Source organism: Erpetoichthys calabaricus, chromosome 6 (genome assembly GCF_900747795.2).
Source record: "Erpetoichthys calabaricus chromosome 6, fErpCal1.3, whole genome shotgun sequence".
Lineage (NCBI taxonomy): Eukaryota > Metazoa > Chordata > Cladistia > Polypteriformes > Polypteridae > Erpetoichthys > Erpetoichthys calabaricus.
In genome coordinates, this window is record NC_041399.2 from 184,423,268 (window position 1) to 184,495,356 (window position 72,089).

The 72,089-nt window shown below is 38.2% G+C and overlaps 1 protein-coding gene across 2 annotated transcripts; it reads right to left on the reverse strand.

Annotated features, from left to right (window-relative positions):
- Positions 1–7,519: 7,519 nt before the first annotated feature.
- Positions 7,520–58,722, reverse strand: LOC114653703 (actin-related protein 3B). Of its 2 annotated transcripts, XM_028804165.2 has the most exons (12): positions 58,497–58,721; positions 40,912–40,967; positions 37,749–37,873; positions 36,652–36,762; positions 30,163–30,258; positions 29,071–29,178; positions 23,918–24,061; positions 23,115–23,288; positions 21,802–21,894; positions 14,528–14,653; positions 14,239–14,322; positions 7,520–8,448 (listed from the first exon to the last, which is right to left on the reverse strand). In XM_028804165.2, exons 1-12 carry the CDS (start codon positions 58,538–58,540, stop codon positions 8,353–8,355), a joined length of 1,257 nt encoding a protein of 418 aa, XP_028659998.1. In that variant the 5' UTR covers positions 58,541–58,721; the 3' UTR covers positions 7,520–8,352. The 2 variants fall into 2 exon arrangements, with proteins under 2 accessions (XP_028659998.1, XP_051785083.1); XM_051929123.1 differs by lacking the exon at positions 37,749–37,873 and having other exon boundaries at positions 58,497–58,722.
- Positions 58,723–72,089: the final 13,367 nt, after the last annotated feature.

The following is a 72,089-nucleotide window of genomic DNA, read 5'->3' on the forward strand; positions in this document are numbered from 1 at the left end:
TATCAGTTACAAGCACAAAATTCCTCTATTTACACGTCTAAACTGAATTTTATAAATAGTCAGCTATAAGTAGTGCATAACAAAAGCCCTCCATTATAATCAATCAAATCTACTGCTACTATAAATTTTACAGCTGTTTTTTGTAATTGGAATATTTACAGCAGCCCTAGGACAAGTGATTTATAACACTTGCTCACCCACCCCAAAAAAGAAAGAATAAAAATTGACAATGACAAAAATAATGAAATCTGTATGAAACAAGAGAAAATATTTAGGATATGTGCAGTCGAGAAATGAGCGCTCTTAAACAGACAGAACGAACGGGATAAAGGGGATGTCTTGGAAGGAGCCTTTGAGCTGCATGCCTATCGCCATGAGCCACATATTCACAACAAGAGGGACAATCATCCTTTAAATCCTTTCTTATAGCATTTCAAGTAAATTCACTCCCTGATATGCGGAGATGGACTCCAACTCCACAGGCCCCGGGACTAACAAGACATCAGGAGACTCCTGCCATCCCCCAACTCCTGCCACCAGCCAGAACCAACCTGGAGACACGTCAAAAAAGATTGTGTTATTCATCCACATGCCGATGCCGATTTGCATTCCTAGAACATCAAACACAATGCAGTGGCTCTGTTATGCTAGCTGAGCAGATTGTACATATACAGTAGGTCTGTATTACTGCAATGACACTACAATAAGTAGCAGTGTAATTAGTGTGCTTTTTGTAAAAACCTAGCAACTGGGTAAATACACAATAGTCTTATACATTGTTTTGTAGTAGGGGTGTCACAGAGGGACTCCACCTCACTACCATATCCCCCAATCTAACTTCTTTCCATTGGTCTAATTGTCAGGTGTCACTATTTGGTCAAAGGCAGACCAAACCAGGGTGGACTGCACACATCATTTATTGTTAACGTATTCAGAGGCAGTAAACACTGTGTTCAGCAATCAAGCAAGGGAGAGGGTAAAACCACTTATTCTGTCATTATAAACCCTGAATAAAATGTCCTTAATTCCGAATAATGTTCCTAAAGCTGAAATATTACATCTAGGTGTGGCATTTACTCCCCAGTAAACCTGGATAGATAGCAGCACTTGTTGTTGAAGGATCGACTCTCAATATGCCCAGCACTCAGGCTGAAAGTCTGTGTTTCTGGCAGGGTCTCTGGCTTTAGTGGCTGGGATGGAACCCAGACTCTTGATTTACCCTGATATTTACCGTATATACTCACGTATAAGTTGGGTCTTGAAACCCGAAAAATCGATCATAAAATCAGACCCCGACTTATACGTCTGTTCAAAAATACACTTAATTTTTTTTTTTACATCTTCTTGCCTCCTCCAATCTCGCATCAGTTTCTCAGACGCATCGAATTTTGTTGCAGCAGCGCAGTTATCAATTTCTTTTGCTACTTCAATGAAGTTTAATTTAAAACCAGCTTCATATTTTCTTTTGATCGAATGCGCCATCATAGGTAAGGGATGCTCATACGATAAAGGTGTATGAGAGCGTGAGCTTCAAAAAACACAAATCAGTGCAAACGTTGCTTCGGAATAGTTTGGGTATTACAGTGTGGTCACATAGGCACAATACATAGAAAAAAAAAAGGCAGTGCGTTCCGTGGTTACTCTCTCAGGTGGGTGTTAGCATATCATAATCTCTTGGACCAATAGCGTGAGTTTTCCACATTCGACTTATACAACCAACATTATAAAATACTGGAAATTGTATGGTAAAATCAAGTCCCAACTTATCCGCGGGTATATACGGTATGTCTTTTTCACACTTCCCTGTGACGTTTTTGGGCCAAATTTCCATTGAAGGGTAGGGGCTGACACCCTAACCATGATGTCCAAGTCCTAACTTTCTTCTCAATTCTTCCATTAGTCAATGTTTTATGTATGACAATTGTCTCACAAGATGTAGCTTGTGGTTTTACAGCTTCGGCCAAGGCTGACCTCAAATCCCTCTTTTTACTGGTTCTAACCATTCATGCCGCAAGCCAAGCAGTTTAGCAAGTCTTTGCTAGACAAACTACAATTAACTTTAAACCTTCCTATGTGTTTCAAGTACATGCTTTTATCACTACTGTATCGATTAGAAATAAAATATATACACAAATAGGATACACACAGTACATGGATAGTACACATTCATAGTCCATCCCCATGTCATAAATGCTTTGCACGCAATAATAAAACATGATGACACTCTGCAATAACACTCACCAAAACAGCACAAATTTGGCAGTGTTCTTGCTTTACAAGCCATCATAAACGTCAAGGCCACTTTTTCTCTCAAACTGCATCTGTCCTCCTAAAACAGACTAAACGGTGTAGCATCCTGATTTTGCTGAGGCTCATAAGCTGTGCTCTAAACATCCAGAGCTATCCCATTTTTTTTGTCATTTTTCACTCCCTTATCACAATTGGCAATTGTACTGTAGATATTAAAAGTGAGGGAAGCAAAATGTGGCAGACAGAGTTAGCAGATCACCATTCCTTCTCAGATTTTGCTGCCTTCCCTGACGTAAATGGAAAAATGTGTGGGCACAAAATTAAAAAGTAGAAAAAAATAAGGAAGAAATAGAAGTGAATGTTTGGAAATTGATAAAAGGAATTTCAAAAATGTCAGCAATAAACTACAAGTGACCTCAAAGCCTCAATAAACCCTGTGGGTAAGAAAGCAGCGGTCAACCCCACATTAGGGGTCTTTTATTGTTTCATTCACTCCAGATAAAAGACAAAGTACACAAAAAATATAAAAGCAAGGTAGTATTTATTAATGTAGAACAATACCAAATAGGAGATAATATAATAGAAAATAAAATAGAAAGCAAAGTCTGGATATAAGCAGCCTTAGAAAAGCTTACTGAAATTCAGAAATCTCAAGGGGTGGATGTTGTCCTGGGCAGCTTTTGACTTAGCAGGTAGTGTTATTTGTAAGTTTTGCTCTCCGACATCAAGATGAAATGGTTACACATATCTCGATCTCTGATGTTGCCCTTCTGAAAGGCAGAGTGAAATCATCAGGAGGACGGACTTGGATGCTTCTTTCTGCAGAGCAAAGCATTGTGGGTAGCAGGAAAGAAAAATGTTCTCAATGTCTCTTGAAAGTATTTGTTTTAAGGCCAAATTGTTAGAGCGTTCCTTAGGAATAGTGTGTGTCAAATAAAACAACCCAAATTCTGTTCATTTGTTCTTGTTTGTGTTAAATTGTTTGCTAACATGCAGTATTTTTACTTTAGAGCTGGTGAGTAATTTCCTTGTCAAAGTTAAATATGTAAAGAACAGGAAAGTAATGTGGTTATATTTTTGAGAACTTTAATTGTCTCTACAGTTCTTAAAAGGCACTATTAAAATTTAATTTATTAATAACATTTATAACAGTTATGCTTGTAATTTAATTAACCCTGTAAAACGCTTCTCAATAGTGCCTTTAGTAACAATAGTGGCATCTTGTGATCAATTTCGGTATTGCAACTTTGCAATTAAAAATGAGTTTGCAACATGTTATCTATTTTCCTTTATGTATAACTTGAGTATTAAGATTAGTTTTACTTTAAACTTTTATTGTAAATTATTGTAGACCACACATACATGTACATCTATATCTTCATATTAAAGTTTGAATCTGAGAGCTGACATCTAAATTTCCAAGGGTATTGATCGACACAACCTGATGAAGCCCTTTAGTTTTGTCTCCCACATCACCACTTTTGGCCATACTGATGTTAAAATGCACATGTGGGGTTTCAGGACACATTTGTTTGACTATTCTGTCATTATGATGAATGACTCTGATCAGTTTTTGATCTTTTAATACTTCATACTTACCTCCAGGCAGCTCCTGAAAGCCCACAGTAACATACAGTGCCCTCAATATATAGAAAAAGTGTGACTGAAACGCAAATACCCTTAAATTGAAGTCTACAATGTGCACTTTAACCACATCTGAATTGTCTGATTTGTAATTTTAAATATTTGGAGCAGAGGGAAAAATGCGTCTTTGTCCCAAACATTACGGAGGGCAGTTGAGCAGAATTAGTTTGGTTAGAGCTTCTTATTTTCAGAATTGGTAAATTTTCAATATATCATACAGCCGTTAGTTCTTAGTTTTAGAGGATTCAAAAGAGTTTCAGACCCTTTGCTGTGACACTTCAAATTGTGCTCAGGTGCATCCTGTTTGTTTTAAATCCCCTTGAGATGTTTCCAGAACTTGAATGGAGTCCACCTATGGCAAACTGAATTGACTGGACATCATTTGAAAGGCCCAAATCTGCATGTATAAGGTCCCACAATTCATACTGCATGTCAGGACAAAAACCAAGCCATGAACGTCAATGAATTTTCTATAGACCTGTGGTGAGGCATTGATCAGGACAACGGCATAAATCTGTCACTGATCAGTTTTGGATTGCTAGTTAGGGAAAAGGGATAAAACTGTTTTGAAAACTTTGGGTGTTCCCAGTGGACAGTTGCCTCAATAGCTGTGAAATGGAAGAAGTTTGAAACCATCAGGACTCTTTCTAGAAAGGTTTGTTAATTTATTAAAAATCAAAAACTTATATTCAGACTTTTAATTCAGTACTTTGTAGAAGCCTCTTTGATAGCCATTACAGCTTCGAGTCTTCTTGGGTAATCTAGACTGCATGTAGACTGAGCTACAAAAACAGCAAATTTATCCACTTAAAATTAAATGTAGAGCATAATAAAGTGTGCAAAAAGTGAAGGGGTTTGAATATTTTCTGTATGTTTAAAATATGAGACAATGAAATGTGAAAGTGGTTTTGGAGACTGTGTGTAGAATATGAATAACGGACACTTTGTAGGCCATTTGTTTCTGTGCGCACCACACACTACTCTCAACACACTTGTCTCACAAATTTTTGTTGGTACACCAAGTTAAAGAGTTAGAATTCAACAAACTGAAATGGTTTTAACTTGATGTTAAATAGACACCAGTACTCCATCCATTAATTTTTAATAACATCCTCACACTTACTTCATCCAAATCACCGCCGCTACAGTTCAGTCTATGCTGCAAGGCAGAAGCCAAGCATTGTTACTGACAGTCTCTCATCCAGAGCAAGTTACAGTCACCCATTAATCAAAGTCATATACAGTTTAGGACCTCCATAATGTTTAGGGCAAAGACATTTATTTCTTGATTTAATCCATCTGCATCCCAGTTTAAAATTACAAAGCAAACACTTCAGATGTGATGAAGGAGCACATTGCCAACTTTCATTTAAGGGGAGTTGCATACACTTCGGTCACACCATGTGGAAATGTCACCACTTTTTCTACATGGTCCCGCCATCATGTCTGGGACATACAATGGTAAGTTTATAAAAGCCGTCATATTTTGTACTTTGTTGTATATCTCTTGCATGCAATGACTGCTTGAAGTCTGCCATGCATAGATGTCAGCAGGTGCTGAGGATCTTCTCTGGTGATGCTCTACCAAAGTCTAATTGTTTCGGGGGCTTGTCCCTTTAAGTTTTCTCTTAGGCATATGGAAGACATGCTCAACTGGATTTAAATTGGGTGACTGGCTTAGCCATTTAAGAATTTTCCATTTTTTAGCTTTGATAAACTTGTGTGTTGCCTTAGCAGCCTATATACTGACTATATATTGACTGGACTGCCAATACTGACACTGTGCAAGAGAGGACAGAGCCGACTATACTTCCTTAGAAGGCTGGCGTCTTTTAACATCTGCAATAAGATGCTGCGGATGTTCTATCAGACGGTTGTTGCGAGCGCCCTCTTCTACACGGTGGTGTGCTGGGGAGGCAGCATAAAGAAGAGGGATGCCTCACGCCTGGACAATCTGGTGAGGAAGGCAGGCTCTATTGTAGGCACAGAGCTGGACAGTTTGACATCTGTGGCAGAGCGACGGGCGCTCAGCAGGCTCCTGTCAATAATGGAGAATCCACTGCATCCACTGAACAGGATCGTCTCCAACCAGAGAAGCAGCTTCAGAGACAGACTGATGTCACTGTCCTGCTCCACTGACAGACTGAGGAGATTGTTTCTCCCCACACTATGTGACTCTTCAGTTCCACTCGGGGTTTAAATGTTAACATTATACAAAGTTATTGTCTGTTATACCTGCATTTATATCACTCTTTAATTTAATATTGTTTTTTATCAATTTGCTGCTGCTGGAGTACGTGAATTTCCCCTTGGGATTAATAAAGTATCTATCTATCTATCTATCTATCTATCTATCTATCTATCTATCTATCTATCTATCTATCTATCTATCTATCTATCTATCTAGCTAGCTACCTAGCTAGCTAGCTAGCTGTATATTTGAGGTGATTATCTTGTTGTAGGATGAAGAGTCATCCAATAAATTTGGAGACACTTACTGGAACTTGAGCAGATCAGATGTTTGTACACACCTTAGAATTTATTGTTTGGCTGCCGTCGGCAGTTCCATCATCAATGAAAAGAAGTGTGTCAGTACCTGTGGCAGCCATACATGCCCAAGCCATAACTCCACGTTTAACAGAAGAGGTGGTCTGCTTTAGAACTTGGGCAGTTCCTTTTCATCTCCACACTTTGCTTCTGCCATCACACTAACACAGGTTCATCTTGTCTGTTTATAAGCCCTTTTTCCAGAATTCTGCAGGCTCCTTTAAGTTCTTTTTCTCAAACTGTAATCTGGCCATCCTCTTTTTTTGTCTAACTAGTGGTTGCATCTTGCAGTGTGGTCTCTGTATTTCTGTACATGAATTCTTCTGCAGATATTCGTCTCTGACACACACATCCACATCTGCCTCCTGGTGACCATTTGTGATCTGTCAGACAGACCTTTGGGTCTTTTTCTTTACCATTGTGAAGATTCTTCTGTCATCACCAGTGGAGGTCATCCTTGGCCTAGCAGTCCCTTTGCGATTACTGAGCTCACCAGTGTGTTCTTTCTTCTTAATGATATTCCAGACAAAAGTTGACTTAGGTAATCCTAAGGTTTTAAAAATGGCTTGAATGGTTTTATTTTTGTTCTTCCAGCTTCATAAAGGCTTCTTTGAGTTTCATTGGCACAGCTGTTGTCCTCATGTTGAATAACGGCAACTACAGACTCCAAAGGGTAGAAGCAAGATGAGGTATCTCTGGAAGCCATGAAACACAGCTGAGGAATGACAAATTGTCTATTGTCCCAAACATCATGGTACCCTGAAATGGGGGGACTATATAAAAAAAGTGTTGTTGTCATTTCTACAAAGTGTAACCAAAATGCATGCAAATATCCTTAAATGAAAGTCTGCAATGTGCACTTTAATCATGGCTGAATTGTTGGATTTGTACATTTAAACTGCAGAGCAGATGGGTAAACTAAACATTATGGAGGGCACTGTATCTTCGAGATGTAGGAGAAAAAACACACAAACATGAACTGCCAGTATGGGGGCATGAGGTGGACAACCAGTCTGCAACAGGGCACCAGTCCATTGCAGTGTCCCACAAGGCAAATGAAGATCTAACAAATACAAGCAGAGGTGTAACATTGTTTTATTGAACAATGGCTGAAAGCAGCATTAGAATCATCAGTCAGCAAAAACAACCCGTAAATAATAACTTAAGTCTACAGTAGAGGTTAACCAAAATAAAAGAAGTAATAATAATAATAAATAAAATGATAATACACTCTCTGAGGTCTGCATTTTTCCTTTTCTTGCAAAACTAATATGGAACATTAAACTGAAAACTGATGTACTCAAAACACTGATGAATGAAATCAAAGCATCAAGCAGCAGTCTACTGAAATCTTTCCTGACATGCTTTAGAATGTATTTTAACTTGAATTAACTGGATTGTGTTTAAACATCACTGCATCTATTGATAACCTTTCATTTTTGAATTCCCTTGTCAGTTATACAATACAAAAGATATGAAATATAAACACTGGCTTGCAATGTATGTTAAGGATTAAATTCTCTCTCTCTCTATATATATATCTTATATATACACATGTTGAAAACCACCCAAAAGGGATTTTGTATATGTGTTTAAATATTTATAACAGATCATTAGAAACACATTTCTACATCATTTTCTTGCCTTGAATACTTAATTATTAAAAGGAATCATTTTTTTTTCTGTAACAATCCTAGCCAGCTCTGCATTACATAGGAAGATATTGTAATTAAATGCTAGAAAACAGTCAGCACATACTGATGGCTCTACTTGAAAAGGCTCTGGCCTGAATGTGCAAGCACACATGCCCATCCACCATCTCGGGCGTCTCAAGTGGCTAGATATTTTACTGCAGCAGTAAGTGATTTTCGCTGCACTATCACTTTTATTTCTTAATTGTATGCTCCAGCATTATGACATAACTCCGAAAACTGGGTTGTGGCGACAGATGCTGGGCCCATACTCTTCATAATCCTTCTTGGTGTGACACACTTGGAAAAACTCAGGCTGGAAAAATAAAAAGAAAATACTACAGTTATGATTCGCTTAAGATCTTTTTGTGGATGATGCATTCAGACATGGATGGGAGGCTGAAAAAAAACCTAAATGAAAATCACACAGTCAGAAAGACACCAGAATATACCGTAAGAGGGCTCTTCAACAGGTTTCCACCCTTTACAAAAGCAGTTACAGTTAGGTCCATAAATATTTGGAAAGAGACAGCTTTTTTCTAATTTTGGTTCTGTACATTACCACAATGAATTTTAAATGAAACAACTCAGATGCAGTTGAAGTGCAGACTTTCAGCTTTAATTCAGTGGGGTGAACAAAACGATTGCATAAAAATGTGAGGCAACTAAAGCATTTTTTTAACACAATCGTTTTGTTCACCCCACTGAATTAAAGCTGAAAGTCTGCACTTCAACTGCATCAGAGTTGTTTCATTTAAAATTCATTGTGGTAATGTACAGAACCAAAATTAGAAAAAAGTTGTCTCTGTCCAAATATTTATGGACCTAACTGTATTTAAGTTATGGAAATTTCGGATTCGTTACTTCACAACATAGTCTCCATACTTCAGCACTCTTATGACTGTGGTTAGAAAGTGAATGCTTTCAGAACAAAAAAGTTTTTCTTTTTTGACTATAGTGCTGTATATGCACCACTTCTGACCCTCCTCATCACCACCACTGCACCACTACACGACTCTGTCTATTCGTAATCTGATGACCTCCTTTGTTACTCACAAACAACAGCCCTGACTTCTACCCATTTCTCGTCAAAGGGTGTCATGATATCAACAGCCTTCCCAAGGTCTCTTCACCCATCCAACTTGTTTGACAATTTTTTTGGCAATCCCTATCTTGCTGTATACACTTTGGTGGACTGCAAAAGCAGTTGTGAATTTCAACTCCTTTGAAACTTTCCGCCCACAAACAGTTTGTGGACTCCTGATCATTACACCTTGTTGCAGGTGGCTGGGGAGTGACCCGGCTGGGACGCCCCAGAGGACCGGAAGAGGGCCTACGCCTTCCCCAGACCACGTGGGGGCGACCGCCCGGGTACCTATGGGGACCACGGGCACAGAGCTTTGAAGCCCAACCCAGTAGGGGCCCGTGGTCACCGCAAGGGGGAATCCCAATGCCTTTGGAGTCCTGGACCTCAGCACTTCTGCCACACCCGGAAGTGCTGGGGGGGGAAGAGAAGCGGGGACACCCAGAGTGCTTCCGGGTGCGCAGCCGGCACTTCCGCCACACTGGGGAGTGCCGGTGGAAGGTTGCTGGGAAGTACCTGGAGCACATCCGGGTGATTATAAAAGGGGCCACCTCCCTTCATTCAGGGGTTTGAGTCGGGAAGTCGAGAGACAAGGTCTGGGAAGAGATGAGGAGGCGGCCTGAAGAGTGAAGGCGTTGTGTTGTGGCCAGGACTTTGGCGACTTTTGGGGTTCGTGTGCACTTGTAAATATGTATAATAAACGTGTGTTGGGTGAGTTCAACGTGTCTGCCTGTCTGTGTCTGGGTCATCTTCCACAACCTATATGAGTTTGTTTGACATCCCCTTCCAAAACCATGGGAATTAATATGGACTTAGACACTCCCCCTCAACCCTTTGTGTCTCCACTTTTTGGAAAGGCTTTCCATGTGGAGCATACCTGTGGGAATTTGTGTCCATTCAGGCATTTGTGAGACCATGTACTGGCAGGCTTGCAATTGGTGCTCCAGTTCATCGCAAAGGTGTTCAATAGGTCAGGGCTCTGTGCCGGACACTTGAATTCCTCCACACCAAACTTGTCACTGCATATCTTTATCAACCTCTGGCTTTATGCATAGGGTGAACAGTCAGGTTAGAGAAGAAAAGGGCTTTCTCAAACTACTGGCATAAAGTTGGAAGCACACAATTGTCTAAAATGTTCTTGTTTGCTGCAGCATTTACAATACCCTTCACTTCACAGGGGGCCTAACCAAAACCCTGAAAAAAAGCCCCAGTCCATTTACATTTACTTATTTGGCTGACATCTTTATCCAAGGCGACTTACAACATTTATGATACAATTGAGTTACATTTTCTTTTTTTTGTTTTCCAATTGGAGCACAGGCAGGTCAAGTGACTTGCTCATGGTCACACAGTGTCAGTAGCAGGTTTTGAATCCAAAACCTCATTGACTGAAGTGTAAAACCTTAACCACTACACTACACTACCAGACCATTATTCCCCCTCCACAAAACTTTACAGTATGCATTACATAGTCTGGAAGGTAGTGTTCTCCAGGCATCCACCATACCCAGATTCGTTCATCAGACTGACAGATAGTGAAATTGTGATTCATCACTCCAGAGGCCAATGGTGACGTGCTTAACACCACTCCAGCCAATGCCTAGCATTGCACATTGTAACCTTAGGCTTGTCAGAAGCTGCTCAATCATGCAAACCCATTTCATGAGGCTCCTAACACACAGTTCTTGTGCTGAAGTTGCTTCTCGAGGCAGTTTGGAACTCTGCTGTGAGTGATGCCATAAAGGCACAGAGAGACTCTTAAGAGGTATGCACTTCAGCCCTCAGCAGCCCTGCTCAGTGAGTTTGGGTGGTCTACCGCCCCGTGGCTGAGCTGTTGTTGTTCCTGCATGCTTCCACTTCACCATAATAGCACTTCCAGTTAAGTGGGCAGATAACAAGCAGAGTAGAAATTTCAAGTACTGACTTATAGCAAAGGTGGCATCCTACGTCAGTGTCACGTTTAGACAGTGAGCTCTTCAGTACGGCCCAATCTACTGTCAATGCAGACTGCATGGTTACATGCCTGGTTTTATGCACCTGTTAACAGTGTGTGAAGGTGAAACATGTGAACTCAATCATTTGGAGAGGTGACAATATACTCTTGGCCATAAAGTGTAGCAAAACACTTTTCCGTTCTTTTTTTGTGAAAATTTCAGGTACACATCCATGTTCAGAACTCAAAGTAACTCACAATGAAGACAGCAAACTCAACAACAGGGTACCAAACCAACAGTGTAATGGATTCCAGGTTGCAAAGTCTGACTGAGCTACAGGATCAAAAAAGCAACAGAACAGTGCAGAATCTTTTTGAAGAACACTCATAAATTCTGTACACGGCGCTACTCAGTTTAAAGTCACAACCTACAGTGGAACATTATTTGCTTTAATATAAATCTTATAAAATATATGTAATTGAAATGGTAAAAAGAAGCCGATGACTGATTGAGGACTTATTAAAAAAGCACTCACATCAGAGACGAAGTCATATGCAACTGACCACATTATTAAAAGGAGTAGCAGCTCAGGCTTAGGAGATTGGGGGTAGCCCAGGTAAGTCAGTTGACCAATGTATGGTGCCCTCCACTATATTGGCACCCTTGTTAAATAAAACCAAACTGGGTGGTGAAAAAATATTAAACGTTCTAAATATTAACAGAAATGTAACATTTAATTGAAGTAAAGTAATTGAAAGGAAAAAGAAATTCCCTTCATGAAACAAACTTTTTCCTCAAATATATGTGTGCCACATTTATTGGCATCACTAGAAATTCACACACGCAAAGTCTAGTATTTTGCCATTCATATTTTACGTTTTTCCATTAATCTAAGTGTGTAGGAACACTTAAGTGGACAGCCATGAGTTTTCTGTTTCACTGGGGTATAAACAGGAGGTTACACACAGGCCAAATTCTCTAAGTCATCCATGACAATGGGAAAGACCTGATGACACACCAATGGCTTGCAACAAAAGGTTGCTATGCTGTACAAATCAGGAAATGGCTATCAGAAAATAAGCTTAATAGTGGAAAATGCTAATTTCCACTATGATGGCAATTATTAATAAGTTTAAAGCAGCTGGAGATATTAAGAACAGGAAGACTTAATAAACATTTGGACCAACTACTACCAGTTGATGCAGCCCAGTTATTATGTATTGTGTGGTGGAAATGGCACACTGAGAAAGTCTAGTCAACAGACATTGACATGAGTAATCGAACATCCCCTGTAGAAAATCTGGAAGTGTCAAACCACCGTTTTCAATCAAACTCTTCGGCTTCTCACCTCCATTAGCCCTGGCTTCTCTTCTGTCCACAGGTTTCTATGTCTAGATACGGCAGATACTCAAAGTGTAATTATCTTTTATTTTTACCTTCACATTGTTAGCTAATGTCCTGCACTAAAAACAATATTAAGCAGCATAGCATCTAACATACTGTTGTTGTTCACAGTGCTCTTAGGTCGCATCTGTCTGAAAGGTTTGTTTGTATTAAATTTGTGTGTGCAGACCACATTCAGGATAGATATCTACACATAATCATGTCCAATTTGTATCAATTGCAAAATTAATCTGAAGAGTCCCAAAAAAAAAAAAAAGACCCAAAATCTGAGTCACTTTTAGTTGAAGTGTGAACATAATGTTAATCAATAAATGCCAGAGTCTTCCTTCCAGTGTCCAACTGTAAATTCATTTGTCACAGCTGGCAGGATCTTTGGTTGGGACGGGGTATAACTAGCCAGCTTCTGTAAATGTAACGGTCCATGCATGTTGATGCCTGCCGCTGCTTACAGGGGTGAGTAGGAAATGGTCCAGTGGAATGGTACACTCAGCATTCTTTGAAAGAGAAATAAAACACATTTGGTGTAAGATGAATCCCATTCTAGGATGTTCTGTGAAGGGTACCAAATTTGTTATCTATCATTTCTCTTTAATTTTTATAATTGTGTGTGAATGGGGATACCGCATAGTACATTCGTACATTCATACATAGTACATGCTTAACAGATATACTTGCTGACTATGTATACAGAGAATGAGAACAGCTTTTTGATTTTATTAGGGTATATAAATAGGGTATAATAAATAAAGTATGAATAACTAAATGTGCTTAAAGATAAAGCAATATAAAAACAAGCCATGTTATGTATAACTTAAATACAAAGACGAAAGTCAGATTATTTTTAAGTAGGTGAAAACTCCTACATCAAACTTGATAATAACAACTCCTGTTACCAGAAGTTCAGATTAACATTAAAAAAGAACATTTGAGCTGGAAAAAACATCCAACTTCTTGGTCACAGTTCCTAGGTGCATTACTGAGCAGTATGTGTAGCTCCTTTCAAAACATTCAAATCAGGCCTGGATCTGTAACACTTTGGCGGCAGTGCAATTAAAGCCCACCTTCACAGGATGAAAAAAGTAGCTGACATCTCTTACATTTATCCATTCTGTCAACCCCACTACATGAAACCTATGCTCCTGAAACACCAAAGTCTTATTCACCTTCTGGGACCTATTGATTCAGCTGGACAAGCAGGAATTAAGAGACTATGAAAACAAGAATAATCTATAAGAACAAAAGAGTCAACTAACACGTGGAACTCCAACAAGGGCAATGCCAAGACATCCTGATAGTACTAAATAAATTACATTGGTTATCTTAACTTTTCCATTGTGTCTGGAAAACGCTGAGGCCATATTACATATTAAACATCAACTGCTCAGGTCATGTTGAAGGCCACTGGCTTGACTTCAGAGTACACTTTCCAGACTACAAAATTCTATCTAAAATAATCCTATTAAACATATCATGACAGCAAATGAATCAAACAGACAATGTCACACAAAGTGAATGCAAAGAGATCAGAAATGTTGTAAGCAGGTCAATCTACACAACTGTGGCAGCATAGCAAAGAAATGGCTATGAGAATCTGAGCTAACAGTGCATGCTGAAGAACACAAATAAAAACAATTTTACACAACAGAAAAACAATACCTAAAAGTTCAAATGAGGTTCAACTTACTGTTGATGCTAACATGGATCCTCCAAACCATACTGCGTACCGCTGCATATGATGCGTTATTACTTGAACTTCAATTGGCTTAGGCTACAGAAAGTAAAATGAATGAATGAATAGTACTCAGAAGATGATGGTGAAAAGGACTTAACAAACAGTTTTTAGTAGCATTGTACATTTGTACATATACATTGTGTTAAATATAAAATGGGACAAAATAAATTCAAGCTCTGCAAAAAATGTACAGTTCATAATGTATATTTTGAATATTATTATATATAAGTTTTCAACACACCTTTATCCTCCAACCGCTTAACTCTTCACTAAGTTTTAATCTTGCATCTACCACTCTTTTCAGGTCTCGCTGAAGACGTCTTCCAAAGTCCCTGAACATTGTCGATCCTCCGGAAAGAACTATATTCTGTAAGAGAGAAAAATGTAAAGCATGACTTTGGAAATTTGTTCAAAGTAATTCTATTCAAAAGGTAAAATGGCCAGCTTTCCCATTTTTAAGTTTCATTTAAAGAGGCTCAGCTAATCAGCCTCACAGCAGAAAAACATGCAAGAACTTATAAGTGTTCAATCGACTGGCAACTAAAAGGTAAGAGTTCTGCTTCAGTCTTTATTTAGCATATAATAAAATTACTTTACCACTTCAGTTCACACAATCATTGTACTGTACAAAAACTGACATTAATGATGTGGAAAAATATTGTTAATTGACAGCAGTTTTCTGTGTATTCAGGTTTTGTTTGACAAACGTGATCTGAGTACTGCTTGAGCTGTGAAGGGTTTTGAATGGCTGCATAACAAAAAGGATGTTGTGAAAATACACAACGCACTACAGATTTGTTTGGTCTTTATATTTTTACACATGTCCAATCCAAAATCTGATAAACATGCTAAAGGACACACATTTTTAAAGGTTTACACTGCCGCATTAACAAAGTTTTAACACATAATGAATGCTTAAGACTTCAGAAGTACTCACGCTATGAGACTAACACATTAAGCAAAAAAACTCACTTATGTCTACTCCCACTGTCCATTCTCTAAATGTGGCCTCTAGAAAAATGGGCAGAATTTTGAGATCTAATGGAAAGACCACCACTAAAGTATAAATTTCAGCCCATTCACTGACTGTGTAGAATCTGCTTCCTTTGTGTCTATGGATGAGCTTTTTTCACTCCAGTTCTACTCCAGCTTCACAAAGGCATGTGTAACAGGTTATGTAATTAGTTGGCCTGGTACGAGTATGTGTGCATGGATTTACCCTAAAAAGGTCTTGCAAAACATTTTTGATTGAGTGGCTTTGATAAAGTGATGGATATTTTGAAACTGAAAACAATCAGAGGAAAATAAACAAATCAACAAATACTTACAAAGTTGTTAGAAACATAATACTTTAAGTTTCATCAATTCAAGCCTTGATAATGCTCACAGACATGCATAACCATAATCCTAAATGAAAATACATACATATTCACATAATCAAACACTGGTAAAGGTCTGTGTGCTGTAAACCTTCAAAAATAATTAAAATAAAAAGAAGGATGTTTCTAAAATATGTCTCTTACAAAATCTTTACTGCACTATGCCACAGTGTAGTATGACAAGGGTCACTAAACAATAAGTAAAAAATGACTAGTGCACAGCGAATGAGACAAATATAAGATTGTATACAGTTTTTAGAGGTTGTAGGTAAATTAAGACCCTTTTACCAAACAGCAATTACTGTTTCTGACATGATAAATGGTGTAATGTAATGGATGCAATTAAATTAAGAGTATGATATCCTTTAGACCAAATTACATTTCTCTGATAGTGCCCTTAATTGTGTCAGTGAATTAAAAGAGTGCAGTGACAGTGACTACTTGTCCTTGTCCTTGAATACAGAAAAAGCAAAATTACTATAAATTGGGGGGAGTGATGCAGACCACAACAATGTTCTTTCACTTTTTAACTCATTTGTACTAACCATTAGATCAGTTTCTTTCAATCAGCACACAAGTTAAGCGTTATCTTTGACACTAGTATGTCTTTTAAAACTCACATTACAAACGTAAAACATGTTTTTCCAGCTTAAATGTATTGGGAAATAAAGACTGTTTCTATTACAATGCGTTATTCACAGATTGTTCAAAATGTTCTTCATGCAGCTCCCAGTTAATTCTAAATGCTGATGCAAGAACCATTACAAGAACTAGAAAGTATGACCACATAACACCAGTTCTTAAGTTGCTACACTGGCTTTCAGTTAAGCTAAAAGCTCATTTCAAAATCATCTGCCTTACATATGAAGCCTTAAATGGCCAAGTTTCTGCTTACCTGAACCTGTCACTAATTATAAACCTCTCAAGGTGCCAGACTACTAAAGATTCAAAGGATTAAAAAAATAACAGTAGGAGTTTTTAGTTACAGGGCCCCAAAGCTGTGGAATAATCTGTCTGCTCATATGAAAGATGCCCTTTTTGGTCTTGGGTTTCAAATCCAGTTGAGTTGAGAACACCCTGAGTAGAGCTACTGATTAACTGTGCATATTGTAGCTCTGTTTGTCAGTCATTTGTGCAAAAATATAAGTAATACAATATCAACTCTTTAGGGGTGGATGTTGACGGTGCCCGTTGACATCCTGGGGTTTAGGGTGATAATCGGCTGTAAACGGCAACAAAACTCACAATTACGTTAAAGGTATTCCCTCTTTGCTTGGAAGAATATTAGACTTATTGACTCAGCATCTAATCCCTTCGTGTGCATAAATTACAACATGGAAATAAAGGCAAGATGGCATCGACATCTCACGAGGGAGTGAAATGAGTGCAGAAAATAAAATACTCAGCAGATTTTTCTGAATTTGATTTTGTTGAGAGTGATCAGGAGATCGAGCAGGAGAAAGAGGAGCTGGCATCAGCTGATGCCAGCCGATGCTGTCCCAGCTGATCATCTGCCAGCTGAGCACATTCGCACAGCAAATGCACTTACGGCAGGTTCGCGTGGGAGGAATACCCAACCTGGCTACTGGACTTCACAAGATGGCACAGCTTGCTGTTGGACATGATAGATTACCAGCTGCTGGAGTACTTCAGGCTGTTCTTTACTGAGGCTGCCTTTCAACTAAACAGGTATGCCAAGCAATTTTTTGAATCGTGGGATGTGCTTGCACTGCATTCTCGTTTTCAAAGTGGAAACCCACAACAAAAGACAGGATAAAGGGATTTGTGGCTTTACAAATAGAGATGGGACTGGACTGGTGATATATCTTCAGGGAGCTCTGGTCCAAACATGCTTTGTCCCCTGGTGGCCTTGGCCAAGTTATGCCGCGTGATAGGTACGTACTCCTGCAAAATTTTATTAATTTCTGCAGTAACCACAAGCAAATCCCAAGGGGTGAGCCAGCGTATAACCCCATGTATAAAATTCAGCACCCGCTTGACATTGTGGAACCAACATACTGTATAAACAATTTTATCAGCCTGGCTGTGATTTGTCTGTGGATGAATCAATGATAAAATATAAGGGACAACTTTTTTCCGCCAGTACATGCCAGACAAGCCCACAAAGTATGGTATAAAGGATTTTGTACAGGCAGAAGCAAATACTGATTTCTGCCTGAAAATAATCACATATACAGGAAAGTACTCCTTTCAAAGAGAAAACTGTCCCTTGACAAGTCAGGTTGAGCTGGAACTACTTCAGGGCTATGAACATTTGGGTCATGTTGTGTACATGGACAATTTCTATACATCACCTGAATTGCTCATGGAGCTACAGAACAGAGGAATTGAAGCGTGTGGCACAGTGAGGGTGAACAGGAAATACATGCCTTCACAGCTGAAGCCAGACAGGCTGAAAATGAAAAGAGGTGACAATCTTGTTTTTATGTGGGTGGAAAACGTGGTGGCGGTGGCATGGCACGATGTCAAACGGGTGACTTGTCTCTCTACAGTACACACCAACAATACATGTGAGAAAGCTATTCCTCAAAAGGGAAACCCAGAAGGTAGAAAGCTGGACAAGCCAGTTACATTGGAGGAGTATAACTGTAAAATGGCCACAGCTGATCGACTGGATCAGATTCTGGGGTCATACGCTTACAGCCATAAGTCCACCAAGTGCACTCATAAATGGCTATATAATGTTCAAGTAGGCAAACAGTGACAGCACCATGATTGCGGCAGATTTCTGCAAGAAGGTTATCGACGGCTTCCTGGCAGAGTATGTTGCAGTTCCTTTGGCAAAGCTAGGACGGCCATCAAAAAGAGCAGTGCCAGACAGGCTGACGGAGCGCCACTTGCAGCAACACACAAATGAAAAGGAGGCACCAGTGCAATACATATTGTAAGCAGTGCAATGTGGCAATGTATGCAATTGGCTGCTTTGAGCGATATCATACTTTGCAGGATTTTACTGTGTAACATGTATGTGATATGTATGTGAAATCATATAGTACGCAGGCTCATACAATATGCAAGACAGTAACATTTGTCAAAAATATTTTTTTTACTTGATTTGATGTGTTAAACCATTGCTTTCTATTCTTTTTTTTTTTTAAAAAGTGAGTTTTTGGAAAAATATTCAGCCCTGTGAGAAAACAAACAGCCCTAAAAGAGTTAATGAACCAATAATAACTCTCCTCTATTCCATTTCTCTTCTTGGTATCCTGCTGTGCCACTGGTCTACTTTCAAGTCGTTTAACTATCCATGGAAAGATATCTGTAATACTTGGAACCTTGGAATCAACAGATGGAAAGATTCTCTCTTCATATAAGTCAGCTCAGCACAGACACTATTTTAGAATGCCCAGAGGAAGGTGGGCAGCCAGTTAGCTGAAGTTTCCAGAACTCTGACTGTGTCAGTCTCTGATTTTGTGTCTGTTATAACAGACAGTGGACTCCCCCAGAGTTTAATTTTCTTCAGGGTTGCTATAAACTTTTTGCTTTCCTCTCCTCTGTTGTCAATTGGCCTCAGTTCAATAACTTACAGTAATTAATGGATGGATATTTGTACATTCCATTTATGTTATTCAGTTTGAAACTACTTTGTTTTCCTGTCTGTTTAAACAAATGAGTGTCATTATTTGTATTCACTATGTAATCAGTACTAATGTATAAAGTTTGTGATTACATTTACCTTAAGACTAATCACAGAGCTCTGTGTCTACACTCAGTATAGAGCGTAATAGACAAGCAAAAGAAACAACAATGCCTTTGGACACAGGACTCTTCAGATCCTGGCATAAAACAACATACTTTCATCAACCATTTGCCAGATTTTTGGAATACAAGCTGCTATAAAACCATGCCACCTGGGAAAATGTGGTAAAACATTTTCAGTTCTCTCTCTCAATACATCATTCATTCCTTTTATTTGCATGAAATATGTTGTTACATTACAATGCTGTAACATTACATGCATGATATGAGATGGGAACAAATACTAACATGTACATTATGTTTGCTTAGGAAAAAATCTAAATAATTTCAAAGGCATTTGTCTAAAATAAGATGTTTAGCAAGTTTATTTTCGCCTGCTTCAAATACAACTCAACTGTTACAATCAGACAGCTATACTTTCAATCTTTCAGGTCACATTGGGAATACACTACCTGATGCTGTTCATCTAAATGGCATAACACGTCTTACTAGCGATTGGCACATTAGGCACATGTGTGATGTGTGCACATTCTTCTCTTGTCTGCTTTTTATTCAGGTATACCAATTTTACTACCACATTCTAGCAGCTACAAAATAGCCCATTGTGACTGTGGATGTGTGTGAGAGTGAGCCCCATGATGGACTGATGCCTGATACTGGGTAGATTCATGCTTTGTGTACCAGGAACATTCCACAATGTTAAACTTGAATAAGCTGACTTAAGAATGTAAAAATTCATGGCTACTAACATCCCACAACTATGCATGCTGTCAGGAATGTTGACTTTCCTGTGCTCTATGCAGTTTATTCTAGAGAATGCTTTTTAGATTAGAAAATATTACAAATTGTTTATGTAATTTGATTGTACAGTACTGAACTAAAAAAATGAAAGAAAAAAATCTACACATTCTGCTTTAATGCACCCCCCCCCCCCCCCCCCCCCAGAAACATTTAGTCACATTTTACAATTTCACATTGTATTATCTATTTGTGTCCTGAAAACACCCCTCTATCCAACAATTAATAAACTTGGTATCCCTAAAAATAATCAAGTAAAAATCTTACCATAGGCACAACTGTAAAATGTTATAGTGTATTCAGATGAAACAGTGGCTATCTCATTTCGTATATAATTTTTTTGCAGTGAAGTAAATCAAATGAAAATAGATTTTGCATTTTATAACAAGCACCCTTATTAGAAGGTCAACATAATCACTAATCTCAGCCTCAGCCATACACATGATGTTGAATATCTACTCAGAATATAGCACAACAAGCCAATAAGCTTCCTTCATACTTTCTAGTTATGCTAAAAACTTATACAGGTTATCCTGTACTTGTTCTTACACAAAGACTGCATATAAACCAAACTGCACATTAAATTAAATAAAGAGAATAAAATACAACCATAGTAAACATTGGTATGATTTAGATTACATTTATTTCCAGTATTGTTATCTTGCTCATGCACATTCTTAACATACAAAGTAGTACTAGGGTGTTGTACCGTGAATTTATTCTGCTCACTTCACTAAAAGCAGTCAAATACTGACACCTTGTGAACAGGAAGTGTAATCAATTTATAGCCTCTGACTAATTCTGGGTTTGTTTCTACAACTGGATGAAAACCAGGATAAGGTTAATCTTTAGGAAGACTTATGATTATTATTACCGTATTCCACTTTTTCAATATTTAAGAACTTTTCCAATATTTAAAGATACAATAATATGCATCCATGTCTACTTAAGGTCTTCTGTACTGTTATATATTACCCTGTTCAAGGAGTTAACAGGCTTGTTCAGTGCTGGGTCAAGTACATCCATGACAGGATACCAACAGTAATATATTTTGATAACGTGATGGCAGATGACTAGTCTACACTGTGTTAGACAAAAAACTTTTTTCACATTATTTTAATTTTTCAAAAGCATTATATTTAATCCTCTGAATCATGCACATACACATTTTAATCTCTTAAATAAATGTATTCTTTATGATATTCATATTCAATTTAAAGCAGATCTTTGCTAGAAAAAAAAACCCTGAACCCACTGTTGAGTAGCTCAGTCAATGAACAATGAAAAATACAAAAAATATGAATATCTCTGCAATTAAATAAGCATTATCATTATCAACTAGTATTACATCAACTCATGTTTAATCAATTGAAACTTTAATATGATAATCAGAAATGAGAAATACAATCATAAAAGTGAAGTGTCACTGTGCAAGTTTTGCTACTATAAATAACTATAAAATATTTTCTCTGTAGTAGAGAAAACATATTACATTCTCATCAAACCGAATAGTATTAGTCAAATACATTTAAAAATTGTGGGAAGATGTAAGAAAAACTTTTTAAACAGAACAGAGTTTACTATATTTTGTTGTTCAGTGGTGATGGTTGACATTTACCTTGTATAATGGTCGTCTTACATCTATGGGACAATTCTGTATAACTTCATCAACCACATCTGAAATAGGCTGCATGAAATCAGGATTGGCGAACTAAAACAGATATGGCAGACTAGTTAATGATGGAAACATCTTATATTGACCTTTAAGTTATTTAAGGCTCATTTAATAAAACACAAATGCAGTGAAATGTTATCCAAAAACACAATAACCATACAATACACTGTGAACATAAGAATCAAAATGAGAATCAAGAAGGCAATTAAGAACTAAAAAATGCAATACAGGCTGCACTCCAGGGCTGGGGCTGCAAAATTCACAAGAATACAATTCCATGTTATCTTAAGTGTAGGAGTATAGAATTTATAGATAAAAATAAATACATGAATAAGAAATAGAATGTACAGTACACATATATGTTTATGTTTACATGAGCAAGTCTGGAGCATCAACTCAGCAATATGGAGGTAAGGACACAGGCAAACTCACTGGAAGAAACCCGATTGCTAGCAGCCTCTCAAGTTTTACCCGCAGCTCAGAGGATGAAGCCCACTAACATCACTTCAAGCTTGGGCCTGAAGAACCTGCCTCCTCTACATAATGGACTACTTAAACAACAGTGCTGACGGAAGCCGATGTCAACTCCAATTGTTAAAGTCTGCAATATGCACTTTAATCTCATCTGAATTGTTTGATTTGCAATATTAAACAGTGGCGCAGAGGGGTAAAAACAAGGAAAAAAAAGTGTTTTTGCTCCATACATTATGGGGGGCACTGTATGAACCCAAGGGAGAAGAGCACAGAGCTCCACATATGAAGGTGTCTCTAGAAGCCAGAACATAGAGACACTAAAGGAAGCAAAATGTCTGCAATTATGGACTGACACTTTTACTTTTTTTACTTTAAACACCCAAGCCATCAAATAATTGGAAATATTGTGAAACAAGCACAATAACAAAATCAAGTGACACTCTATAACATATAAATTAGCAGGGCCTGCATTTCAAATGCAGGCAGAAAGATGACACATTGGGCAGCTGCCTCATATCTCCAGGATTTTCTCCAGGTACTTTGCTTTTTTTCTACTCTATCCTAAGAAATCACATTAATTACAAATAAAGTATTGCCTTGCTTATTTGTTAAAAGATTAAGAGACTGGCTTCCACAGGACAGCAGTAATGAATTATATTATTACCTCAGTTAGATTTTTCTGAACACGTAACACAACATTAAACATGAATATGTGACAGAAACTGAGAAATGCACACTTCTGCCACTAGATGCTGCAGCTTTACAAGAAATATTCACCTTACCTCTGGATGAAAGAAAATTTCAGGGCCAAGGAATCGCTCATATCCGACATCTATAAGAAACTCTCTTTTGTTGATTGCATTGATTCCCAAATACTTCTTGATCCATTTTCCAGGGTCAGAGTCATATTTTGTAAACTCTTTCACAATATCTGGGCAGATATAACAGTATCTTTCCTGTCAAACAAAAAAAATCTGCAAAAAATACCCATCGATTTGTTTCAACAGTACTCTGTCACAATAAAAGCATTAGCAACAATATGGCACACAATCACTCTGAAAACAGGATATTTTGTTCAAATACTAGGCATATAAAAATGTATTCTGTATGGTAAAAAACAGTATATATGCTGAGTAACCTTTAATTAGTAACAACTGCCGAGCAACATGTATGACTGTGTGTGACTTCAGAACAGTCATAGACTGAGCAAGACATCCAAAGGAAGCAAAGAAATGCTGGGTATGCAACTAAATTCACATGTGGCAACAATAAAAGCCATTATGTTAAACTTAATTAACTGCTATTGCTACACTGGAGCACTATCCTGCTGAAAAAGCTAACACACTGCTGAGATCATTGCTCTCATAAAAGGTAGTGCACAAAAAAAAACTATATTTGGAATAATGGTCACTTGCAGTTCTGTGCAAAGTTTAGCAGAAAAACAAGACCATCCTGCCAAAACAGAATTCACTGCACATTCAAGAACTTCGATAAAATGTACTATTTTCTAAATCATCATTCTGAAAAGTAGATGCTTATGAGAATGTTTCAAGAAAGATGAGCTTCAGTTTGATAAGCTCTTTACCTTAATTGCCTTTGCCGTTTCCAAGGACTGTTCAGGTGGGATTCCTATTTCTCTCTCTCTCAGAAGCTGCTGGATAAAGAATGTGATATCTCTGCCAGCAATGGGGATATGCTTAATGCAGCTTCCAATGACATAACCTTCAGCCTAATTTAAAGCAAAACAACGATGCATTATGAACAGCAAGAAAGATCTGTTACCCTAAATTACTCTAGGGCAGTGGTTCCCAAACTCGGTAGATTTTTGTTCCAACCAACTTCTGTTTTTAGCCTAATTAAGTGAGCTGATATTTCCCAGTTTCTGTGTTTTGGTGGATACACAAGCTTGGTAAATAAGAAGTTATATGGGATAATATATACTGTATATTTTTTTTCATTTTAAAAATATTTTCCTCTGGATTTTTATTCTAATATTCCAGGTGTTCTGGTTATTTAATACATTATGTACTAATTAGTGGGTCTGACGCTAAAGTAGCTGCAGACGTTAACCATTCAGTGTAGTTTGCCCTGGTGTCTGCTCTCCTTGTTTTTAATTGTCATTACTAAGATACAATGAAGGAAGCAAACTACACAGGAAAAGGGGGAAAATAATAGGAAAACAACAAAATAGAGTTAAGAATTTAAAGCTATTGCAAAAATATATTTCTAAACACCTTACAAATGTAAAAATCACACTGCTGTGCTTTTTTGAATGCAGAATAAAGAGAGGAAAAAAAAGAGACAAGATAATTAAATGAGATCCATTATTAATTGTTATCACTGATGAATCTGGATGGAACAAAAAGCTGCAGTCACGGTGGGTTCCCAGGACCAAGTTTGGGAACCACTGCTCTAGGGTATTAGAGTTAAATGCAATCAAAATTAAATTTATATTACTGAAAAATAACGTAAAGCAGTTGGCACCCTGCCCGGGATTGGTTCCCTGCCTTGTGCCCTGTGTTGGCTGGGATTGGCTCCAGCAGACCCCCGTGACCCTGTGTTCAGATTCAGCGGGTTGGAAGATGGATGGATGGATAACGTAAAGCAGCATTTAACAGTATATGGTTACCATATGTGTTTGACCGCAAGAATTATATTAACATAAAGCTACTGTTTTTATATAAGCAAGTGGGAGAAAAGCTATAATATTATATATAATGTATATACTGTGGTGGGTGGGCACCCTGCCCGGGATTGGTTCCTGCCTTGTGCCCTGTGTTGGCTGGGATTGGCTCCAGCAGACAGCCGTGACCCTGTGTTCGGATTCAGCGGGTTGGAAAATGGATGAATGGATGGATAATGTATATATATATATATACACACACACACACACATTCAAGGCAGTGTGTAAAATACCCTGTGGTAATCAGGGGGTCCCATCTGTATTGATTGAATACTGCAGTCATACTCTAGAACTGTGGAATATTAGTTATGGAGAACGGCAGCATTTAGGATATGCATATCTTAAGTAGACAAATTATACCATACACAGATATGCAATCTGCAAACAAAAGTCACATCACTTTATTCTTCTGATCAACACTGTGCAGAAAGGTCACTTTCTATGACACAATTTTACTTTCATTGCACTTTAATTTTAGCATTACACACACAGTATCTATTTCATCAAGTGTATTGAATTAAATGCAAGTTGTAAGCCAATATGCCACTCTGCCACAGACCAGGGGCCTCATGCATAATGCCATGCGTAGAACTCACACTATAACATGGTGTAAGCACAAAAGCAGAAGCGTTCGTACGCGCAGAAAAATCCAGATGCATAAATCTGTGAGAACGCCAACTTCCACGTTCTTCAGCTACATAAATCCCGGTCAGCGTGAAAAGTAACGCATGTGCACGCACCTGCTGTCCCGCCCCAACTCCTCTCAGAATTACACCTCTTTGAATATGCAAATCAATATAAATAATCCTTAAGCTCAGCCTTCTGTGAAAAGACAATGGCAAAAGCACAAGGGAAAATAGAAGAATTTCAGCGAATACCAAGTGGAGGCAAGGAAAAACTTACTATTTGTTGGTTTAAACAGTGGTATAACCAACAAAAGGAAGATGATGGAGTGACATAGTGTGTCTGAGAAACTCGAAAGCTCAAGTTCACAAAGTTGCACAGTGCCCGAAATAAAAAAGAAGTTGTCACATATCAAAGTCGCCGTGAAAAGGCGAGTTGTAGCCCACCATCTGAGTGTCATATGAAAGCTTATTAGGGTACAGAGAAAAAAAAGGCACACAGTGGGGAAAAAAGCACGAAATGTCAACTTTAATCTTGAAATTTACACTTTAATCACATAGTTTATTTTGTCATTAAAGTAGAACATCATAAACTTCATCTTAAAATCTTTTAATTTACTAGTTTCGCAAGTCCCATCGTAACTAAAGTAGCACGTTAAATGCTTTGTTTTGTATTTGATCTTCTATGTGCTCTATGTGTGTGAATCACTACGTGCTTCTGGGCTTTCTCTTCCTCCGACAGGACACAGAATCCATTACATTTGTAATATTACAGCTCTCTGAATAATACTGAGATGTATACGTGACATCATTTTCATGATGATAGGAGTTAAAGCATGTTATTAAACATGGGAACACGGTGGCGCAGTGATTGTTCATGTCTCACGCAAGATGCTTGCTGCGCCATGCGCGACCTTCGATGAAATACTTTATTGTAGCAGTACTGTCTCTTTCAAATGTATTAACCCCCAATTCCTGTCCTTACTTTTCTTTCTCCAAATACCCAATCGCCACACAATCAGCTCTGTAATAGACGTTAAGCCATCTATAAGCTTAAAACAGATTCTTCAAAACTTTTAAGGAACATTGAAATATCTTTATAGTACATGTTTAATTATTCTATCCATCTATTCTTCCAGGGTTGCGCCAGCACCAGCAAGAATACAGCGCGAGGCAAGAACAATCCGTGAACGGAGCGCCAGCTCCTTGCTAGCGCTGCGGCACTGTGGCCTCGCATGTTTAACAAAATACATTATTTAAATTAAGTTTAAGTTTTATCTGTATAATATAATAAACATATTTTGCTGCATTTCATCTTAAAAATGATATCGTCATCATATGTAAATACGCGCTTTATAAAGTGGCTCAGGTTGTGCAATATTATAACTGTAGTGCAAGTTTACAGTGAGGCAATTGTACTTATAATTACAAACAGTTCTACAAGGAGCACTTGATGGACTGATTGAGTGTGTTTTATAGTTCTTGGGACAAAACTGTTTCTGAACCGCAAGGTCCGTACAGGAAAGGCTTTGAGGCATTTGCCGTGTGAGAGCAGTTCAATAGACAGCATGGGTGAGGCAGCATGTGCTTGATGCTGTATACCGATAATTCTCTTTCCAATCAGCTACTGTAGATCTGTGATTCCCCACTCAGCTATAGTCATATAAATACTCGGAGTGGTGCAGTGAGAGTAATATGGAAAAAGATGATCCGCTGTGGCAACCCCTAACGGGAGCAGCTGAAAGAAGAAAAAGAAGGTGCAGTGACAGCAACAACGCTAAAGCAGCTATGGTATTTGTAATAGTTTGGCTATTCCCTGGACCATTATATTGATACAGTTTAATTACAATCAGATGCATTAAACTCATAAACAATACGCAGTTAGTTTCAGTGTATATGATAAAGCCACGTCAGGGATGTGGATCTAAAAATGAAAGGGAAACCACACAGGAACAGTAGCACTGCTTTGACGCTGGGTGTTGCCAGTCTGCAAAACCAAGCGAAGAACTTGCATACGCCAGGGTTGGAGCTACCGTGGAAATGTGCGTGGCTTTATGCCAAGTTTAGGTTTTATACATTGTGATTTGAGCGTGGAAACATTTTTGTGCATACGCACCATTTATACATGAGGCCCCAGCTCTGTGGCTAGTGAGTTAAAAGCATGGAAGGCAGAAGCAAATTATGTGTTACTTCTAATACCATGATATGTTCTTAAAATTTATTTTCAGGGACACTCCCTCCCCACATGATTTTGATACTTTCAAAGGTCTAAAGAGTTAATTAGGGGGTCTCAGAATTCCCTCAAACTCCCCATATTTCGTACCTTAATTCAAGGCATCTTTAAAATAATAACTAAGCATCACTTATGCCAGGGTTCTCAAACTCCGGTCCTGGAGGACCGCACTGGCTGCAGGTTTTCATTCTAACCCTTTTCTTAATTTGTGACATATTTTAGTTGCTAATTAACTTCTTTTGAATTAATTTTAATTGACTTGTTTTTTAAGATTTGTTTCCCTGAATTTTTTCATTGTTCCTCTGAATTGCTTCATTTCTGTCCTTACATGGCACCCAAACAGAAATGAAATGTGAAGTGAGTGAGCCAACAGAAGACCAACTAAGTCAGGACCTCAAACTCCAACCAGTTGCTTAATTAGAAACTGATTCTTCTCGTTAATTAAACCTGTTTTTTAATTCCGTGACCTGTTGCTGCTCTCATTGTGCAATAGCATATATTTCTGAAATTGTTGGTTTTCTCTTTTCTAAGAGCACTGGTAAAATGATTTGTGGGCCTGAGCAGACCAATATTCCTGAGAGCTTCACCTTTCTTTATTTTCAGATACTGTATGATTGACACAGTTTGCTGGTCATGTTTTGGCTCATTTTGCATCTCATTATTGTTTGGCTGCTAATTTAGAAAAAAAAAAGAAAAGGGTCTGAGTCCTCAAGAGCAAGTCGATTACAATTAATTCAAATGAAGTTAATTAGCAGACAAAAACATGTCACTAATTAAGAAAAGGGTTAGAATGAAAACCTGAAGCCACTCCAGGACCGGAGTTTGAGAACCCTGACTTATGAAATCAAGACAATCAGTAAATGGAGAAGAAGAAAAGTACATAAATAAGAAACAGTGGCCCAGACTCTGTACAGTCTAATAAGACAAAATCAGGTTATGCAAAGTTCATGAGCCAAGAAGGGGATCAAACAAATTCATTGAACTTGCCTCCATTTAAATACACTTAAAGTACAGAATTTCTGTTATTCTTACTGTTTTGGGAAATACTATGCTTCATTCAGTTTGCTTATTTCTTTTAATCTGTTTAGGCAATACGTTTAACAGATTTGTTTTTGAAAAACAAATTATTCATACTTCAGCTGTTGTATGATATAACTACAGTATATATAAAAACTGTAAAATGGTTATAAGTATCTTACCACTGGAATTACATGTGTGACACCATCCCCGCTGTCTATAACAATTCCTGTAAGTGTGCGCTCCCCAACTTGCCTTGAAGTCCAAGATGCTGCCAAAGCCAAAACGGCCTAAAATGAGACAGACATACAATCATATGAAAAAGTTTGGGAACCCCTCTCAGCCTGCATAATAATTTACTCTACTTTCAACAAAAAAGATAACAGTGGTATATCTTTCATTTCCTAGGAACATCTGAGTACTGGGGTGTTTTCCAAACAAAGATTTTTAGTGAAGCAGTATTTAGTTGTATGAAATTAAATCAAATGTGAAAGACTGGCTGTGCAAAAATTTGGGTACCCTTGTCATTTTGCTGATTTGAATGCATGTAACTGCTCAATACTGATTACTTGCAACACCAAATTGGTTGGATTAGCTCGTTAAGCCTTGAACTTCATAAACAGGTGTGCCCAATCATGAGACAGGGTATTTAAGGTGGTCAATTGCAAGTTATGCTTCCCTTTGACTCTCCTATGAAGAGTTACAGCATGGGATCCGCAAAGCAACTCTCAAAAGATCTGAAAACTAAGCTTGGTCAGTATCATGGTTTAGGGGAAGGCTACAAAAAGCTATCTCAGCGGTTTAAACTGTCAGTTTCAACTGTAAGGAATGTAATCAGGAAATGGAAGGCCACAGGCACAGTTGCTATTAAACCCAGGTCTGGCAGGACCAAGAAAAATACAGGAGCGGCATATGCGCAGGATTGTGAGAATGGTTACAGACAACCCACAGATCACCTCCAAAGACCTGCAAGAACATCTTGCTACAGATGGTGTATCTGTACATCGTTCTACAATTTAGCGCAATTTGCACAAAGAACATCTATATTGCAGGGTGATGAGAAAGAAGTCCTTTCTGCACTCACGCCACAAACAGAGTCGAGTGTTATATACAAATGCTCATTTAGACAAGCCAGATTCATTTTGGAACAAAGTGCCTTGGACTGATGAGACAAAAATTGAGTTATGTGGTCATAACAAAATATTTGATCATATTAACAAAAACATGCAAAACATTAAGATACATGAAAATATGAATAAAACAAAGAGAAGCACCTGAACAGCAATGTAAAGTCCTGGTACATTAAAGGATTCAAACATAATCTCTGCAAGATACTCTCGGTTTTCTGGTGTGTTCAGTGGGGGTTCTGTCTAAATTTAAGAGGAAAAAATTACAAACAAGACATAGAAATATACTGTAACTCAATATCTCCGGTGTCTTTCAATTATGGTCAATATTGGTTCAATACTAGTAATATTTCTTACAAAATACATCACCTGTGCTAAAAATGAGAGACAATGCTTTAATACAGTACATTGTGACAAATTTTACTTGTTATTCAAATACTAACAAAACTGCCTATGACAATATAAATACAAAAAGAATTTAAACGAGTATACCAACCACAAAACAACAATGGCTACATTGGCCATTCACAGTTTTTTCTGAATTTTAGCTTTTTAACTGCATGTGAGTTCGTAACAGGACTAAATAAAAATGTAGTTAATCTTTAATGGATGTTATAGTTTTTTTTTGCATTTAAATGTAAGGACTAAAATCACAATTAAGATCTTCTGGTCTTTCATACTTTAATTTCTCAATGTTAACATAGACAAAAATGAACAACAGCCAAGACATGAAACTGTCAAAACTGGTCCATAATGGTCGTGTGACGTATGAGTGGTGGTAGCAACAGGGCACATGGATAACATGGGAGAAGGTCAAGGACCACACAATTGTACAATTAAGCTCTGGTAGGCTGAACCCTTCTTCTTTCGGCTGCTCCCGTTATGGGTTGCCACAGCGGGTCATTTTCTTCCATATCTTTCTGTCCTCTGCATCTTGCTCTGTTACACCCATCACTTGCATGTCCTCTCTCACCACATCCATAAACTTTCTCTTAGGCCTTCCTCTTTTCCTCTTCCCTGGCAACTCTATCCTTAGCATCCTTATCCCAATATACCCAGCATCTCTCCTCTGCACATGTCCAAACCAACGCAATCTCGCCTCTCTGACTTTGTCTCCCAACCATCCAACTTGAGCTGACCCTCTAATGTACTCATTTCTAATCCTGTCCATCCTCGTCACACCCAATGCAAATCTTAGCATCTTTAATTCTGCTACCTCCAGCTCTGTCTCCTGCTTTCTGGTCAGTGCCACCATCTCCAACCCATATAACATAGCTGGTCTCACTACCGTCCTGTAGACCTTCAATTTTACTCTTGCTAATACCTACATGTCACAAATCACTCCTGACACTCTTCTCCACTCATTCCACCCTGCCTGTACTCTCTTCTTCACCTCTCTTCCACAATCCCCATTACTCTGTACTGTTGATCCCAAGTATTTAAACTCATCCACCTTCGCCAATAATAAAATTCATGACTCTGTCAGTGTATGATATTCTCTAGAGTCTAGCAAAATTTCTTCTGTTAGGGTAATCCTAATATAATTGTCCTCCTTGTGCCTCTGACAAGCATTTTTATAACTCTTATCCAACAGTCTACGGGGAGGAATGCAACTGGTGGTGCCATCATCAGGTTCTGTAACTGTTAGCAGGTATGATTTGCAGTGCAATTAGTAAAACCAAATAACACACATCAGGATGACAGGCAACTGCTTTTATAAGAGTCGGAAATAAACCAAAGTCCCAACAAAGAGTGACAGGAAGACTTGTCGGGAGAACACAAAACTGGCAGTTGATGGTCCATTTAGACAGGCAGCCCAGTTTACCAGATACCACTTTAATGACCATATTCAAGTCAGACATTGTGCTTATATGTGAGATATCAAAGCAAGTGTTCATGCTGGTGCTAGGAAGAACATATGGCGGAGGACAACCAATAGAAAAATAAACTGAATACAGTACAAGGACTTGGTGAACCAGGGTCATAGATGTGGGGTAAAAAAAAGAAAGGCCATTCATTAAGACAAATAAGAGGCCCTTCAGATGGTGGTTTATCAAATGGAGTGATGCATGGACTATATATTCTACTTGGACACAAGCTGGGGTTTGACTAATGGTTTATTTTGAAAGATCTGAGACAACCAGTAATCCCAAGTTACATCATTTTAAATGTGTCTAAGTACATCAGAAGGGTTCTGTTTTACCTGATCTTATGTTTATGCCAATGAGATGTCTTAATTTTCTATTTAAGCAAAGGTGAAGGCGTGGTGACAGATCATGAAAGATCTCTGGGCATCTTTTGAAAAGAATAGAGGCTACCCAAATGTATTTGCTAAATTGCCCATCATGGTCTCATCCTTCTTGTCCCCCTGATTATCCTGTCTCTAACTGGCAAACTCTCTCTCTCACCAGTTCATACTGGCACAAAATGCCTGCTATTGCATTATCCAGGTGTACATTGCTGGTGGTTGAAATGGTTCCTAACCATCTATGTAAAGAGCTTTGAGTAGCTAGAAAAAAATTCTATATAAATGTAACTAAATATTTTCCATTAAGATTTCAATTTTGCACTGGCATTGCAGATATCACTGCATGTAGCTTCTGCAGGACAGGAAACATAACATTACATTATCAGACCAGTTTATTCCAGAGGTCTAGCAAAGCCTGACCCGACAGCCAAAAAATAGTCTCTGCACACAAGTAGGAAAGCAGTTGTTAGCTTTACAACAAGATCCAGACTATGTGTCATTTACACAGCACATTAAAATTAAACTAGTCAGTTAAAATTAGTAGTGTAAACATAAAGTATTATTTATGCTTAGAAAATATGCCTAGGCCCTAGGCTAAAGGTAATATGTAATGTTACCCGCTGAAATGGCTGCTTAAGATTAACATTCTTAACATCTGTATATTTTTGTATCATTCATTTTATAAACAAACTTCATCAAGAGCAACTATTTTAAAATTATACAAATAACAGGTTAAATATTGCTCTTCTGAGTAGACACTTACTTCTTGTGGTTTGGTAACCTGCACTTTCACCACCAGTAAAAAATCTTTTTTGCAGATGTTGAGCTTCTGGACAGTTTTATATTTCCATTTGTTTTGCACATCATCACAATGCTATTAGCTATAATCTATAATATTGTCCATCAAGTAAAACATTTTATAGTTGATAGGACACCTACAAGAAAAGCAAGGGCTCTAGACATAGTATATAGCACTTTTATAGACAGAAATAAACATACAATTACACTGATAGTGTATTAATGTGTACCCTTTTTTACTGAAGCAGACTGTAAATCTGTGCATTCTGATTTAATCTCAGCAGGTCTCAGTTTAGCCATTGTTATTATCCACAAAATAAATCCGCAGATTATTTGAAAGGGTGGCCCTTTTCTGTCTGTAAAGTGCTTGGAAACTGCTATGATGTCAAGCCGCACATAAAAAAAATGTTACAAACACAAAACATTAAAGTATCTCTTCTAAAGTAAACTACTGACTCTCTAAGTGTCTAAGAGAAATCAAAAATCACCAATACAATAATACTCTAAACACTGACCTTTTGTTTCATTCCACCCTGCTTTTTCAAAATGCAGCTCTTCTCAAAACTTCTAAAAAAATATTTGCTCTTTTAAAAAACAATGCTTTAAGCTGTTTATTGTTATTCAGACACAATTTGAGACACCTATTATATAATAAACAAATTTTGCTTTATGAACTTTGCAAAAAAATAACCATCACTATGCTCCATGTCTGAAATGCTTAAAAAAACAGCTTTGGATTAAAGGAAAGAGGATTGTAAATTCAGTAGGTTTGCAATCCCAAAGTATCTGGGGAGATAGAAGAACAGTGAACAGTATTGGCAATTCATGTTTTCACAATTTTGCAAACTATATATCAGTTTAAAAGGAATCAAAACTCATCTCACAACACTTCATTAAAAATTCTACTGGTAAATTTCCTGCCACCTTCAGAAAAATTGTATCATTTTAAAGACTTGGGGGCTTTGCCCTCTGCTCGTTTTGCTCTCCAATTCCCGGGCTGGCGCTGCACGTTAGCCACTTTGCGGTTTTGCCACTCGCGTATGGGGATATGGATTTGTTGTCTTTGCTAAAGCTATTCTAATAGGAAACTTTTACCATTTTAATATGAATGGAATACCAAGATCTCCTTCGGTGACTAATGTTATCCACGGGAGATGTACTACATTACCTATCTTGGACACATCCTTCTTTCAACAGTAATTTGGGCGGTGAAAGACTGTACGGTGTTAACAGTTGTAGATATTCTTTGGGATATTGTAAGTTGATGTTTTCATCTTCCGCACGATTACCACTGTTTCAGCAGTCTATTGATACGCATTTAAGCAATTTGCTGTGTAACCGATCGAAAATCTTTGCGTTAATTCATTTGACTTCATCGTTTCTCAGTGTTAGGATTGCCCGTGTACTCATTTCTTCTGTTGATAACCCTTCAGGATGAAATTCTTCAATAAGATTTGGACATAATAAGTCTTCTTTTATTGGGAACTTAAAGTAAGGAAAACATAAACATTTATAAGAGCCTAGAGAGCAGGAACTGTGTCTGTCAAAAGCATTCACACGAATGAGACGTGAGAGGGCCATATGCGTGGCTGAATATGTTTGAGAGGAGAGCGGGATTTGAAAAAAATCTCATGGCCAAAGTCTCAACCCACAAGACTTGAAAAAATCTCTTTGAAAAAGAAATTCTCTGGATTTCCTTTTATAATAGAGAGATATTAAACTGGACTCTGATATAGACTACTTTATTTTAATGAAACCTGCTCAATTTTTCAATTTGCTTTCACCAAGAAAAGGGAGGCGGACAAGAGGTCTACAGAAATTTTGATGAGAATATGAGGATAATAGGACAAGTTATAAATTGATGAGCTCTATTCTTTCTAAGTAAAAAACTCAAATGGATACCTTGACCCTGAAAAATAAAAACTGGATTCAAAAAATAGCTGGCAGCTCTTACTAAAGTAAAGAAAATAGCATTATTGAAAATATTAATTTATCAATAAATATCAGTCCTTAAATTTTTAAGCAGTACAAAACTAATTTCCTGTAGTATCAGTTCTGTCCACATGAGATGCATTTTTCTGCTCGTTTTTTTTTTTTTGACAGTGAGCTCAGACCCACAGATTGCTGCACACAAACACCCCAATCCCCACACAGAGCAGCAGCCCCTCAGCCTCGCTCAATGTGCTGCTGCTCAAAGTTAGCAGTGAAATGTAAAGCCTCCAAAAGGACCTCTCCCATAGGTTTCAATGTTCCTGTTAATTTAGTGCAGCCACATTAAGGTCTGATTGGTACTTATCTCTTTATGCTCGTCTACATTTACTCGTCGTTTTTTCTTTTGATTTAACACATGGTTTGTCAATAAAGTACAAGCAATGCCGCTTCCACTGACATTGGATCCTGGAGTCTGCATTTTTAGTTTACACATAAATTACACGTTATTTTCGTTTTACTGGGGTACTCTTTCTTTCAAAGTTGACTGTATACTTTACCTCATTTCAGAAAATGTTCAAATAGATTGGTGCACATACTGTATTCTGCTAGCAAAAAGTTAAATTTTCTAATGAGATCATATCAACAAAGAAATATGTAAATATGATATACAGTATGTGTAGTAAAATGGTAAAAATAATAATAATAAATGTGTTTCTTGACACCCAAGAACTCTGTACAAAGACATTTAAAAGAAACATACTCATCCTCTTTCTAAGACTGCACTACTTGTACTTTACAGATTCATGAATGCATGGCAATGTCAAAGGCTTTTGAAGATGTGCACTATGTCAAGAACGATATCATTTTCATTAATGTTTACAGAAGTCTGCAAAACTGCTGTTTTTGGCATTTTATTGACTTTTGAATGTATAACAATCTGAGTGTTCTAAACAAGTGCATTCCCTCAATCCCTCAAGAAGAATCTAGTAATCTTCATGCAGTTTTATTTTTTTTGTTTAATAAAAAATTTTGATTTTCAGGTTTAGGTGCACCTTTCAATCAAACTGTGGTATTGAAAATAATTTAAAATGTCGATACTTTTTAAACAATTACATCAAAATTGGGAATGTCAGTATTGCAAAAAACACAACATTAAATATTTTCATGGATGGTTTTATATTGATAACTGTTGTCCAACATTGGTCACCATGGACTTCTGTTCCATCAGAAAGATTTTTTTAACTTTGCTCTACATAATTACAAATATTTCTCAGCCATCACTACAAAATACATGGGGTAAGCAACATAAAAAATATAATTTTTGTGTGGAGGATTCCTTTAATAACTACAGTAAAATGATTTGCATGAGCTTTGATTAATCTGTACACTTAAGTTATAATTATAGTGCTACCTATAAATTAAATGAGTTATTTTTGGAAGCACAATTACCATTCAGTCATATCTGAATAGATTCAGAGAAGAAAACTAGAATAAGAAATATTTTTAAATCTCTTATGCTTTCCACATGGTGCATCTAAAAACACCATCTCCTGATAATCAATATAAAAGTACGATTGCAAAATATTGCTGAACATGTGAAATTACTACTACTGGAATTAAATAATTGATTTTAGTCTGAGTATCATTTCAATACTTACCATTAAAAAATAATGATCTTCAGGTTCTGCCCGTAGATATTTAAATATTACTTGCTCCATGAAGCGCTCCATCAAGTCCCAGTCTTCAATTATACCATGTCTGATTGGCCACTGAGAAAAAAGAAAGCTCTTTGTTTATTTCTAACATATCTAACACAATTAAAACAGTTTTCTAAACAGCGAAAATATATCCTTCAACTCATAGATTATCATAGAGCAAATTCAAACTAGCACAGGAACCACATGGGCTACACATGGTCTGGCAAATGATTACGCTATGGGGAAGCAGAAACGATTGAGTATCAATAGTAAAGTAAATGACAAGAACAATGGGAAGAAATCAGAAAGTCGACTTTAATTCTGTGCAGATTCTACAGCTATATAAGGAAAAAATACACTCCTAATGATTTACATTTGTCTTAAAAACTGACATTTATTAGCTGATAACAAGTGGCTCTGCAATCAAAATGTAAAAAGTTGCACTGTGTTATGGTCTACAGGGTCAAAGAATTCCTACTACCCTGTGCGACTCAAAAAGATGTTTCCTTAACATTTTTTTTAAAATACCATTACAGAAATGCAAAGAAAATTATTAACAAATTGAAATTGTTATCAATCAAAACAGTCATATATATGTAATTAAGTAATAAACACCAATTTTTGAAAATGCAACTATGAATGGCTTTTATACAATCCGAAAAAAGGACATGCTCACAAATAAGAGTAAAGGCCAGTAAAAATTAGATTCTCTCCCCTGTATTCATCTCCAGAATAATTTATTAAAAAACGGATGTTGCGAACATTATAGAACTTTGCAAAACAGGATCACATTTTTATCTTAGTTTCATGTAGTTTCACACTACTATCAGTAAATACTTCTGGTTTCTTAATTTTACTGTAGTCAAAACAAATCATAGTGTTTGGTTGTTTTTCTCTTTTCATTTAGTTTTGCTGTTCTCTAAAAAGTATATTACAATAATATATCATTAATACAAACACATTATATAGTAAGTATTAACTCGGTATAAAAAAGCTTATCAAGATGCTAACATAAGTGATAACATTTTTAACAGATGATTGCAATTAGGATTTACCACCTTTGTTGCATAAGTAGGTTTATCAACAGCTTCATCGCCTATAAAAAAATCTAAGTCGTCTATTCCTCGCATCAGCCTCCTCTGTGCCTGTTCACCAACTTTTGCAGATTCTTTAATTGCAATACCTAAAAACACAAAAGAGAGACTGACTTTGAATGAGCTAAGGGAAGAATCACCTTTGGCTGACCAGGACAGCATTCACATTCATTAATGTTCAGTTTGTCCATTTTTTTCATTGATATAGGTCAAATCTCAAATGCCTTAAGCAGTATGCAATTATTGAAAAGCAAAAACTGTAAAAGCACATTGGGACGCTCTAAGCTGAGTTTAAGTTCATGAACTGAAACAAAAAGTCTACAAAAAGTAAAAGAAGTCCATTTTATACAAACAAAAAAATTGGGTTACTGCCACATAATATGGATCAATGCATTTTTGTTATGTGTCATGATAGTGAGGAAGACAGATAATGGTGTATACTGTAGCGTGTGGCCGGGGAGGACGGGGGAAGCAAGCGTGGCCAGAGCGTTACCTCCCCCGGGACGCTAGATGGCAACCCTCCTGGGTTACAGTGGTGCCTCAGACTCCTGCAGGGCTTCATGGGATTTGGAGTTTGATGCAGCCCTATTGGGATTCGCAGGCACCGCCAGGGGTGCTGCAGTAGGAGCTGCTGAGCCCTTATGGGCAGTTCTTCTGCCACACCCGGAAGTGCTGCTGGAAATGAGCCATCAAGCACCTGGAGCACTTCCGGGTGCCTTATAAAAGGAGCCAGCAGCCACTACTCAGGGAGCCAGAGTCGGGAGGAGGAGCGACAAAGCTTGACCCGAGGAGTGGAGGAGAAAGGAGATAAAGAGAAGGAAGAGAACTGTTTGTGTGCTGTGCTTGTGCTGGGCTGTGTTGAGCTTGAGGGAACTGGGAAGGCGTTACCCACAAGGTAAAAAAAGAAAAAAAAAAAAAAATCAGTGTGTGCCTTGAACTTGTGCCCCATGATTGTCTATGTCGGGTTAAAATGGCAGTGCCAGCCTGGGTGGTCCACAATACCAAATACAATTTTGGTCTCTCACTTGCTGGGCTCAGGCATTGACCCAACTATGTGGTGGATGTGAGAAAGAAGGATGATGACCCATGTTGTCTCCAGTGTTTTCCACTGTTTTAAGATCTCTAGCCTTAACAGTTCTTGCCATCTAGTCTCAGAGACAGGGATAATCAACTGGTCTGAGATCTGATGACTGGGAAAGCCACGAAATAAATATGATTGTTTTTTGTTTATTTTTTAAGAACTATTTCAGGACTTTTCTAGCCTTGGTGATATAGAACATTACCAAGATGGAAAAGTTAATTCGAAATGAATGCACTTTTACTGTAAAGTACCTATTTATCAATAATATTTTGCATTCAATCACTGTCCTTCTAATATCAAAGAACAGATACTGTACCATAAACACACACCCCAGATTATTAACCTGCTACCACTAACCTGCATGGCTGCATTCTGACAAGCATATCTGAGCACCAACGCTGTTATCAGGTGACATACTGTAACTCATCACTTATTGTACTAAGTTGAGCCAGATTTCTGTAGCCTTTTGTGTCAATGGTCTGCAATGCTAAATTATAGAAGATGAGCTTGAATGTGCAGCTGTTTTTCACAGGGGGCAAATGAAGGTACAGCAGTCAGCCAATTCTTGATATGCATGTGACACTCTGTTGCAAGAAACTCCAGTGGGGTTGCTGATATGCTCATGCTAGAATGCCTGGTTGTCACTACCACTGAATCTTTAAAATGTCCTAAATTATAGTCATGCCACTATTTCCCCTACACAGCACATAAACAATCCATTGCTGTGTGCATATACAGTATGATCTTCTCATTGACTGAAAAGCAGCACAGTCAAAACTAATATCCAATTTCAGAGGAGTTTTGTTTTGTTGCTTCTTTACTTTCACTTTATTCACATCTCAGTTTTTGAATTCTATAGTCAAAGTAAATCAGCCTTCTCATACTCCTGTAAGCTGGAGTTGGACAGACAGTCCTAGTTGTTAGCGTGCTATAATTGATTTTAATATGAACATGCCTGCAAACTGTATGCTACATATCAAGCTTGTCTGGCTAACCTGACACCTGGTTGCTATATAAAACGGCTTCAGAAAGAAGCCAAAAAAAGGTAATTTCTGCCTTGCATTCAGTGTTGTCAGGGCAGTGACCAGAAAGCAGGAGACAGAGCTGCTTGGATGTGACGAGGATGGACAGGATTAGAAATGAGTACATTAGAGGGTCGGCTCAGGTCGGACGGTTGGGAGACAAAGTCAGAGAGGCGAGAATGTGTTGGTTTGGACATGTGCAGAGGAGAGATGCTGGGTATATTGGGAAAAGGATGCTAAAGATAGAGCTGCCAGGAAAGAGGAAGGCCTAAGAGAAGGTTTATGGATATGGTGAGAGAGGACAAGTAGGTGGTGGGTGTGACAGAGTAAGATGTAGAGGAGAGGAAGATATGGAGCAAGATGATCCGCTGTGGCAACCCCTAATGGGAGCAGCCAAGAAGAAGAAGAAGATTCAATGTTGTCAGGGTAGGCTTTAGCTCCCAAATGCTATGATTCTTATTTGGATTGAATGGATTTCACAGTGTTAGGTGATAATGAAGACAGCTGCGTGGTTAGATCCATCCTGCATGTGTATGGTGTATGAAATAAGCAAGATTCCAATTGGAACATGTCATGTGATATAATTTCAGCTTTGACAGTGTAGGTCAGAGATAATTTTGATAAAAAGAGTTTCCATATCACAATCTACCAAAGACATTTCAACTGGTTGGTGTATTTTTTCAGTGTATCATAATTTTGCTTACCTAATGCACTTTTCCAGTTTATTCGAAGGGTATAAAGTTACATGAATTCTGCCAAGTACTTTATGTAACTTTTTGCTGACCTCCTTGTTTGTCAGCAGTTGTGATCCAAAAGCACTTAAACAGAAGGATGTTATAAACTGAAGCGTCACCACTGGGAAATACAAGTGCATGAGTTCAGCAGCAACATGCACAGGAACTAAACTTTCAACAATACTTAATGGCATATTCACATAACTGCATACAAATTTAATATTACCTAAATGAGCACTAAGTCTTAACTTGCTTCACACATAAATGGGAAAATTTTAAAATAAACTTACATGATGGTATTATGAACTGAGGTTCTGTATTACCAGCATAACCAATCTTTGTGTATCTGAAAAAGATGAACGAGTGCAAAGGATTTAATTTCTAATGTAATAATTAGTAAATGACATATTATTGCATGTTTATACAAAATTCTTTAAGTGTGAAAGATGTCACTTGCACATTCTATTTGAAAAGACATACTGTATACACACACACAACAGAAAAATAAAAAACAGTTAAACATTAGATAATGACAAAGAAGTAATCTGGAGAAAGTAGGAGTTACTCAGGTTTCCGAGTGATATGTTAAATGTGGATAAACTCGACTGTGATGTCAAAAGTGAGATGTGCATGGAAGATGATTTAGGAGCTAACCCCACCATCTGGCTGGTACAGAGTTGCTAAACCTCATGAATGCAGTTCATTAAAATGTAATCTAGTAAGAGTGGCATTTTTCATATTCACTACTGACAAAAATAATTTTTTTACAAAGAAGTACTCACTAAAAGCAAGAAACTCTTAGTGCTTAAATCAAGAAAGGGCAAGCTACAATTTAATATGATACAATGCACCATGCACATAATTTAAGATTACAGAAGGGTGTCCTTCTATTATCTCTCTATTATATTAAAAAATCTTGGAAGGAGACGAGACGTGATTTTCTCGGAAAGACACTTAAACGTCCGCGAGACGAATCTTTGTGCCAAGAGATTTAGCCATGCCCGGGGCCAGAAATAAAAGACAGAGTAGATGACAAAGTAGAACATCGTAAAGAATTCAAAAACATTGGCACGGTACACATGCAGAGCAGGTTAGAGATATTGGAAGAATGAATATTCGAAAGTCTCAAAAAAAAAGGACAGTTAAGATCGCATTAGCACAAACAAACAGAAATTATTACTTGGTAAAATAACAGAACAGTGAAAAGAAATCAAATATATGTTCAGATTTAAACTAAGTCGGAAACAATTAGATTGTCTAATTCGTGTTGCCATCAGGGGAAAAAAAAGTCATATTTCTTCCCAATGAAGAGGCATATCCGCGAGAATTAAGATTTGTTGTTTGGTGAAAGTGAAATCCCGTGAGAGAAAATTTCAAGCACGTACACAGTTCAATTATTTGTCATTTGTGTGAATGGTATTGCCAAATACATTTCTTGTAGAGAGAAAGAAACAATATTCACTCACGGGCAGTTATACGTTGCGTTGTCACGATGTAATTCCAAACACAGAATCAAAATTCAATGCAATATTCATGAAAAGGTAAAAGCGAAAAAAGATTGAATATATGGACATAGGATGTGACAGAGCAGCAACCAGCAGCTGATTGAGCAAAGAGGAGTATCACCGTTTAAGAGGGGGTTTCAGAGGAGCAACCAGGTCTCCTTGGTGTACTTTCAGCCCCCCTCTTCACAACGCGAGCAGCAGAGACGCAAACTGGCTGGCACATAGCGCTGGCCGGATGGGGGGACTTGGGGGGGGGGGGGCCTAGTTTCTCAATCTTAGTGAGCCGGACAGTTAACAGTAAAGAACCAAAGCCAGGTAAGGCAGAGGCCGGTGATATCTTTCATGGCTAATACTTCTGCCCTTGGAAAAGTTGGAAGAACTTGGCCGGTTTTTAGCTCTGCTGAAATTTGCCAAACTGCAAAATTTTAAAGAGGACTTTGTGTTACTAAAAGCTTGTGATTAAAGCTTGACTGAGCATGTGGATTCTTGCATGAAAATCCAACCATAAAAATAGTCTGTTACTTTCTCCGTGTTTGAAGAAAAAAAAAAACACCTTGACCCAGTTTCTTAAAGCAGAGTCATCTTGAAATTTTGTGAACAAATTTGAAATGGTTGGCATTGTAGCTTCATGCTTATCTCTGCTCCCTCAAATTTCCAAGGATTCAGATTACATTTCACACAGTCTCCCTGTGTTGTGTGCTTTCTCCAGGTATTAAAAAGATGTGCATGTTACATTAAATAGCAACTCTTAATTGTTCCATTTTATGTGGATATAACTGTATATGTTAGCAAACCCTGTGATAAAAATGCATCCTGTAAACACTTGGCTCCTCACTTGTGTCAATGCTGCAAGCATGGGCTCACACAACAATGCAATGGAAACATTGCATTCGCAGACTCTACCAAGTCATTAAAGGCAGGTTTACACACCTAGGGTGCCTTGCTCAGTGTCTGATAAACCAAAAATAACTTGATGTTTTTCTCAACCATTTTCAAATATGACATGCCTCAAGATTTTCTAATAAAATATCCAATACTGACTGGTTGATCAATAAATTGGAACATTTGAGATGAAAGGAATATACCTGGTTACCGAATTAATATGAACTGGCAGAATGAAGGACACTGTTGTTTTACAGCTGCAAGAGACTGAGTTGGAATGGCACCGTCTGTGTAGAGTTGTAGGTTTAACTCGGGTTTTCTCTCACAACCCAAAGACCTGAAGGTTATGTCAATAGATGACTCTGTATTCTTCTGTATAAGTAAGTGTAAAAATGGACTGGAAAAGTAGATGAATGGTAGCAGTTTAAACAAGTTAGAAAAAGTACAGATGATGTAACACTCGGGTGCAAAGCTGAAGCATTTTTTTTGTCAAGTTCCTAGCTGCATGCTTTAAACATCCATTAAACAGTGTCATCTCCAGACAGAGGAGCTGTTTCAGCGACAGACTGCTGTCACTGTCCTGCTCCACTGACAGACTGAGAAGATCATTCCTCCCCCAAACTATGCGACTCTTCAATTCCACCAGAGGGGGTAAACGTTGAACAATATTCAAGTTATTGTCTGTTTTTTACCTGCATTTTTTTATTACTCTTTAATTTAATATTTTTTGCTGCTGGAGTATGTGAATTTCCCTCTGGGATTAATAAAGTATCTATCTATCTATCTATCTATCTATCTATCTATCTATCTATCTATCTATCTATCTATCTATCTATCTAAACTGTTGTCATTTCAATAATCTCCAATGGGGATGTTTTTCCATCAGACACGACTGTTAGATTTGTGAAGAAAATATGCAAGGTAAATCCGAAAGAGTACATTAATCAGTAATTGAGGTTCCACAGAATATTCCTCCGTTTTAAGATAGATGATTTCAAAAATTTGCTACACTATTTTAAATTTGCACAGTAAGCACTATTTGAGATATCTCAATGAAATTCAACTTTAATGAGAACCATAATAATACTATAATTTCAACAAAAATTGGTCCACTGGAAGCCAAGCAACTTCATGCAAACCCTCTTATATTACAACAATATATTGTAAGTGCTTTAAATTTTATGCAAATGAATATAAAAATTGGCTGGTTCAGCAAAGTTTCAGAAAAATTGGGTTGTTGTTATTAGACTTATCTATCTATATATATATATATATATATATATATATATATATATATATATATATATATATATATATATATATATATATATAATTATATATATATATATATATATAATTCACTAAGTCCAAGGCAAGTAAGACGCACGCAAGACCGAGCTCCGCCCACCAACAATTCACTAAGCAGCCAACCATGGCACACGCAATACTGAGCCAATAATTCGCGCAAGAGCTAAAGCATTTGCCAAGAATGTTTTCATTAATCAAGAACGAAAGTCGGAGGTTCGAAGAAGATCAGATACCGTCGTAGTTCCAACCATAAATGATGCCGACTGGCAATCCGGCGGCGTTATTCTCACGACCCGCCGGGCAGCCATTACTCCCATTGGCATGCCTCCACATAAAGTCAAACTTAAAATTGGTTCAGTCGTCATGCTTCTCAGAAACCTCATGCCAGCAAGAAGTCTCTGTAAAGGCACTAGACTGACTGTTCTCAGCATTCACCACAATGTACTGGAGTGTAAAACAATCGCAGCTCCTACCTGACAAACTGTCCATATTCCCCGGGTTTCCCTGACCCCATCAGATTCAAATTTGCCTTTTACGTTTACACGCAGACAATTTCCTGTTAGATTGGCCTTCGCAATGACAATTAATAAGGCACAGGGACACACTTTCAAAATGATATGCCTGTATCTGCCAAACCCAGTTTTCAGTCACGGACAATAATATGTTGCTCTCTCCAGAGTTCCATCTTTTCATTCAATTACAGTCGTATCCTCAAACCCACCCCATTTGGACAACTGTGTCTTTCAGGAAGTGTTCACCCATCAATACATAATTATGCGGCGTATGCTACGCGGGTTGGCTAGTATAATAATATAATAAACAGAAACAAAATTGAGCAATACAAAAAAAAAGTTCAACATTAGAATCTGAAGAGGAAATCCAAGGGTGATGTATTCAAAACACAAGCAAGCAAATAAATGTCAATACATTCCATTAGTCATTCAGAAGCAGCACCTTCTACAGAAAAGAAGTCTCGACTTAAGCTGTACAGTATCTATATTACTAAACGAAGGTTGTATATATGCACGGATGCCAGACGCACCGAAGCGCACACGCACTGCGACTCAGCGCCCCAGAGTCAAATCCAGCGGCTTCCTAGACTCAGTAGGTAGCACCCAAACAACACAACACAACCTGTAAACTAAACTTCAGGACACAATACAACCTCCGCCCGAACGCGCACACCACCGCATATAAAACCTTCATTTAGTAATGTTTCCGAAGGTTGTATATATATGCATGGATGCCAGACGCAACCCGTGCCAATAGCGCACGCGCACTCGCACAGCGCCCCAGAGTCAAACCCAGCGGCTTCCCAGAGTCAGTAAGTGGCACCCAAACAAAACAACACAACCTGTAAACTAAACTTGAGGTAAAGCGTGCACGCCAACAAGTTGCCATGGTGACATATTTAAACATAGACATAGAATAACTAGACGCCTCATGACTTGTGCATCCGGCGCCGCCGTGAGTGGCAGCCTTTTCAGCAGCTCCGTGTATGACTGTATATGTATGTGTACTTTTCTACTTTTATTTTTCTATTTTTATTTATTGATCACTCCTACCACTTTATTTTATGTGGATTCCTTCCCTGGACACACTTACTTTTACAACGTGGGCATGGATTTTAACACGCCGAGACTCGCCTATTCAAGTACTCAAATTCGGGCGCTGAGAACAAATGCCAGTGCCGGTGTGGTTCCATATTTACCCGACGAGGTAAGAAGGCGGTATCGTGGCAGCAGAGCCGGCACTAAGCTAAAAAAGAAGCGGCTTGCGAGAAAGTGGCGTTTCAAGCCTTCGGTGCCTTCTGTGATTCTGGGGAATGTAAACTCAATCTCAAATAAGATCGACGAACTGGCTGCGCTGGTGAAAAATGTAAGGACCTACAGAGAATGCAGTTTGTTGTGTTTCTGCGAAACGTGGCTAAATAACACCATCCCAGATGCCAACGTGGAGCTATCCGGGTTTAGCACAGTTAGAGCGGACAGAGATGCAAGTACCTGTGGTAAGCACAAAGGAGGAGGACTCGCTCTCTGTTAATACACGGTGGTGTCACTCTGGACATGTTAACGTCAAAATCTCCACTTGCTGCAGGGATATCGAACTGTTGGCCGTAAGTTTACGTCCCTACTATTTGCCCAGAGAGTTTGGACACGTCATTGTTGTTATTGTATACATTCCTCCTCGGGCAGACGTGGAGTCAGCGAGTGACATCATCCATTCCGCTGTTGCTAAGTTACAAACGCAGCACCCTGAGGCGCTTGTGCTAATCGCTGGAGACTTTAACCATGTGACGCTGGACAAAACATTGCCTGCATTCTCCCAGTATGTGGACTGTAACACCCGGGGAAATAAGACTATTGATTTACTGTATGCAAACGTTAAAGACGCATACAGCGCCACCCCGCTGCCTGCGCTTGGGAAAGGAGATCATAACCTGGTTCAGCTTCAGCCTCACTATAAACCAAAAGTTAGAGTCCTACCTGTAACCACACGATCATTCAGGAAGTGGACCCTGGAGGCTGAGAATACTCTGAGAGAATGTTTTGGAACTACAGACTGGGATATCCTGCAGGGATCTCATAGTGAGAACATTGAGGAAGTTGCTGACTGCACTACTGACTACATCAACTTCTGTATGGACATTGTAGTTCCAGTAAGAACAGTACGCTGCTATGCTAACAACAAGCCATGGATTACAAGTGACATCAAGGGCCTTTTGAATCAGAAGAAAAGGGCTTTTAAAGACGGTGATCAGCATGAGCTCAAGCGCGTGCAGAAGGAACTCCGAGTCCAACTCAGGGCGGCGAAGGAGCAGTACAGGAGAAAGCTGGAGCAGAAGTTGCAGAATAACAGCATGAAGGAAGTGTGGGATGGGATGAAGATCATCACTGGCTGCAGCTCGAAGCGGGGGTACCACCATTGAGAGAGACGTGAAGAGAGCAAACCAAATGAACAACTTTTTTAACAGGTTTGACCACCCTAACCCACTCTCACTCTCACCTCGGAGTACTGCACCCTCCACACATCCTTCTGCTGATACCAGCATAGGAAAGACATCCCCACCCATAATTACAACAGCGCAAGTGAGCAGAGAGCTGAGGAGACTTCGTGCCAGCAAAGCAGCGGGTCCAGATGGAGTATCGCCACGACTGCTGAAGGTCTGTGCATCGGAGCTGGGGGGTCCTCTACAGCGCATCTTCAACCTGAGCCTGGAACAGGGGAGAGTCCCGAGGCTTTGGAAAACATCTTGTATCACCCCAGTCCCAAAGGTATCACGTCCTAGTGAGCTGAATGACTTTCGGCCTGTTGCTCTGACATCACATGTGATGAAGACCATGGAGAGGCTGCTGCTTCACCACCTTAGGCCACAGGTTCAACACGCCCTTGACCCTCTGCAGTTTGCATATCAGGAGAAGGTGGGAGCGGAAGATGCCATCATCTATATGCTACACCGATCCCTCTCTCACTTGGACAGAGGCAGTGGTGCTGTAAGAATTATGTTTCTAGACTTCTCTAGCGCCTTCAACACAATCCAACCTCTGCTCCTTAGGGACAAGCTGACAGAGATGGGATTAGATTCATACCTAGTGGCATGGATCGTGGACTATCTTAAAGACAGACCTCAGTATGTGCGTCTTGGGAACTGCACGTCTGACATTGTGGTCAGCAACACAGGAGCGCCACAAGGGACTGTACTTTCTCCGGTCCTGTTCAGCCTATATACATCGGACTTCCAATACAACTCGGAGTCCTGCCATGTGCAAAAGTTCGCTGATGACACTGCTATCGTGGGCTGTATCAGGAATGGGCTGGAGGAGGAGTATAGGGACCTAATCAATGACTTTGTTAAATGGTCCGACTCAAACCACCTACACCTGAACACCAGCAAAACCAAGGAGCTGGTGGTGGATTTTAGGAGGCCCAGACCCCTCATAGACCCAGTGATCATCAAAGGTGACTGTGTGCAGATGGTGCAGACCTATAAATATCTGGGAGTGCAGCTGGATGATAAATTAGACTGGACTGCCAATACTGATGCGCTGTGCAAGAAAGGACAAAGCCGGTTATACTTCCTTAGAAGGCTGGCTTCCTTCAACATCTGCAATAAGATGCTGCAGATGTTCTATCAAACAGTTGTGGCGAGCGCCCTCTTCTACGCAGTGGTGTGCTGGGGAGGCAGCATTAAGAGGAAAGACGCCTCACGCCTGGACAAACTGGTGAGGAAGGCAGGCTCTATTGTTGGCACGGAGCTGGACAGTTTAACATCTGTGGCAGAGCGAAGGGCGCTCAGCAGGCTCCTATCAATTATGGAGAATCCACTGCATCCACTAAATAATGTCATCTCCAGACAGAAGAGCAGCTTCAGCGACAGACTGCTGTCACTGTCCTGCTCCACAGACAGATTGAGGAGATCGTTCCTCCCCCAAACTATGCGACTCTTTAATTCCACCAGGGGGGGTAAACGTTAATATTTAACATTATACATAGTTATTGTCTGTTTTTTTCACCTGTATTATTATCATTCTTTAATTTAATATTATTTATTGTATCAGTATGCTGCTGCTGAAGAATGTGAATTTCCCATCGGGATTAATAAAGTATCTATCTATCTATCTATCTATCTATCTATCTATCTATCTATCTATCTATCTATCTATCTATCTATCTATCTATCTATCTATCTATCTATCTAACAGAATCGTACATCAACATCGCTGCCATATTGTGAGTGGCACTGCTGTGGAGTGAAGTAATGAATAATGTGCTGCTTGGGATTGTACAAACTGCTGTACACTCCAAACCAGATCCCGGGGGATTACATTTCATAGGTAAGGCTCAACAATTGTTTTGGTTATATTTGGCCATTAGAAAATCCTGTTTTATAATCTTTACTCTAGCTAAGCCAGGCAAAGCTAGCAAAGCTATGCATTTACAGTATATGCTCAAGTGAGCCTCCAAACAACGTTTTGGCTATACGTAGTTAGTCATTAACTATGTAGATTGTTGTTAGCTGTTAACATTTCTCAAACTTGATGATGTTTTTTTCTCAAGGAGCACATTGAGGAAACACAGTTTGAAATTGACAACCATCATTTTATGCTCATGTCTTTATTTGTGTCTGTCTTCCACAAACTAAGGCTGCACCATATTGCCAGACTGAATACTCTCAAATTACAGGATCTGAGTGAGCGAGAGGAGTGTAAGTCTGGACGAGATCAGTGAGGTTGTGGAGAGCTTTAAATGTTAAGAGCGGTATTTAGTATTGTATTCTGTAGTTAACAGGGAGCCAGTGAAGTTGAGAGAGAATGGGTGTAATATGTTCAGTGGATTTATAACAGCAGGATATTATCCTGGCAGCAGAATTTTGAAGAAGTTGTAAGCGATGGATACATTTTTGTGGGATGCCAGATAAAATAACACTACAGTAATCTATACGTGAGGTGACTCGGGCATTAACCAATACTTCAGTACTGTGTTGCGTAAGAACAGGACAAAGTCTGGAAATGTTTCGAAGATAGAAGAAGGCAGTCCCCGAAATGTTACTTATATGGGAGGAAATGATTAATAATAATAATTATAATTTGTGGCAGATTGCCGGGGTTATTACCTGGCCGGGATGCCAAAAAGGACCGGAATGTGGCAGGAATAGCTTCTGGGCCATGAGGGGGCAACCGCCCTGGAGCAGGAGATGACCACGGGAGAAGAACAAAGAGCTTCTGGCCTGTTGGGACCTGTGGCCACCGCCAGGGGGTGAATCAAGCCTCGTAGGACTTGGAAATAGTTACTTCCACCACACTCTGCAAGATGGCGGAGGAACCTGCCAGGGACGCCCGGAATGCTTCCGGGGCTAAGGGTAGCGCTTCCGCCACACCAGGAAGTGCTGCCGGATGGACGTCATCAGACACCTGGAGCACATCCGGGCAAGGATAAAAGGCGCCGCCTTCCTACAGTCTGGGAGCCAGAGTCGGGAGTGGGAGTTGGACAAAGCTCCCAGGAGGAGAGTAGAGGCGGCTAAGGACTGAGAAAAGGACAGAATTAGGGTGATTATTGCTGTGTGCATTGTGTGGTGTTTTGGAACTGTCTTTATTTATGTTTAATAAACTTGTGGATTTGATAAAGATGTGGTTTCCGACTGGTGATGTCTGGGCAAATCTCACAAATTATTATTATTTAATAATTGCCATTATTAGTGTATAAATGCACATAAATAACTGCATTTAAACGATTTCGCCAAAATCTGTTGTATGTAAACGATACTGTTTTGAACATTATTGTTTTTTCATCAGAAAACCCGGTTTCCACGTCTACCTGCATTAGTTTAAATGGCACTTTTGCCACTCACAATAAGGCTGATGTATCGTGTCTACTGGGAAAATACAGTGAATGTGCCGTCTATCAATATATGTCTATGTATTTAAACTTGAGATAGTGGTGACTACTGACAGTGCCAGCAGTCAGCTACTCCACAGTGCCAGCGGTCAGTGTTCTCCACTCCACAGTACCAGCAGCTACTCCACTACACAGTGCCACCAGTCAGTGTGCTCTAATCCACTGTGCCAGCACTCAGTGTGGCAGCTGTCAGTGTGGCTTATTTGAATCACATTAAGGTAATTCAGTGTTAAAAGTAAGTTCAATTATGATTCCTAACAGCAAACGACTTCTAGCTAACAACACACCCATAGAAAAACAGAAAAGAGACTGCATAGATAAAAACAATGACCGAAGGTGCCTATAACGCGCTTCTGAAACACCAGAACCAAAGGAGTCACGGCTCCAAAAAGAAACAGCTTTAGTACAAATATATTTATTTAATTAAATGAAAACTTTCCCAGGACGCTCCCACCCTCCATGATTTTTCATCCCTACAAAGATTGGAGGGAACAGAAAGTAATTGCCATTCTTGGATTTGCGATTCTTTAGAGAATCGGGGGTTTACTGGTTTAGTAATAATGATCAATTATACTCTAGACATATTTCATTCGATATATATTACTACATCCATATGAATTAGGGCATTTCATAATCCATTATTATTTACAATTAAATTTATTTGATTAGTAGGCACTTTTATCCAAAGCGACTTACAAAAGAGGTAAACAATCAAGTAACATTAGGCTATGGCCTGTTTGTTCAGCAAGTGTAATAGGACAGGTAACAAAACTTGATTGCCGCAATCATAGATTACAATCAATAAAGCAATTAAACTTAAACAAATAACCAAGAATATAAAGTATTGCAGTGCAAAGTTTTTTTTCATTTTTTCAATTAGACAAGATATTCACAAAACAGAATGGTCTTCAATCACTTCTTAAATACACTGAGGGAGTCAGCAGTACGGGTGGAGGAGGGCAGCCCTTTCCACCAACTCAGAACCACACAGGAAAAGAGTCTGGATTAAGACTTGATGCCACATAGAGGTGGCATTATCACCATAGCACGTCTAAAACCAGTTGAAAGAAAGTGAATGTCCTGACCACAGGGGTCAGAATCAAACCTGGGATGACAAGATGGAGTCACAAATTGATATCTCTGGAACTCAACTAGCAACTCTATTAAAACTGCAGGGGGCTTTAAAACTGCACCTATCATGCTGCTGCAGCTATAAATGGAAAAAAAAAAAAAAACTAAGATACAATTTATTTACTGATCTCTACACGTAAATTATGTCTAACTTTCTACAAACATGTTGCTTTCTTGGTTTCACATATATACACATACATATTTATGCACTTACATAAACATACTTCCTTTACATTAATATGGTGTATTTTCCCTTTACACTACTATGTAATTGTGATTTATATTATCATCATTGTATTATAATAGCTCTCTATTTTTTGACAATTCATTTTGTTACTAACTATAAAAAAATATACAATGAACCAAATCTTGCATCTGTCATTATGCTTATAACACTATTCAAGATGATTTTCAGTACAAAACAGAATACAAAGTTAGAGCATATTTCAATAATCTAATTCTGCAAAATGTATTAAAATTGGTTACCACGAGTACTATATTCAATCCTCTCATAAAATATTATTATAGTTTCTTGAAAGGAAAGCATGGAGCTTGAAAAATGTTAATGATGTTGAAAAATTAACAGGATCCGAGCTGCAGCTTTGCTTTGAGTTAACAGATGAAAAGTTTTCAAGTCTTCAATGAAATACTTAAAAAGCATTAATCAAACTACATCATGACATTTAAACCTGACAGACTACATCAAGTTGGCTCTTACTATCGGCTTTATTAACCTCTGCCATACTGTTCACATGACTTTCTTATTCATGTGAACTCTTATAACTAGAATAATTATGTTTAAATGTAAATATTTTTCAACAAGTCTCATTTTAATTACTATTTTCCATTAACTGGCACATCATTGATTAGATAAAGACCAAGAATCACCTTCACTGCAACAGGGTTGATTATTTAACCCTAAATATACATATTTTTAATATTTCTTATATTCCCAATAATTCAGCAATGGAATGCTGTTTTACCTAGAGCTCTGACGTTCTGAAACTAACAAATAACTACTAAAACTGTCTAAAAAATTCACACATTTATGTTAAATTTGCACACATAAACCTGTCTGGGCTGATGGGTTGACAATCAGATATTTTAATCTGTACAATATATGTACATACATTTTTAATCTTGTTAAAGTTATTTCAACTATTTGGGGATTAGGTTTCCAAATTCATGTTCAAATTGATTGCCGTGTCTCTCTCACAGACTACTGACACTAGTATATTACAAACAACTGGCAGTGAATACAAACACATAAAATAACATTAATAAATTAAACATCTGTTTTGGATATTTGCTACAGTAAATCCATTTCCTAAAACTTTTGTTTTATTCCAGTGTATGGTTAAAGGCTTTCAAAGTGTATTCCAGTAGTATTGGGTATAGAGCAGAAACAACAACATTTATTTATATAGCACATTTTCATACAAGCAATGTAGCTCAAAGTGCTTTACATGATGAAGAAAGAGAAAAATGACAAAATAAATAATTAAAATTAGGGAACACTAATTAACATAGAATAAAAGTAAGGTCCGATGGCCAGGGAGGACAGAAAAAAACAAAAAAACTCCAGACGGCTAGAGAAAAAAATAAAATCTGCAGGGGTTCCAGGCCACGAGACCACCCAGCTCCCCTCTAGACATTCTACCTACCATAAATGACCTCAGTCAGTCCTCATTGTATTCAGGGTTCTCATGAAAGAATTTGATGATGATGGTCATGTGGACTTCTGGCCCTTAAACCAGTCTTGGATGAGACAAGAATCAACTGTAACATCCAGTCATTCTCAAATAAGCAATTACTAATCTCTTCTTAACATAACAAAACAGGTAAGAGGTGGGATATGACAGCAATATACTAGAACATTAGAAAAATTGTGATGAGAACAAAACATTCAGCCCAACAACCTCACCATCCTATTCAGCTAGATTGTCCAAAATAATATCAAGTCGAGATATGGAGGTCCCTAAAGTCCTACTCTCGACATTCCATGTGTCTATGGTTCTTTGCATAAAGAAAAACTAACACTTGGTTGAAATCTGCCCTTAAGAGGTTTCTAACCATGTTCGCATTTTCCCCTTGAAGAATTTATTTGAAAATAAAAACTGGGATCTACTGTGCTAATTCTTTTCCTAATTCTACACACTTCAATCATGTCCCTGCTCTAATCTCTGTTTGCTTAAACTGAAAAGACTCTGCTGTTTCAGTCTCTCATCATAGCTCATACTTGTTAGTCCCAGAATCGGCCTAGTTGCTCTACTCTGAACTTTCTCTAGTGTTGTTACCACTTTTTTGTAATTTGGAGACCAAATCTGAACACAGTACTCCAGATGAGGACTCACTTGTGTGCCACATAACTTTAGCATAACCCTACCTTGACTTCCATTCCACATATTGTGATATATAACTTAACATCCCACTAGCTTTCTTCATCACTTCTATACACTGTCTGGAAGTACAGTAGATACAGACAAGTCCACTATGACTCCTAAGTCTTTCTCATAGGGTGTACTTTCAGTTTTACAACTCCACTGTTTATTCAAATGTAAAATTTTTACATTAGACTAGAAAGATGCAAGGTTCATCCAGTTTAAGAAAACAAGAATAATTTGTATCCATTACATTTCACTTCTCAACATTGCAAGATACAGAATATAAAATACAATCCAACACTATGATTTAATTTAACTTTCATGCACGTATGAAAATTACATTTGTCACTATTCTGCATAAATACACCCCTGTATTTAGATAACAGGCCTTTACTCCCATTTTTTTATTTGGAGACAGTTTTATTTTTTCTATCAAACAACATTTGCCTGAATCACATTTAATGATGTACTATATGCATTGACTGCTATTGAGCATTTCTCAGTGCAATAGTACTAAAGATACAGTACTGTATATTCAAAACTAAAGGGTACTGTATTATTCTGTTTTATAGCCAGCAGGAGTACCTTTCTTAGTCATAAAGTATTTTCATATAAACAGGTTAATCTGTAAACAGGTTCACTTCTAAAGAAAGTGAGAAGAACTTTTGTCTTGATTTTGAATAATGCAGTGAAACGCACATACATTTTTAAGCCTGATTAAACCCAATTCTAGGTCCCAGGGCATAGTAAAAGATACTAATAATAGTAATAATATTCAATTAACACTGTTTGTTGACAACAAATACATTCATTTTTATTATATTCTTTGGGCAAATAATTTTACAATAGCGAATTACATCCAGATATCTCATTATCTGCATTAGATTAATGTTAAATGTAAATCACTAATAAAAAAAAGAGTACTACAAAATGCATATAGGCTGAACGCTATTGAAGACAAAATGAAGAAGAATATTACTGACAATAAAAAGCAGAAATACCAGGTAAAAATAAAATATAATCTTTTAAATAAATAACTAAAAATGGGTTTGGATAGTAAACAGAAAAACATCCTCTAACTGGAGCAAAATGGTGCAGAGGCTGACTAAATCAATTATTTTCAGCCAATAGCAGCATACCAAGAACTGAAACATCAGTATCAGCATTAGACGACCACATATAAAATACCAATATCTAATGTTAAACTTTTTACATATATTTACTATTTTGTTTTGCCTGTACCGAGTAATTGTCTGTGTGAAACTTGATTAGTTTACCTATATTATTTCTGTGTAGGTTTTCCTAGTCAATATGTTGACTAATCAAAATTGGCCTCTGTACAAGTGTGAGTGTGGTGGTGCAAGTGGACTCCATAATGAACTGGCATCCTGTACAGGAGCTGTTTCCTGCCTATTGCCCAGTGCTGCCAGGACAGGCTCTGGCCCAGCACTCTGCATTAAATTAAGCAGGTTTGAAAATATTATGTTATTACCTCACAGTATTAATTACCTGTTAGGTTTGAATGAAAAGCAAGAAATGAGACAAAACTAAAAAGAAATGGGAAAAAAAGGAATCACTGGCCAATTGGTATTAGACCTTTATTATTAAAATCCATCCATTCATCCATTTTCCAACCCGCTGAATCCGAACACAGGGTCACGGGGGTCTGCTGGAGCCAATCCCAGCCAACACAGGGCACAAGGCAGGAAACAATCCTGGGCAGGGTGCCAACCCACCGCAGGACACACACAAACACACCCACACACCAAGCACACACTAGGGCCAATTTAGAATCGCCAATCCACCTAACCTGCATGTCTTTGGACTGTGGGAGGAAACCGGAGCGCCTGGAGGAAACCCACGCAGACACGGGGAGAACATGCAAACTCCACGCAGGGAGGACCCGGGAAGCGAACCCAGGTCCCCAGATCTCCCAACTGCGAGGCAGCAGCGCTACCCACTGCGCCACCGTGCCGCCTATTATTAAAATGTTTCTCTTTTTTTGTCTTTAGCAAACTTTAATCAAATCTAACTTAATATGCAAGAACTATTATTTAACTGAGGCTTAATCTTAGTTTCTCATATTTGTAAACTTCTACAGTAATATTAAAGGTATCAAAGAAAGACACCTGGGGCTATGGGATGACAGACAAAGGGGGTGTGCTGCTTACTATTTCCTAATACTGAACATATTCTGACCCCTTCACTTCCTGCACATTTTATTGTATTGCAGATTTAATTTTAAACGGATAAATTTGCTGCTGCATCACATTAAGGAGACCTGGGTTCGCTTCCCGGGTCCTCCCTGCGTGGAGTTTGCATGTTCTCCCCGTGTTTGTGTGGGTTTCCTCCGGTTTCCTCCCACAGTCCAAAGACATGCAGGTTAGGTGCATTGGCGATCCTAAATTGTCCCTAGTGTGTGCTTGGTGTGTCTGTGTGTGTATGTGCCCTGGGGTGGGATGGCAGACCCCCGTGACTCTGTGTTAGGATATAGTGGGTTGGAGAATGACTGACTGACTAAATTTGCTATTTTTACCCATCAGTCTACACTCAATAACCCATAATAATAAAATAAAAACACGTTTCCAGAAAGGTTTGCAAATGTATTAAAAAGAGCAAGAAATTAAATCGATCACTCATATAAGTATTCTGACAGTTGATTCAGTAGTTTGTAGAAGACTCACTGGTAGCAATTAAAGTCTTCTTGAGTAAGTCTGTACAAGCTTTTATTGTTTATATGCTGTTTGGCAAACTTCAAGCAATCCAGTCAATTCAGTTTGCTTTCAATCAGGACCAAAATCAAGCTTGTAGCATCATTAGTTTGCAAGTAATTGCATGACATATGGACAGACCTTAGCATTTTATATACTGTATATAGATATGAACTTTTAAAAAATTGTAACATGAACAGGCCCTCAAGCCAAACATGCTTGTCCATCCTTATTATGTAGATTGTCCAAAATAATATCACGTTGAGATCTGAAGGTCTCTAAAGTCCTACTCACTACCACACGAGTGGTAATCCATTGCATGTGCCTATGGTTCTTTGCATGAAGAAAAACTTCATAACATTTGGGCAAATCTGCCCTTTACAAATTTTCGAGCTGCTATGTTCTTACTGCAGAATTAATTTTAAATTACAGCTGAGATCCACTGTACTGATTCCTTTTACAATATTTAAACAATTCAATCATGTCACTTCTTAATCTCTGTTTGCTTAAACCAAAAAAGTCCAACTCCTTCAGTCTCTCCTCACAGCTCATACTTCCGAGTTCTGGAATCAGCCTAGTCGCTCTTCTTTTAATGTTCAGTACCACCTGCTATGCCTTATTTGTAAACAGATTTTATCTTATAAACAGATAAAGAATAAAAAATAACAATTAACAAAAAGCCTATTTCAGTAGTACCATTAAACATAGATAATATAGGACAATATACAACAACATGCAGTGCCATGATGATGCCATTCAGCTGTCAGTCATAGTGAGCAAATAGCATCCTACGTGAAAGTGCATTTACAAAGCAAAAAGCAAAACTGCAATTCAAGACAACAAATAACAGTAATGGCATTCTTGAACTTCTCATTTGAATTTTCTTTTCTTTAGACAGATAGATAGGTCATTCAATGCGTTTTATAAAATTATCAAAATGTGCAAATGTGTCAAGTACATTGTAAAAATGCACTATACTAAAAACCAAAAGAGCTAAACTTACTCTACACTGTGCATACTAAAAACTACATACAAAAATAATGTTACACTAACTCTAGATATACACGTGAAACTGCTCCTGTTTTAAATCTCTTCACTGAGGAATGGACAGAAATCGGTATTATTCTCCAAATTCAAATATATGAGAATATCAGTTTCAGTCGTGAGCACTTATATAAACGTCCACCATAGCGGATAGATTACCTGGTAGCAAAGGAATGACTGAACAGCTGTCAGCGAACTGCCTTGCTAAACAAAACGCCTTTCGGTCATGCGTACAGAGCAACTAATAGCATTACATCAAAATGTTCACCAAATGTTTTTCTACTATAAACTTGTACTTAGAAAAAAAAAGACAAACAGGCATATTAAAGAAAAACACACAGTTAAAAAGGTAAACATGAGTTTGTCGGCTCAAGCATTTTAACGTTTATGACGATCGATGAATGTGCGGCCAGCTCGCCGAAGTCACCGCAACCACCACTCCGCTAACTTGGGAGCTCCCATGACCATAAGGCGACCCGCGCTGTCCCATGTATTCGTCAGTCGACTCACTCACCCAGTTCCACAGTCTATGACACACGGAGGCAAGTGCACGGCCATAATGGGAACGGCAAGGAATCCTCTTCTTAGTGAACCATTAATGCAAAGCGGTCAAGGAATTTGTTTTGAAATGTTTAATGAGGGCTGTTATTGCAGTAAGGTTAACGTCTGATAGGTAACTCCATGGACCGTTATAGGGCAGAGCTCTGGAGCACTTCCCGAGTCAAAGGGAACGGTGGAAGGATACGCCTTTCCGGAGCGTCCCGTTGTTTTTTTTTCAATATACGGGAGTCATGCCGCTATAGCAACGCGGGGACCGCTATTTGGGATGACTAGTCAAGAGGTCGCGTTTCCGCAGAGCGAGCTACGTGCAGAACTGCGTAGTTGCTTGAATTCGATTGGTTGGTAAAAAACAGCTTCTTCTACAGTTGTGCATAGTGATAGTTACTAAAGTGCGGACTCTTTAGCAACAAGTATTGATATCAACACTTCTACCCTTCTATAAATAATACTAATAATGATAAATAATAAATAGATAAATAAAGAGATCCACCCACCCGTTGTCTGCCCTGCATGAATATTATATGCGCACAAGCTTTTCAATACTACCAAACGGTATTTACTAAAGTTTAAAACGTTCGATTGAAATAAAATTTTATAATGTCTTATGATTACTTAGATAACCTTTATTAATCCCATGGAGAAATTCAAATGCATACAGCAGCAGAAACATAAAAAACAAGGATAGACTCACAAGATAAATAATACAGCCAATCAATAAATAAACAAATAAATAAATAAAAGTAAACTTATAAAGTACATCGGGTGGAAGCATTGAGTTGCCTGATAGCAGTTGGCAGAAAAGACCTCCAGTGGCACTTCGTAGCACACCATGGTGGAATGTTGGTAAAAGTGCTTCCAGTCCCAGAGAGCTCCTTCTGGAGGGGATGGAGGAGAATTTTCAGGATGACATTCAATTCTGCAATCATCCATTTTTCCAAAACAGCTTTTAGTGTGTCCAGTGTGTTTTACCTTTCCACCCATCCACTTAAATAAAGAAGAAAATAACTTACTACACTATTTATTAAACTGTGTTTGTAAGCAATTTTATTCTTTGTGAATTGGAAGAAATATTATATATATATATATATATATATATATATACACATATATATATATATATATATATATATATATATATATATATATACTGCGGTGGGTTGGCACCCTGCCCAAGATTGTTTCCTGCCTTGTGCCCTGTGTTGGCTGGGATTGGCTCCAGCAGACCCCCGTGACCCTGTGTTCGGATTCAGCGGGTTGGAAAATGGATGGATGGATATATATATATATATATAAAATCATTCACCGTAATAAAAATCTGTTACATTGGCTCACAGTATCACCCTACTGTATGTCAGCATTGATACACTTAAGGTGAATTTCCCCCTGGATTTTTTTACCAACTAAACCACTGAAAAATAACTCATAGTACAGTGGATTTTAGAAAGTATTAAAACCCCTTGACTTTCTGCACACTTTATTGTGTTGTGGGTTTAATTTTAAATTGATTAATTTGCCATTTTTGCCCATCAGACTATACTCAATAACCCATAATGACATACCAAAAACATGTTTTCAAATAGGTTTGCAAATTTATTAAAAATCAAAAACTGAAACCTCTCATTCATAGAAGTATTCAGGGGTTTACTTCAGTACTTTGTAGAAGCCACTTCGGTAGCAATTACAGCTTTGAGCCTTCTTGAGTAAGTCTCCACAAGTATCTCTCAGGCATTCTCTGTCTCTCTCTCTCTACAAATATATATCTAAATATATATGTATTATATAGACATACATATACTAGGGGGCTCCGCCATTGCTTGCTTCGCTCACCAACCCCCAAGGGTGGGCACTGGGTGCTTGCTATCTGGTGGCTGAGCTGCTCAAAGGGTGTCAAGGCGCCCCTCCATTAGAGAAAGTGATTGTATTTAAAGAGTTGGTATACAGAAGAGTATGCAGGGTGTGGTAGGAAGACAGTTTGGTCCTTAGTTATTATAGATAGAAAATCAGTTACTTGAGTATTGAGTACTGGGACCTTTACTGTTTTCACTTTACATGCTTCCACTGGGATCTATTATTAGGAAACATAATGTTAATTTTCACTCGTATGCAGATGACACCCAGTTATACCTTTCATTTAAATCAGATGAAGTTTCTCCGATGTTGTCTTTAATTAGTTGTGTTAGCGAATTAAAGGAGTGGATGAATGAGAACTACTTGTCTTTAAATACAGATAAAACAGAGATGTTAATTGTTGGAGGGAATGACGCTGATCATAACAATATTTTGTCATCATTTAACTCAGTTGGAGTCCCAATTAATTTTACTGAATCGGCCCGCAATCTAGGAGTTATCTTTGACTCTACCATGTCATTTAAAGCACATATTACAAAGTTGTCCAAAACATGTTTCTTCCATCTTAAAAATGTTAGGAAATTAAGGCGCTTTCTAAATAAACAGGATTCTGAGAAATTAATTCATGCATTTATCTCTAGTAGGATTGACTACTGCAACACAGTGTTCACTGGATGTTCAAACTGTTCTTTATACAGCCTCCAGTTAATACAAAATGCAGCTGCAAGAATTATTACAAGAACAAGAAAATACGAACACATAACTCCAGTTCTTAAATCCTTACACTGGCTCCTGGTTAAGTTTAGGGTAGATTTCAAAATCCTTCTTTTAACATATAAAGCATTAAATGGCCGAGGTCCAGCTTACTTGACTGAACTTATCATGACTTACAAACCAGAGCGCACATTAAGATCTCAAGATGCTGGTCTGCTTATGCTTCCAAGGATTAATAAAATAACAATGGGAAGTCGAGCTTTTAGTTACAGGGCCCCTAAACTGTGGAATGGTCTGCCTGCTACTATAAGAGATGCCCCTTCGGTCTCAGCTTTTAAATCCCAGTTGAAGACTCACTACTTCAGTTTAGCATATCCTGACTAGAGCTGCTGATTAACTGTACATACTGCATCTCTGTTGTTGGTCATTAGCACTAAAACATAAGTAACATGATAGTTAGAATTGGATACTAACCCTCACCTATTCTGTTTCTCTTCTCGGTACTCAAATGTGGCACTTGGTGCCACGGCCCACCTGCCAAGTTGTTTTGCCTGCCTAAGGTAAAGTCATCCCTAATGGAGGATCGCAGGAATCGTGAGAAAGAGGGGTCCTTTCATTGGATTGGCTTGCCCAACACTGTTTCAGCCGTGGAATGGTCAAATGGGGGAGGCAGCTTGATGGATGAGGTCTCCAGGAGTCTAAAATTATCTAAATCTTATTATGTGATATCAACTACTGTTAAATTCTGCTCCGTACTTCTAAAAAATTTTTAATTTATTATTGAGGATTTGTTCTGTTCTGTGTATTGTATTGTATTGTATTGACCCCCTTCTTTTGACACCCACTGCACGCCCAACCTACCTGGAAAGGGGTCTCTCTTTGAACTGCCTTTCCCAAGGTTTCTTCCATTTTTTCCCTACTAGGTTTTTTTGGGAGTTTTTCCTTGTCTTCTTAGAGAGTCAAGGCTGGGGGGCTGTCAAGAGGCAGGGACTGTTAAAGCCCATTGCAGCACTTCCTGTGTGATTTTGGGCTATACAAAAATAAACTGTATTGTATTGTATTTCACTACAGTTGTTAATTTTAAATACCAATGAATAATAAAATGTAGTAAAAAGTAAAAGTAAAAAAGTAAAATGTAATTAAAAGTAAATAAAAAATTAAATTCCATTAACGTCTTGTCAAAAACAATATTATGAATTACTTTATCCTCTAAATTACATTGTATAAACATTGCTCTTTTGCATTTATGTTCACATATTGTTTGAGATATTTTGCTTTTTCTCATTATGGGAGATTCTCTTTGTTCTTGATTTTTATTATATGCAGCTTTTTTTATTCATTTCCTGTTTTTCAATGTTCATTATCAGCTCTTGCCACAGTTTTTCTATCGCAATCTAAAATTCGACAATCTTGAATAGGTAATTTGCTTTTCTGCCATGTCATTATTAATGACTGTGTTGAAGGGCGAGTTAGCATTGAGAGTGTCACAGGGTGGTATGAGGAGAGGATGTGCACAGTGAGTGTGATGATTGGGCAAGTTACCCTGTTTAATCCACAGCTCAAAAACAACAACAAATGTGCTCAGAGCACAATTAAGACTGGTTTGGTTCAGCTTGCTATTGACAGATCCATCAAAAAGGAGCTCTGTCCTTGAATATAGCTCTGGTCCAAATGAATGCCATCTTCTGAGGGAACCCCGCTTTTATGGTGTCCAGGGCTAAAGGGGCATGACCAACTCAGGGTGATGTAGGAGGGACTATGCAGACATGCTGGTCTTCTTGTCTGTGTACTGACCTTCCAACTGTCTCCTGACCATGATTCTGACTTTTCATTTTGAACTATTTACACTTGACTTGAAGACATAAGATACATACTTAATTTGCTTTTTTATTTTTACACAAACATTAGAGGTAATCTTTAGTTAATTTTTCTATGAATCAAGCAGCATATTTACAAGTACCTTAGGCTTCCCTCAAAACATTAACAGGAAGAGCTTCCAAACAAACCAAAGTGATGTTGTTTTAATTGCCCAGGTCACACAACTCAAACTGGACTTCAGTTAAGCCTAGACACAAAATCAGCCTAGCCCTAAAATCAAGAAAAAGCCTTTACAGGCTACAGAGGCCAAATAAGCCAAGGCTGAATTCTCTAAACTATGTGAGAGGAGAAATGTAAAACCCTTTGCCCACAATAACAAAAAAGAATGTCCTAATGTATTTAAAGAATCTATTTTATTATAAAATTCTATGGGCTATGTGTGTTAAGTTCCTCTGAGTAATCTAATTGGTTAGTTTGGCTTTGGTTTGATTCGACAGTTTGGCTTTGGTGATGCGATCATACGAGGAAATGCAAGTGTGTGACACAAAAAGATGAGTAAAGGTGTAGGAGTAATGCTGAGAGTCAACTTTAAAGATGTGAAGTATGAAAGCGGACAGGAGGCAAGCCAAGTGTTTCAAAGGCTTTATGAGAATGTACTAATCAAAAGAGGTTGAGACACATGAAGCTATTGAAGAAAGTCACTGATGGTACATGTAGGGAAAGAGAATATTTTATTTTATAAATATTTTAAAATTTATTCTATTACTTTAACAGGTAACATGCCTAATATTTAAATAAATTCTTAGAGGATACCAAAATGAAATGAGTCAAAAACGGCTGTCAAAAGTCAAGTCAAACAGTTAACAAAATTGTCCACAACCAAACCCAATGTCCTCAGACAATGCATAGTTCCATAATCTGGAAAATCACAAAAGATACTTACTATAACAAAGTCAAAAGCCAGAAATTCAAAAAAAGTGAGCTGAACCAACATGAATAAATATCAATGTCACACTTCAGAATTAACAGGTGAACTATATTAGAGAAAAACCGGTAGAACATGTAAAAGAAAAACAAAACAAATAAAAATAAAACTAGTAACCAAAACCCAGACAAGAAGCAAGTAATCAAAACCAAGAACAACGTGAAGAAAAGAGTAGCAATTACAGCTTTTTTAGAGGTATTGTTTCTGCAGATTGGATAAAGAAATGAACTCCTGATGAACAAGAGGTCATGACCTCGTAGGCCACGTCCCTAGAACTGCGGGATGTGACCCTAATGACAGACCTAAAATTTGTTGACAACAAGGGAAAAATATATCATCTTTAGTTTTAAGTGTGCACCACCCCAAAAATTAAACTTGATTGTGGTAATCAATGCCTCAGTGTTAGCATTAAAGCAATCACAGGCTTATAAGGGATTGGCAATGGTCTCGCAATTTCTGCACAGGAAGGACCTAACCCCTTAGGAACAACTTAAAGAGGACAAAGCACATAGCACCAAGAACAAATATATGTATATATTGAACATAAGATGATAATGTAAAATTAACAAACAATATTCACTAAGAAGAAGGCAAACACATAATAACAGAGTATACTAAATAATATTTAAATCCATCCATCCATCCATCCATCCATCCATCCATCCATCCATCCATCCATCCATCCATCCATCCATCCATCCATCCATCCATCTGTCCTCTTCCACTTATCCGAGGTCGGGTCGCAGGGGCAGCAGCTTGAGCAGAGATGCCCAGACTTCCCTCTCCCCAGGCCACTTCTTCTAGCTCTTCCGGGAGAATCCCGAGGTGTTCCCAGGCCAGCCGGGAGACATAGTCCCTCCAGCGTGTCCTGAGTCTTCCTCGGGGCCTCCTCCCGGTTGGATGTGCCCGGAACAATTCACCAGGGAGGCGTCCAGGAGGCATCCTGATCAGATGCCCGAGCCACCTCATCTGACTCCTCTCGATGCGGAGGAGCAGCGGCTCTACTCTGAGCCCCTCCCGGATGACTGAGCTTCTCACCCTATCTTTAAGGGAGAGCCCAGACACCCTGCGGAGAAAACTCATTTCAGCCGCTTGTATTCGCGATCTCATTCTTTCGGTCACTACCCATAGCTCATGACCATAGGTGAGGGTAGGAACATAGATCGACTGGTAAATTGAGAGCTTTGCCTTACGGCTCAGCTCCTTTTTCAACACGACAGACCGATGTAGAGCACGTATCACTGCAGATGCCGCTCCGATCCGCCTGTCGATCTCACGCTCCATTCTTCCCTCACTCGTGAACAAGACCCCAAGATACCTGAACTCCTCCACTTGGGTCAGGATCTCGCTCCCAACCCTGAGAGGGCACTCCACCCTTTTCCGGCTGAGGACCATAGTCTCAGATTTGGAGGTGCTGATTCCCATCCCAGCTGCTTCACACTCAGCTGCAAACCGATCCAGAGAGAGCTGAAGATCACGGTCTGATGAAGCAAACAGGACAACATCATCTGCAAAAAGCAGTGACCCAATCCTGAGTCCACCAAGCCGGACCCCCTCAACACCCTGGCTGCACCTAGAAATTCTGTCCATAAAAGTTATGAACAGAATCGGTGACAAAGGGCAGCCCTGGCGGAGTCCAACTCTCACTGGAAACGGGTTCGACTTACTATATATTATATATATATTACTATATTTTATATATATATATAAATATATATATATATATATATTTATGTATATATATATATATATATATATATATTAGTCCTGCGGTGGGTTGGCACCCTGCCCAGGATTGGTTCCTGCCTTGTGCCCTGTGTTGGCTGGGATTGGCTCCGGCAGACCCCCTTGACCCTGTGTTTGGATTCAGCGGGTTGGAAAATGGATGGATGGATATATATATTATATATATATATATATATATATAATATATATATATAACTATATATATATAATATTTAAAAATTAAATAAAAAGAAAATACATGTGAGCCAAGGATGAGACCCTGACTATCTCCTAACAGACATCAAAAATGCTAACTCATAAAATTCCTGCAGTACATAAATAGCGAGAGTCTTTAGAAGAAGAGGAACTAAAGATGAGAAAAAGTACTTTAGTAATGGTATCAAGAGGCGGGCAAAGTAGAGCAGCCACCATGCCTGGTGCAGAGGAGCAAAGATGACCTATGAAAGCTGGCCCAGAGCAACAATAAAGTTCCATTTTTTTGTTCTGTATAATGCTTTCTGTTATCCCTTTGTTCATCCCCAGTACTGTATATTTAACTTAATAGTGCCTTATTTATATCATTATGGTGTTTTTGGCAATTATTCTGTGTTAGGAAAATGTTTATGTGACAGGATATGCCCTGTTAGGAGAAAAATCTTAAAAAATGTAGAATGTGTGGATTTTCTGATTTCACTGACTTTTTACACTGATATACCCCACATTCTTGCATTTCCAGCCCAAACTTACCCCCATGACCCTACTCAGGATAAAGTGAGTTTGGAAAAAGAATGGATGGATGGATATAATCTATTAATTCTTGCTTAGATCTATACTAAGAAAGATAGGTCAAAGCTAATTCAGTTATCCCAGAATAAAATTAATTACAGCAAAGCATTACAAAAAGGCTGCTTAATCTGTTTTACTTCTAGTCTGCAATGAATTCAAAATTCTACCTCAAGGAGAATAACTAAATGTGGAACAAATGATCATATACCCGTAACCTTCAAGATTTTACACAGGTTTATTGCCCTCCTGAACTGGATAAACAGGTTCAGAAAATTCAAGGATAGATGAAAATATTTGTAAATTGTATTTCCATTTTAAAAGTGATTTGTTTATTTTGGAGAAAATAAGGATTCTGCTGTCAGTCATTGAACCAGTTTAGGGTCATGAGGACCGGCACCTATCTGGGGATTATCATCAGGGGCCAACCCACCACAAGACACACTCACAAGGTGCCAAGGTAGAGTGCCTAATTAACCCAACAGACATGTCACTGGGATATGGGAGGAAAACCAGAATACCTCTCACTAAACTATTGCAAATATGGGATTAACATCCAAATGCAGCACAGACAATGCCTGGGCCAGAATTAGAATGCAAGACTTTAGAACTGTAAGGATGTAGCACTAACTTATCATAGATAGATAGATAGATAGATAGATAGATAGATAGATAGATAGATAGATAGATAGATAGATAGATAGATAGATAGATAGATAGATAGATAGATCTTTATTGTCATTGTCACTTTTACAAAGGAACAACGAAATTGAAGGTGCAATCGACTCAGTGTGAGGAATAAGAGTTAAAAAGACAAAAAGACAAGAAGAGAGAAAATAATAACAAACCGAATAGTAATAAATATACAAATTGCACTTGTTGACTTAAGGTCTATATTGCACATTGGTAGAATAATATGGAGCAGTTTTATTCTGAGTTCAGGGCCATGATTGCTTTCGGATAAAAGCTGTTTTTAAGGCGGTTTGTCCTAGTTTTCATTGCTCTGTATCTCTTGCCTGATGGCAAAAGCTGGAAGAGGCAATGACCGGGATGTGATGAGTCCTGTGAAATGTCTATTGCTTTTTTGCGGCATCGGGACGTGTAGATTTGTTCCAGAGTGGGGAGGGTACAACCAATTGTTCTCTCCGCTGTCCTGACGACCCTGTGGAGCGCTTTCTTTTCTGAGGAAGTGCAGCTGCCGTACCACACACACAGTCCGTACGTGAGCACACTCTCGATGGAACAATGATAAAAAGCAAGGAGCAGATTTTTTGGGAGGTGGTTCTTTCTGAGAATTCTCAGAAAATACAGTCTCTGCTGCGCCTTCTTTAGCAGCTCCTTGGTGTTGGCGCTCCAGGTCAGGTCATCCTCCAGCTCCATTCCCAGAAACCTGAACACCGGGACCCTCTCCACACAGGCCCCGCCAATGATGAGTGGCTGGATGTCAGTTTTGCTTTTCCTAAAGTCAATAACAAGCTCCTTTGTTTTTTTGGTGTTGAGGAGCAGGTTATTGACTGTGCACCACTCTGACAGTCGCTCCACCTCAGAAATTATTATGTTTAACAAGCAAAAAAGAAAAAGACGGTAAACATTTTCAATTCTTGTTATATTATGTTCACTGTCAAATTATGTGGCAACTATAAATTGGCAATTGAAATGGATTGGTGTTGTCCATTGTTGTTTCCCTCCGTGCTGTCATTGTCTTGGTGATAGGCACCAACTCCTCACAAATTTAAACTGGAAATGGCAGTTGAAATATGGGATGCATGATTATAGGTACTTCCAAATTAATTGGGCTTCTGAGGTATCAAAGTTAAAATGTAGAGTCTGATAACATATTGGTTCTATTGCCTATTACACTCCCCAGAGGCTGCAACAGTAGAAAAGACCATCACTATTCAGGATTATGTGATCAATCAATACAATGTGTATGCTTTCATAACTGTTCAAAACTATAGACCATGGTCAAAATTATAAACATAAAAACAGTAATAGAAAGGGAAAAATCTAATATACTGCATACATAAAACTAACAAACTATGCATACAAGACAAATTAATATACACTTTTCAGGAACTGGGAGCAAAGCTGAAGAAGTGGTATGGAAATACATCAGGTAAGCTGATTTATGTTTCCTGTTAAATAAAACAAATTTCTGTATTTTACAATATTCTGTATGTTGATTGGACATCCAAGTAAGAATTGTGCTGTTCTCTTTACACATGGCAGTAAACAACAACAACATTTATTTATATAGCACATTTACATACAAATAGTGTAGCTCAAAGTGCTTTACATGATGAAGAAAGAGAAAAAAGGCAAAATAAATAAGAATTAAAATTAGGGAACACTAATTAGCATAGAATAAAAGTAAGGTCCAATGGCCCGGGAGGACAGAAAAAACAAAAAAAAACTCTAGATGGCTGGAGAAAAAAATAAAATCTGCAGGGGTTCCAGGGTACGAGACCGCCCAGCCCCCTCTAAGCATTCTACCTCATTGTATTCAGGGTTCTGATGGAAGAATTTGATGATGACGGTCATGTGGACTTCTGGCCTTTAATCCATCAATGTAGGGGCATCACAGTGCTTTGATTAGGTGGTGGTTGCGCAGATCGCCACCACAGAAAACCAGAAAAAGAACAGTAGAGAAAGTAGGGGTTAATACAAATTTTGGAGCCACCATGAATAATAATAATTAATTGAATATACAGCACGGTGGCGCAGTGGGTAGTGCTGCTGCCTTGCAGTTAGGAGACCCGGGTTCGCTTCCTGGGTCCTCCCTGCGTGGAGTTTGCATGTTCTCCCTGTGTCTACGTGGGTTTCCTCCGAGTACTCTGGTTTCTGCCCAAAGACACCACTTCTTTTAAATTTAGCTCTTGGAATTCTAAGCAGACACTCATTTGAAGATCTAAGGTTATGATTTGGAGTGCAAGGTGTAAGACATTCCGAAATATAGGATGGAGCGAGATTATTTAAGGCTTTGTAAACCATAAGCAGCATTTTAAAGTCAATTCTAAATGACACAGGTAACCAGTGTAGTGACATCAAAACTGGGGTGATGTGCTCGGATTTTCTTTTCCGAGTTAAGATTCTAGCAGCTATATTCTGCACTAGTTAAAATCGATTTGATGTCTTTTTCTGGTAGTCCTGAGAGGAGTGCGTTATAGTAATCTAGCAACTAAAAACAAAAGCGTGAACTAATTTTTCAGCATCTTGCAATGTTATAAAAGGTCTAACTTTTGCTATATTTCTTAAGTGTAAAGTCAACAGATTACGCACACACAGCCAACATAGCACACACATAAAACCAAACATGCACCCAGACCAATATCATTCGTATCAAAACCAGTAGCCCCTACAACCAACACAGATAATAAAATAAAAGTCAAGAAAGTCATCACTATCTGAGATGCTTCAAGGGAATAAAGGATGAATTAAAGGATCCTCTCGAAATTGAAAGCACTCTGGTTAGTACAATCTCCATGTAGTAAAGTTAAACATAATGACACAAGACACAAAGGCTATTTACAGGATTGTGGCATCTGTGCAAAAAACTCATAGGAGCTGACCAGTTATAGATTATTCCAAATTATTCCCAATAACATTGCAATAAAACCTTTTCAACAGTAGAGAATTCCAGGTACGCCTGTACAAATTGCCTTTACCATCTGGCAGTACACAATTAAAGATCAAAGCCTGAAATGTAAAAAGAGATTAGCAAATAATTTTGTAATTTCCAGTAAGTATATCTCAAGCAGCTAGATTACTGTGATCATTTGGCTGTTCTCAATTTTGTATGAGTCTGTCAAGCATTGCATATTATAGTACTTGCTGCACTAGTGGTAAGGGCTGATGCTTGATATATTTAGTGTCTCAGGTTCAAATTACATGCTTGGTTGTTGTCTGTTTTCTGTTCACTTGGAAGCTAGTGACTTTTTTGAAATGGCCAGTAACTCTTTTAAAATCGTCTTGACATCACCTACAGTAATATACAAAAATGAATCATGTGGTGCTGCTGGCAAACACATGAAAGGCAGTTTATTATCGTATTTACAGCAGGAATATAAAGCATTAAATTTATTCAGGGAGACAAAATGTGAATAAGATTTTATGTCACAGTTTATGTCCATCATGACAGCTGCTATAGTCACTCTCCAGATTGGCCATACACTGATGTTTAGCAACTTAACTGCTTTACTGGATTCTTAACCTACATGTCTTGCAAGATTCCATATTACTATTCTGAAATGCATACCTCCAAGCTTTTAGTGAACTTCTGGTGTCATTGATGCTCAGTTATTCACACGTCTTTTCATGAATCCAGTTATAATAGCTGCACATTCATCTCAAATGTGACTAGGAATCTTAAATGATATCCCAAAATACTGGAATAAAATAATCCTGCAGTTTTTCATCTCATTATTAGGGTGTAACAATGACAGTTTTTGGACCAATCGGGGAGTAGGTGACATGGTTATAGTATTTAGGGTGAACATTACTTACATTTCCTTTATTGAACAAACAATAATCTACCAGGATATAAATATATTCAATTATAATGTTATACAGTAGATCACTCAGCACAATGCCTGAATTAGTTGGATAGCAATTAGAAAAACATAAGAACACAAAAAATTTTGACAAACGAGAGGAGACCATTCAGGTCCATCAAACCCCTTTGTTTAGCTAATCAGCTAAGCTGTCCCAATATCTCATCTAGATTCTTAAATTTTGTTCTTGTCTGCTTAAAGTCAAATAAATGAAAATTTGTAACATACTGAATTTTTGATACTACAAGGAACTGATCATTTGTACAGTAATTACTTGTACTTTCTGACAGTTCCAGAGAACTCTGTCTGACTCCAGGTCAAGTCCCCATTACTAAGGAATCTGCATATTCTCTCTGTGTCTGTATTTTCTCCTAGGATTCTACTTTTTCCTACATTATACAAATGTTAGTATTTGGAAGCAAAAATGTGCCTGTATAAGTGAGAGTGGATTTATATATAGACTGACACCTCATCAACATTTGGGTCCTACATTAACGACAACATTTATTTATATAGCACATTTTCATACAAAAAATGTAGCTCAAAGTGCTTTACATAATGAAGAAAAGAAAAATAAAAGACAAAGTAAGAAATTCAAATAAGACAACATTAATTAACATAGAATAAGAATAAGGTCCGATGGCCAGGGAGGACAGAAAAAAAAAAAAAAAAAAACTCCAGACGGCTGGAGAAAAAAATAAAATCTGCAGGGGTTCCAGGCCATGAGACCACCCAGTCCCCTCTGGGCATTCTACTTAACATAAATGAAATAGTCCTGTTTGTATTTAGGGTTCTCACAGAAGGACTTGATGATGATGTTCATGCAGACTTCTGACTTTTAATCCATCAATGTTGGAACATCACGGTGCTTTGAGTAGATGGTGGTGGCGCAAGCCGCCACCACAAAGAAACCGGAAAAAGAAACAGAAGAGAGAGTAGGGGTTAGTACGGATTTTAGAGCCACCATAAAAAGTTATTATAATGAATTGAATATACAGAGTATCAGGATTAAATTAAAGTGAAGTTATGAGAAAGCCAAGTTAAAATAATGTGTTTTCAGCAGTTTTTTAAAGTGCTCCACTGTATTAGCCTGGCAAATTCCTATTGGCAGGCTATTCCAGAT

Excerpts from the sequence above, each read along its gene's own strand:
- LOC114653703 (XM_028804165.2), bottom strand. The coding sequence starts at position 58,540 with ATGGCCGTGCACTTGCCTCCGTGTGTCATAGACTGTGGAACTGG. Across the intron at positions 40,968-58,496 it reads GTCATAGACTGTGGAACTGG|ATACACAAAGATTGGTTATG; the intron begins GTGAGTGAGTCG and ends CATCTTTTTCAG. Across the intron at positions 23,289-23,917 it reads AAACGGCAAAGGCAATTAAG|GAAAGATACTGTTATATCTG; the intron begins GTAAAGAGCTTA and ends TTTGTTTGACAG.